Raw genomic sequence first — 71688 nt, forward strand, 5'->3', positions numbered from 1 at the left:
TATATTTAATACAATTCGAGCACTGCAAGTATTTGCATATAATAATACTTTTCCTTATGTTTATCCTTAAGATATTTTGTACATTAAAATACAAAAGCCTCTTATTACCTACGGATCAACTGAGTTTTTAGTCCCATATTTCTTTTTTCCATAACATTTGATTGGAAGGAATGAGAGAAGTGTGTATAAAAAGTTTAGAAAATATAGACTTTTCATTTACAATGAAAAGAAAACAAATTTTATAACAACATGATAAATATTCCACATCTCTTTTGTACATAAAAGACTGTTGAACTATTTTACAGATAATTGCACTTCGTTGTGTCAGAATGTATTTTCTTAATCTCTTCTTATGTCAACAAATATCTTCTTTTGTTAACAATAATCATATCTCTTTTATATAACAATAACTTTATGTTTTATATATGCACCTATGATATAAATATACCATATATATCAGTATATCCTTATATTATTTTATTATAAATCTCTAAGATACGATAGATAGCTTATGACACGCGCAAAAACATTCTGATGACATAAAATTAGATACTTAAAAAAAGACGACATATACAAGTAATCTAATTTACACTTTGTTTGCTACTTGTATATATACTAAGTTAAAGACACGTTTATGAAAGATCGTATAAAATTCTTATAAAACGAAACACATGTCGTGGTCCGAATATTTCTTTCTTTCTTAATGATCTTGCTAGAAATTAAGAAATATGTTTAAAAATCTGGCAGTCAAATAAAAATTTGGCATTAAGCACTAATACAAGGGTAGTCCCAGAAGTACCCGACCTAACAAAGAAAACACAAAAAATTTGGGAAAAAATATCTTTATTTCTCTACATAATTTCCTTTTAACTCAATACACTTTTTCCAACGATGTTCAATAGCTTCGATACCCTGTTTACAGTAGGAATCGTCGAGCTCTTCAAAATAGCCATCAACCGCAGACTCCACCTCTTCATTGTTGGCAAATCTTTTACCACAGAGCCATTTTTTCAAGTTTGGAAACAGAAAATAATCCGAGGGGGCTAAATCTGGCGAATAGGGTGCATGAGGAAGCAATTCGAACTTTAACTCATTGATTTTGGTCATCGCGATAATGGATGTGTGAACTGGTGCATCGTCTTGATGAAACAAAACTTTCTTTTTCGCCAAATGCGGCCGTTTTTTCTTGATTTCATCACTCAAATGCTGCAATAAGTTCGCATAATACTCGCCGTTGATTGTTTTTCCTTTCTGAAGATAATCAATGAAAATTATCCCACGCGCATCCCAAAAAACTGACACCATAACCTTGCCTGCAGATGGAACTATCTTCGCCTTCTTTGGAGTCGATTCTTCCCTTTCAGTCCATTGTTTTGACTGTTTCTTCGTCTCAGGTGTGAAGTGATGGACCCATGTTTCAGCCATGGTTATGAATCGATGCAAAAACTCGGCTTTATTGCTGTGAAACTTCGCCAAACACTCGACTGAAACATCCTCACGACGCTGTTTTTGTTCCATTGTGAGTAATCGCGGCACCCATCTTGTGCACAGCTTTCTCATGTCCAAATTTTCAGTCAATATGCGATGTACAGCACTTTTTGAAATGCCTACCATGTCTGCTAACTCGCGCACTTTCAGTCGACGGTCATCCAATACCATTTTGTAGATTTTTTTCACCATTTCTGGCGTGGTCACCTCATTTGGTCGACCACTGCGATGTTCGTCTTGGCAGCTCGTACGGCCTCGTTTAAACTCTGCCACCCAATATTTTACTGTTGTAAACGAAGGAGCAGACTCCCCCAGAGTAGAATCTAGCTCCAATTTGATATTGGTTGGACCGAGGCCTTTCAAATGAAAGTATTGTATCATATAACGATAACCAATTTTGTCCATGTTTACAAATTCACTGAGAACATTCACTAATGATGGCTGCCGAACAAATACTAAACAACGTAGCGTCGTCAAACTTCAAACTTAAGCTTTATAAGATTGGTACTTTCTACCATAGTCATTCTTTTCAAACAACAACCGCCATCTATACGTCAGGTCGGGTACTTCTGGGATTATCCTCGTAGATCGCGTATCTCGAAATGTATGAATAATTGGTATACTACTGGGGCTGTATTCCGTACCTGCATATCGACAGTTGTCAGCGTCGTTAGCAGTATTGCGCAGCTTTTTTGTTATATGAAAAACCTGCGCAATGCCGCTAACGACACCGACAATTGTCGATATGGTACGGAATACAGCCCCAGTGATGCGATTCTGTAACTCGTTATTGGAGTTAACGAAACTGTCGTTAATTCCAATAACGAATTAAAGAATCGCACCACTGGTGTAATACTATATGGATTTCAATTCAGAGATATTTTTTGTAAACATACAAATAATTACAAAATATAATCAATTTTCTTCTATTACCAAGTCGCCTTTGCGTGCCAAACCTTTGCGTGTCAAGCGTTTCTCAAAAAATCGCGATAAATTACAATTACTAAAATATCTTCCTTGCTATAGTAAAAAGTGCGATAATAAATCAGTTTAAATAAACTCTAGTAATGGCATATAAAAAGGACTTGTGCTTTGGACGAACGAGCATCCGTATTTAAATACCACAAAAGAGTTATGATATTATATGATTATACACGATGCTATAAAAGCAATATCTTGCATTACCTTTGTTTTTCACATGCACGTTAAAAATACGTTTTAAAAACAGATTAGCATACCTTCGCATAATTCTACATTTTGAATATTTCTAGCTATTATAAAAATAACTTTTCCAGCAGATTTGTGTAAAATTGTGTAAAATGGTGTTTGTATGTAGCGTAATTATAGATATTGTACATGAAAGTCGAAAGGAATGCATTTCCATTAGTCTCTAAATTAGTCTCATTAAATATAATTAGTCTAATTAAATATGCGAGGTGGTAAGAATATATGTGTATATGAGTGTATATGAATATAAGTATTCTGGTATTATTAAAAAGAATACGTGTATAAAAAGACTACTAGAAAAGATGTTTAAATATTAAATACTTATTCGTTCATCGGTGACAATTCGTGTTGTCCATTTGCATTGTTGCTGCTATTCCCAAATTGTGCTAATGCAGATTGTCGCCACTTCCCATTCTCACCATTCAAGTTCTTGTCTTCACATATGCATAAAAATAACGTGTCGATGACGGTCTGAAAAGCAACAAAAGTTTTTATAAAATATTCGATGATTTGATGAATTAAATGTAGAATGTTAGTTAAACAAAAAAAAATAGTGTGTGATGTGTATGCACGCGTGTGCGTATATATTTATATTTAAATTTATATTTATATATTTATATAAAATGCATAACTCACTTCGTAAAGAGAAATTATACAATGGGCGATGAAAAATGAGAAAACACAAGTTACAAAGATCGGAGCGGCATAGAAGTGTAACCTCGGATCTTGTTTCATAAAAATTAATCCGATACTACCAGTCGCCGCCGTGACAAAACATTTTCCCAGAAACAATATAAAGTCGCCGAATCCGTTGATTACTGCTATTTGCAAAGCGTTATTAACAAGTGTCGTAAAGGCCTGAAAGAAATAATTATATTCACATATTCCTTTTCTTATAATTAATATAGTACAACATAACACACTACGTAAAAATATAATTACATTATCTATAATTATATTAATTATTACAACTATAATTAGATTATGAATAATCATATAAGTTATTGTTAAGTTCATTTCAAATATTTGTTTCTTTTTTCTTCAATTTACTCTATATAGATATCTGTCAGATGGATATATTAATATTAAAACATACTATTTTCGCAGCATTGCAAAAATGGGTGCCCTCTATAGCGACGACAGTATATGCATTCTGATTCATATATCGGATAAATTTTTCTAAACAATAGAAACAGCAAATGCAAAACTTTAAACCGCACTGTGAGCATGGAGACGTTTCTTTAGTCTTCTCAAACCTGTGAAATACAACATATGATCGTTAACAACGTCAAAGATGAAATGGAAATCTTTCTTTATTCATTGACTTACTTGGCATGCAAATACGTTAAAATCAATCTAGGCAATTTGAAGATCGTTATCAAAAATGAGCCACATGCTACAGAGCCCAAGTGATAGCAGACTAAGTGTCCCATGGATGAACATACTGGTGATGCACTGGCATCTTTACCTCTGATGAAAAATAAAAGAAAAATGCGAATTGTTAAAACCATTGTCGAGTCAAAGTGAGCATCGAAATGACATAAAGAGAGACAGAGATAAGAATATATTATCAACTGTAAGTTTATATAACCAAAGGAGTTTTATACAAGTTTTGTATAATCTTTATATTCTTTTAGTAGAAAGTATGGAAATATTACCTGAAATACCAGTGCGCGACGGCTCCTGATATCACCATAACTTGACATCCAACAATGAATTCCGAAACCCATATTAATCCTATGAGATACACCCACCACATGTATTTCACCCACGTTGCATCGACGTACTCCACAAGTGTGAACGCTAAAGTATTTAACAATTTATTTTCTTTTTTTTTTCATAAATGATACAGGAAGTATATTAAAGTATGTAATACATTACTTTTAAAACTATCAAGGGAAAAATCAATCTTCTTCTCCTCGATTAACAAGCTATTTTCACCGACCGAGCTTAAATTTAAAGGCTCAAATATGTTGTTTTCGTACATTTGCACTGATTTAGTTTCCGGATAATCTGTAATGTAGAGTTTTCGTATAGAGATAATTTATCGCTGATCGTACAATAAGATATTCTGCTGATAAAAGTGCGCAAAATACTCACTGGCTGTTGCGAGACATAGAATAACAGCTACCCAAAAGACAAAGAACAGTATTAAAGCAACGAACGTTAAAAACGGCTGGAAAAACAGGCCAGGTAATTCTGCTAGACATTTTGCGCTCTCTTTAAACAATGCTGCCATAAAACTTATGCGTTTGCGTAATATGCATGAAAGGAACAATAAGATAATCTGCAAATTAGATAGATTTTAAATAGAACAATTATACTATTTAAGATATTACAATTGTCTATTTATATCGAAATTATACTTACAGTGATAACAGTAGCAATAATGGAAAATGCAAGGAATGCTCTTTCATTTCTGACAGATTCTTCCAAGAGTTGGTTTGGGTCTGTCTTATCTAAAGTTCTTTTAATGTCTATATATGTCCACCATAAAAGTACAGTACCACCTAAAATAAGAGTTTTTCATTTGTAAAAAATTCACTATATATAATTTTTAATATTCTAAATGATGTATGCTTATCATAATCATATATCATATTATAAGTTTATAACAACTTAATAATGATTCACAAAAATATTGACTTTATAAACATGCTCTTTGTATTCTTGCTTCGATAATGATTTTTTATTTTGAGACAAAACATATGAAATATGTATCATTAATATATCTGCTTATGATATTGTTGATATATCACTCGTTTAATTATTTATTTATAACACGACCTATTTATTCTTTAAAAACACTTTTTTATATTAATACTTCTGTGAACTTACCTATGCAAGTGATGGTTACAAGTACCATTACAATCCATGTTACGATACTCGCCAGTAAATGAAAGATGGCTATCATAAAAAGTGATAAAACTAGGAGAGAGAGAGAATGAAATAAGTATCCAGTAGATTATTTTGTATATTATGATACAATATGCAGCAAATTTTTACCAAATGCTAGAAAAGACAGTGCAAGAATCTCCCTCCAAGTTTTATACAAATCTCCCAAAACTTGTTCAATAACGTCCCATGAATTGATCAAGCCATATAAATTGGAGATTATTGTTTCACCCACATCTTGAATTGCTTTAGGGATACAGCGATTTAACACTGGCGTACTGCTGTAAACAGGCAGCTTTGGACAAGATCCATTCTTGAATTTACTGCTGCCACTATTACATGCGCTAAAATCACTACCAGGTCTATCATGACACAATTGTGATCCTGTTTTTTCATAAAAATCACAGATATCTTTCATTGACGTGAGGGTCCTGTCGGGACATTGCTTCACGCAGATTTTTAATGATTGCGTGACATTATATATATCCAAGAAGAATAAGAAACTGGAATATGATATAATATCCATTTTTAGAACATACTGTCATAAATACTAAACAGAAAAGAAAAATATGAGATAATAACGGCTTATCACTAGTATCTTGGCCAGACAACTCCATGCTGCCAAACTTTGGATTATTCTTCATGCCACATGTATTTCCAAAACTGTCATATCCATTTATAAGGCGTAAGGGATTTCCATAGACTATGGCAAAGGCTGCGATCAAGATCTAGAAATGATAAGTTATCACATTAGTTTATATAATTAATTCACAAACTTCAAAAGAATTTACTCATTGCAGATAAAAAGTCAAATTTTCATCCTTTTCCTTACAGAAATTGTAGTTTAATAGTACGATTTTAATGTATTTGCCAATTTTGTTGTACATTATAAAAAATTATAGATGAATTATAGTCAACTGAATTTAGATTCAATTGTAATCATTACTAGACTCAAAATATCGTTTTCTAAGTATCTTCTTTTCACAAAAGCAATCAAATGTATACATAGTGAACACCATTCGTATACCATCAGAAACCAGAATGCTATGAAGATGCAGAGCCAGAAGACGTCGGTGCAGCCTCGTACTCGCGTCGGCTCGACGCGATCCTCATTCTTGTCACCGGTGCAACAAGACATCTCTTCTCTGTTGTCTTAGGAATCGCCACTACACCACTAAACTACGGCACTATGCTAAGGACACGGTTTATACACAGGATTGTTGTTATCGTCGTGAGTCCCTCTTGGGGTTTGGACTAGTGCGTCGAGTACCTGCGTCTATACACGTCCAGTGCCGTAACTGTGACGTAACATATGAGGAAGACATCAAAACGTTTATCATAATTTTAATCAGATATCAATATGATCTTGTCGCTAAGTTCAGATTAACACGACGAGTTCGGGATAACACGAGCGATGGTAATCTCCGTATTTTTCTTCATCTCTTTATTTTTAATCATACTGGAGTTTAAATTTAAATTTATTCTAGTCTGATAATTACATCTTTGGCTTTGTAAAATGAAACTTTTATAATTACTGTTGTGTTATATCTTTAATTTTATGTTACTGTTACATTTTGTTCACATGTATTATCTCTAATTTCATTTTATTATGTACCTTTTTAATTGTATATCTAAAGAAATTTTATCACAGAGTTACATAAATCTATCTACCAATTAATTTCCGATTAAATGAAACACGGTGTTTCTTAATAAATGCTCGAAAAATTCGAATACATTAATCAGATTTACACCGAAGTTACAAATGATTTATTCCATTTATTTGTATTGGTTTGAATCTCTATAATGCGCGATATTTGATAATTTGCAATTGACTGAAAGAAGAACGGTATTAAATAAAAATCTGCGCAAATTTATTTAAATTTATTTATTTAAATTTATTTAAATAAAAAATTTGTGATGTCGAGTGATAATTCGATCGACTACGGAATATCTGCTAATGATCACATCGCTAATTGTAGTTATGAGTCGAGTACTTTCGACGTGGAGACAGCCCTGGGGATGCGTTTCAACGGCGTAGCATCGTTTCCACGGTAACGGGCCCGTACGTCACATGAGTCGCCTCAATGGAGGCGATCGCAACGGGACTGGTTGAGACCGTCAGGATATGGCAGCAACAGATACCCGCGCCATTCATCCGCACGAGTTGACGGCATGTTGTGGAAACATCGGCGGTTCTAACAAAACAAACGTCCTCGTTTAATCACCTTCCAGTTGTAAGTAATGCACGTTTCACAAACGTTACATATCATGGAGAATTTCAAGCTCGTCGTTGTTGCCCGCGTATCATCAGGAGCGTCCGAATAATCTATTTGCTTGCCTTAGAACATAACCTATCCGAAGTGTATCTGGGACATGATTATTGGCGATACAAATGTCAGAAACATTTAATTTTCCCAGGAAAGGAAACTAATTCGACAGCTTACTAACAACAAACTCCGAGATAGCTCGTGCCAGATGTAATTGCGTTTGATCATTGCAATTACTGTCGGTCATTCCAAATCTTACTTAGTTTTATTGATAATTTTTATTAAGCAATAATTTACATTTGTTTCGAAAGACAGGTTTCGATAGAGAAAAATACTCTTCCTTCTGTTTATCGATATTGTAATTAAGTAAATGGTTGATTAATAAGTCTGTTCCAAGCTGAAATTTAACTCATGTATGAGTTTATATTTAGAGATTGAGATAATTGTCTGTCATGTTTTATTATTTTTTATGATAAGATTATGTATTTGTAGAAACGATATGGAGATCGTAAAGTACATTAACAAAACTTATATACCAAGATCTATAGTAATTTAATGATATAAAAAAAATTAGATGTAACTTAAAATGCAAACTGATTTCAGCCATGGAGGAGAATGGCGGCAAGAGGATGCGGGGCAGCAGGACTCGCGGTAGGGCTCGTGGACGTGCCCGAGGTCGGGCTAGAGGAAGATCCAAGAAGCAAGTCAAGGTAGAGGAGCTTGAGTCATGCAAATGTGTTTTAATGCACAAAATATACATGTATTGAAATCATCTTTAGGTTATTGAGAGCGACGATGAAGAAACCACGCAGCAGACGGAAGAAACCACCATGGAAACTGCTGCTGGTGAGCCAGAGGAACAAGAAACACCAGTGGCTCAACCACCCTCAATTGAACAGCAATTTGACCTGGAGGCTGATATATCGCAGCTAGAGGCACCAACTTTCACAACCATCAATCGGGGACCGCCGGAGCCGATGCTCCGTCTGCGATGGGACCATCGAGTTAATCTCATTGGAGAGAAAGTGCTAAATCCTATGATACACTGTTGCGACAAATGTTCCAAGCCTATCCTTATCTATGGTCGCATGGTATGTTTGGTTGTAGAACACCAGCGCAACTTTTCACTAACTCTCATTTCTCACGTTGACTCCGCTTCTAATCGTCGTACTGTGTTTTCAGATACCTTGTAAACATGTATTCTGCCTCTCCTGCGCCAAGAGAGAAGATAAGGTCTGTCCTCGTTGTATGGAAAAGGTATCCCGGGTGGAGCAAACTGGGTTGGGTACTGTTTTCATGTGCACACACGGAGGAACGCGGTATGGCAACACAGGATGCAGAAGAACGTATCTGAGTCAACGAGATTTGCAGGTAAAATTACAGAGAAAAAGAGGAGAGAGATAAATACCGAGACCTAGACGCTCACGCGCTGATATCACTTCGTCGTTCTCACGGTCTCCTATGACGTTTGTTACAGGCTCATATCAATCACCGTCATGTATCAGCGCTTCCGCAGCAGGTGCAGAGTATGCAGGTGGATCCTCCACAGTATGTGCACGCGAAGTCGGAAATGGACGCCCAGCTGACGAAAGTATCAACAGTACCGATGCAAAACGCGCGTCTCAAGTCCGTACAATCGCATATGGTGCCGCCGATCATGGGGAACGATCCGCGAGTGAACTCACTGGTGAACCAACAGCCGTTGGAACAACATAGACAGCAGCATGGCAGGCAACAGCAGTCACTGATGTCGATGCAGTCGGGTTATGCGCAGGGCGCTGCGCCACCACCGCCGCCGCCTCCGACTAACGCGCCTATGCGTACCAATCTTATCACCGTGCCAATCCAGGACACGTCCTCGTTGGCCGCACACGACCTCCATGCGCAACAAAGCCATCATTATTACCCACCTCCACCGCCGCCGCCGCAGGTCAACTACGGTGGCTACACTGTGCCGCCACCGGTGCAAACACAGTCTCAGCAATATTATCCGCAACCACAGCATCCAACTCAGGTGGCTTATGTGCCGCCGCCACCGCCTCCGCAGCAGCAGCAATATGTATCGTCGGCACCGGCCTCCATAAGACCGTCGCCGAGCGGTTACATACAGGAACCCCAGTACGGCCCGCCACCGTCGCAGCAACAACCGCCACCGCCGCCGCCACAGGCTCAATGGTCGCAACATCAACAGCAGTTTTATAGGTAAAAGCAGAAGAAAGGGGAAGATGTGTTTTCTCAAAGACCGCTGTTGTGAATCGATATTGCATTGTGCGGTGTAATGGTGAGACGTGAATATTGAACTGCGATTCGTGTAAATGATAAAACTATTTACATATACGTACATATACATATATATAAAATAAGAACCCGTTGTTCTCTCTCTTTCTGTCATTATCAGTGAGATCTGGGTTGGAGATTTTATACTTTTTTGAATGGTACGATTATATGATTGGAAGTGATCGAATTTACATAAGACGCATTGCTAATAATAAGACGTTTTTATTATGTAGAAAATGATTTACTTTTTTTTCGTCCCTTCAATACTTTCAATATTCTATTTTGTCATTGTATATTGCTATGTAGCATTGTATCATCAAAGACTGCTGTTAAATTAAGATAGACATGTTAATTTTCTCTTTGCAATATAACAAATATTCCGTTTTATGTCTTTGATAATTTTTTTTTAATCTTAACGCTCGAGAATGTTGAAAATATTTTTATGGATTATTTAAAAAATGTTACTTATCTTTTTTTTAATTTTTTAACAATGTTAAAAAACATGGTAACAATGAAATCAACGATAGAGGTTTTTTCGGTAGAATTTAATATTGTACAGATTGTAACGGCTGTAACTTATGTACAAAACTAATGATATATAACATGTGTGTACATATATGTTATAATTATTATTACATTATAGATTCTTAAAACATGCCTCGTGTGAATTCAACAAGTATTCAGCCATTCACGCAACCAACTTTGACCTTCCACTTCCCGTAGCGTTCGTGGTAATAAATATTAATTGATTATATGTTATATAACAAAAGTACTTAAAAGATTTATTAATAACGCCGCGCAAGCAGAAGGCCGAAATCGCTCAACACATACTCATATATTTCGAGAATTTTATCACGTCATACATAAAAATAGTATCAATTTCTCCATTTTATCCCATCATATACATACTGCTATATATATATATATATATATATATATATATATATATATATAACCACACTGTCCCTTTTTTATAATATCTTGTTCCCTTTACGTTTTACATCAATCTTTATGATATTTACAAACTTGCCTGTGTTATTGTGGAGTTTTATGTACAGAATACTTCATTCATTATTCGTTATTATTAATTAACTATAACTAATTAAACTATCTTCCATGTACTTCTATTTATGTTTATATATGAATTTATATATATGAGTGAAAAATGTGCCATGCACTTTATAACATTAAATATACATTGATATAAGATGAAATTATTAGTGATTATTAATAATTACATCTTATATTGTATCAAATATTATTTTGCTAATTATTAAAAATTATAGAAATTATTCTATCAAAACCGAAATGTTTATACACGTTGATATATATAGAACTCCACATTATAGAAACCCCAATAAAAAATAGAACTTTAGCAGTATAGTAAATAAATGTTACAAGCTACATGGATTATGATTTCAAACATGTTTCGTTGAAAAAATATACATCTAAATTGAGATGTATGAATGTAGAACTCATTTTATAATTAGTTGATTTCAACATATATACGTAAGTCAATAGTAGGAGACATTATATCATATGACGATGACTTTTAATAGTACAAAATTTACTATAAAGTAAAATTGAAACTTTATTCACTTTCTTCAATTTCAAATTTTTTTCTCCTAACTGGATTATGTTTGCGCAGAAAGCATCTATTTGCTATATATTATCATTAAATTGCCATCGGACTTTTTGATGAAATAGTGTGCTCTAATCGTGTAACACTAATGACCTATAAGGTCGTTAGTTTTCCATGTAAATATTAAAATTTTTGCATCATACTCTCACTGACTTTTAAATAATCTTTATGTAACAAAGAACACTTTTTCATTTCTTGGAAAGATGGAAAGATAGATCTTACATTTCCCATACCCTCAAAAATCTTCTAAAGATTATATTTTAAACCGGCGCTAATATGGCATAATAATCAATAAGGAGTATTCTGTGAAACTCAACGAGTAGCTACACGTAACAATAGAAGTTTAATCGACACTACAAAGAAATAAGTACTATATTAAAATAAAACCTATTATGCAAAATAGGGAATTATTATTTTTTCCACTAAGTCCACTACACAAGTGATTTAATTTCCGTTAAATAGCAGTATGTCAATCTTTTTAATTTAGAAGCTTCTTCCATGATACCTTATTATAAATTTATAGTCAGTTTTCTCGGCATAGAAATTATATTGAAGACTATAAGTTTAATATATTTAAAACTTATGCGTAAAAATAATAATTATCAACAACTTATAACGACATTCTTCCATATTTTAGATTTCCAAATATCAAAAACTAGATGAACCTGATGTATAAATTTCTATGATATTCTATTATTTCTTAATGTAAATACCTAGTACAAAGTAGTACAAAAGCAGTACGAAGCAGTACAAATAAGTACCGTCAACGAAGTGGGAATCCTGTCCCAAGTGCATAGTATTTTTATATCATATGCACGCGGTAGCGTCACAGTACCAAGTATACCAGCCGAATGCAATTATATATTTACAACATAATACTCTTATAATATTGTGTTAACTTTAACCGAATCGGTCAGCAAAAACGGTACTTAAATTTCTTTCAAATTATAACAGCAAAAAAACCGCAATAAATAAACCGTATATCCGTAGATACATGAAAAAAAGATATACTAAAAAATACAATTCCGAAGTTTTCAGACCCGTTATTGAATATAGCCATATTACAGACCTGTCTCGTACTTATATTTCTTTAGAAGCTTCCTGACTTATTTAAAAACCTATTGTGAAATCAGTCAGTCTCGCGTAATCACGTGCTGGTGGGATGATTGTGTATGTTGATGTTAACTTGCGGAATAAGTGGAGACGCTAGCGGCTTGGGCGTGGTGGATTCGGGTATCGGTATAGAGACAGCGGGGGGAATTGGGGAGTGTTTTTTAGCTCTATCTTGTTGCCAAGGTTTCGCGTTATCTTTGCCTAGCCTCTCGCTGAGTGCTTTCAATGCTATTTGCCTGTAAAATAGGTACCAATTGAAAAGATGAGAATGATTTCGTAAGATTCTGCTCTGAGATCAACGTTCAGCACGTTCAATATGTAAAACTAAGTTTTTGCATTGCTACTTTGTGTTTTATCTCGTGGTTACTTACCTGCGTCGTTCACTGTCGTGAGGATCTATACCCGGGAGGTTAATAACTAAGCCAGGCGGTGTGTTGGACATGTCAAACCTCCGAACTACTTTTCGGCAAAGTCCAATACGCACAAAAAATCCATGAATAGTATTACTCACTACTGCTATCGGTGGTTGCAAAACGTTTGGGAAAAAACTATAAAGAATGTTTAACGTGAGATAATTATTCTGTTGATATTTCACGAGTTGATTAGATTTGCAGAATTATTTTTTACCTTGCAAATGTAAAATTGTCTGCCATGTCTCCTCGAGTACCATTATTGTGTTTCTGATAAAATCTCAGATATATCCAAGACATCAATAATCCGCTGAGAAACATAGTAGGATGAGTACCTTCTAACAATCCTATAAGCCATAATATCAATCCCAGAATCCAAATCATTAAAGGTATATTTCTATTTGTAATCTTTCCAATGGGTGTCTTCACTAAAATATGATCTGGCATTATTTGCTTCACTGCCACTGAAACTCCTGCAAAGTAAAACATAATTTATATGATTTTGGTTACACATTAAAAAGTATCATATTTCCATTGAATCTACTTCATCTACATGATGCCATCATATGTTGAGTAGCAATAAAAACTTTTGATGTCAGATAAAAGTCATTTATGCAATTAGTCATAGCTACAGACTATAGTGATAAGACTATGAATGTAACTTTTATATAAAAAGTCATTGTGATTTAAATATGCTTACTTTTTACATAGAAATTAATTTATATAATAAATATCCTATAAGTAACATTCTATTTCGTAATTATGTGTTTGTCTTTGCTTCAGAAATAGAAAATAAGACATCTGAGATATTTATATATAAATAACATGGAAAATACTTAGATTAAATTGCACAAATATTCTGGTTCAATATAAATACTCTCCATGATATCATTTGTAATACTGTTTGTCAATGACAAAGCAAAATCAGCTTGAAGGAGGAGGTACCTGCGATGTAACCGGCCAAGCCGTGTATATGTATATTAAAGAGCAGGTCAGTGTTGTTGGTACACATATAAAGAAACAGGTAGAAGAGAGCCGACAGCACGGCGACGCCGAAGTTGACGATGGCGAAGAACGTCATCATCTCTACGGCGCCCCAGAGCGGCTCGATCAGTTTGCCGCACAGACCGACAGTGATGATGTCCGCGCACACCTCCCAAAAGTGTATCTCGAGGAAGCAGAAAGTAAATGCAGTCCAGAACCAGAAGGCCGGTGGCAGCAGGTAACCTGGCGTTACGCTCAGGATCCGCACCGCTTCCTCGGAGAAGGACAGACAGTATGAGAACAGTACGACCACGCAAATGAACTTGACACTGGTGCTGGTGTTGCCCAGCAAGGCAGTCGCCTGTTGCCTCAAGTAGGGAATATTCCTACCCAGGCCCTTGATCGCCGCCATCCTATCGCCGAATAACCTCCACGAACCTAACCTCTCTCTCCTCTTCTCGACGAAGGGAGAGAGTGAGAGTGTGTGAGAGTAAGCGAGAGAGAGAGAGAGAGAGAGAGAGAGAGAGAGAGAGAGAAAGAGAGAGAGAATCATTCCGTTATTCGCGCTGCCGTTTGACGTTGGCCGCGAGCGCCGTAACGTCAGATTACCGTCGATTCGCGATATCGACGTACGTACAAGACGATTGGCCAATCATGTGTCTTTATCGAAGTCGAAACGCTTGAAATAATTTGAACTCGGGAATTAACGTCCATTGTGTAGTTCATTTACATCTTATCTCCTGAGACAGATCGATCGTTCATGTCGGATCGCAAAATTGCGGATCTCCGTGAGATCGCGCGGAATGTCGAGTAAATGCGTTTGTTATTCCGTAAGTTGTATTCCGAATCATGTTGTATCGAGTAAGAAATTCCGATGAATGGAGCGAGGCGGTTGTGTTCAGTTATCTTTAACCTCTCGCACATTGCTTTATTCATTTCTGGTACGAATGCAAACTTCACGCAACAACTCTCGGCACCTTTTTAGCTAATTCCGCATTAAATAGCGTGACGATATGATTTATGTAGTCTTTGCGGAGCATTAAATTATAAAATTCTCCAGAGGAAACGATTGCTCGATTGTTTTATCAATGTTGGGTTTTGCAAATTGTATTTGGTTTTCCCAAGTCGTGACTGTGCAACCGTTTGTAGGTAAATGCCGAGAACTTCTTGAGGACTGCAACGTGGCGACTCACTGCGGAAAATCGTCTTGCAAAAATTGTTGCGCGCGTTAGCTACTCACTACGACGATAACTTCCTCGTTACCTGCTGATTTCCTCAGAAATCAACGCAATCTCGAAGCTTGTTTTCGCACAAGCGGTAGTTCAAATCTGCGAATTGGTGTCGGATCTTAATTGTTGCTGTTATTGCACCGGGGACGATATAATACTTGCAAATCTGTCGCTTCAAGGGGAAAACAATTGTTGCGATTGAATGCAGTAGGCTTCGTGGAGGCAGTGTCAACGAAGAACAGGTAGAATATGATGATATTTTAGGCTTACACGGTGTATAGAGAAATATTTTATTTGATTTCCAAGTTGTATGTATGATGCGTGTATGTGTTTATCTTGAATTTTTTCTCGACATTTTGTGAACATTCCAATTTACTTCTTCAGGGAAAAAAAACGTCGGAAATAAAATCCAAGATGGACGCGATAAAAATCTGGGAATTACATAAAATCACATAAAATCAGGTAGAATATATATTATATATATAGTATATACACACAGCATATACATTTAACAATATAGGACATATTGTGAGGAAATTCAATATTAGGTTAACGTATTTTATGAACTACAAGTATAATATATTATACTTATTTCTCGATATTTTAACCAAATCATTGGGTATTCACTATATAAAGTGAGTTGTTAATGCAAAATTGTGCTGTAATAAAATAAATTGTGTAACATTTTATATAATTTATTTAGATGTAACATTGAAATTATATAAAATAGAAAGAGAAGAATTGTATTGATAGCGTGAGTATGCATAAAAATAATAGTATAATATCTCTATTTGTGAAGTTATTTTTAATTATATTAACAACATTTTATCACGTAGAAAAGTGATTATTCAATTTATTTATATAAATAAGGTTAGAATTATCAAAAATTAGAAGAAAATTTTGTTGAATCTTTAATAATAATTTACAATATTATCGTTTAAAATGTCAAGAAAATTTGAAATTAAGAAAAAAATATTCTTGAAATGAAGTAATGGGAAATTAAAGTAGACTATTTCACATTTTTATATGCGTAGGTCATTCAATTGTCAAATGTCGACGAAGCAAGAGCTGTATTATTTTTGGATTGGATCGTCCACTGAATCATGTGTTGATTTCAAGAATAATGACGACATTAATAGCAAAGTAATTAATGAAAGTCATCCGGTATCTTAGAAATCGGAGCAACAAGATCGATCGAAAGAACATCGAGAAAATTGGAAGAAATCGAGTCCCTACAAGGACATTGGCGACGAGATCAATTACAAGATGCCTCACGCTCAGTCAAGGATTCGAATCTTAACGGAGGAATGAACAGCCCCCAGAATCAATTGAGGTAAAAAATTAAATATATTATCCTGTGTTCGATTACTTCATATTTCGATTGAATATAAAATTCACTCAACAAAAATAGTCAAAATGAAATTGAATCAGGATCACGACTTATAGGAAATATATATATTTTATAATCTTTTTGAAACTTCCGCGGGAAAAGTTTTCGTTTCTTAATTGAGATCATAATTTTTTGGTTACACAGTTGTAACAAAAAGAAAAAGGAGATAGGATATGAATGAAGTAATAATATAGAATAATTTTATTATTAAATACACACACACATACACACACACATTAGGTATATTTTGCTCCTATGTTACTTTGAATTTATCATTACGATGATAACAATTCTAATCACGCCTGATTGTAAACTCACACCTGCGTGTGTAGTATCTACATGCGTAACTGCTTGCATCACAATCGTGAGCGGCCGAGTGAGATAGAATTGAGGATTGTGAGCACAGATATTTCTAGTACGGGCGAGAATCGGACAAGGGTGATCCTCTCCACTTGCGAGTGTCCTATCTCCCGCGACTCTAAGACCATCGTTAGCGCCGATATCCCGAGACGAAAGTGCTCACGCCAGCCGTTAGCGGCGGCAAGCCGCAGTCCCTGCATACCTTCTCGCAAACGAGTGTCCTTTAGCGACGTCGTCGTCGAGGCCACCTCAGCCGCCGTCGTCGATCGCAGGACGATCATGCAACATGATCCGTCGCGTTCACATTGTGACAACGACGAACGGGAAACTTTCTACGACATATGGCAGGCGGACGATTCTGTGACCGGCAGAAGCGACGACGGATACGAAAATACGCCGAGGATCAATAATTACTCGGAAAACCGCGTATCAGGCTGCAACTTTAACAAAGGCCGGGATTTGCCGGAAAATATCGACGAGACCGTCGTGTCGAGCGATGAACGTGCGCGAGACGTACAATCTGGCGACGGTGAGAGCGAGGTTCGTCCGGAGGATCACATTGCCGAAAATGCGGCTAGAAAAATCGAGTACGAACACGGTACCGTGTCGCACGAGGATGTATCTAATTCCATCAGCTATAAAGATGTAACCTCAGTCGACCGTGAAGAGTGTCGTATGCGAGGAGGTTGCGGTGGATGTTGCGGTACACTACGTGAGAAGTAAGTATGAACTGCATTATCGTTATAATATTTGAAATACAGAGAAAATGCGATTTTATTACTTACAATTCTGTTATTGAAAACAATTCGCTCTGTTATGTTTATAATTGATCTATTTTCTACACAAATATACAAACGTATCAAATTCATTATGTATAATACTTAGAGTAGTTAATAAAAATCCACGGAATAAATCCTTAATCTCTTCAGGTTGAATTTATAAAAATCTAGTAAAAACAATTTAGTTTTTAAATACTTTTCTATCGTGTGATTCTCTCTTTTTTTGTGAAAACTTGTGGTGAGTATTCATTCACTATTAACCATGTTAATTATTAACTATGTTAATATATCTTCGTCGACAATGTTTGAATTAATAATATTACTGATATTTTGTTAGCTATATTTAATAATATTAGTGTGATAGTGACGAAAGAGAGAGAGAGAGAGAGAGAGAGAGAGAGAGAGATATATATATATATAAAAAGAGAGTTTGAATTGAACCAGAAGAATTGAACGTATGTAAACATATACATACGTATCGGTATCCTTGAAGAGATTAAGGAATAAATTCCTATTTGGAAAGCGTTCAGGTGTTCATGAATATGCTATATTAACGTTATTCGTAAATATTCAAACGTGTGAAGGACACTCGGTGACAACTAACGACGCAACGTCTCGACGCGATAGTGTCTCTCTCAGGAGGAGTTCGCAGGATCACGGTTGCTGCTACTGCTATCGCTACTGCTGCGGTGGAGGACTCATCGCGGGGCTGTATGAATCATGTGCGCCGGAGTCTACTAGATGTGCAGGTAGTGTCAAGGCAGCTTGCACCACCGAGCCGGCGGCGCGTTGCTGCTGTCGTTGCGTCCAAGGCTGTCTCCGAACGGTCTGCAAGAAGGCGGCCATCAGGTGCGGCGAAGTGGTGCCTGGGTGCACGACAGGTGCCCGAAGTTGCGGCGGTGGTGGGTGTTGCGGCGGCGGGTGTCGCGGCGGTTGTGAGAAACCTGGTCAGATCTGCACGCCGTCCTCGCGAGTCCGCAGCTCGCCAACTCGCAGCCGACCTCGATCCTCGCGAGGGAAGTCGCCTTGCACGCAACCTCGCTGTCCCGCACGGTCGCCCTATCCTCCAGCGGATTGCGCGACAACGAGCGGATGTTCGTCCGGCTACGGAAGTTGCCACTGCTGCGGTAGCGGAGGATACGAGTGCGAAAAGTGCGAACCGCAAATTTCTAGATGAAATATCTCGGAATTGTTCTGAGAATGTTCTATCTTTCTTTTCTCTTCCTTGTCTTGTCATTGATTCGGAGTCGATTTTCTTAATTTTTCTAGATATATGTTAGCATCTAGTGTCATCAAATGAAGACAGATGTTTTTGCGATAGACATCCGAAGGTTGAATCTGGACTTTTTTGAGAGATGTCTAGCTCTCAGTCTTCAACTCTAATGATATTATATATCAGAGAATAAATTTTTTGATATTAATAATCATATAGTGAAAGAATCATTGTCAAGAAAGTTATTTTTTAATAAGGGTTACTATAATGTTAAAAATAATAACCTTATATATTACAACTACCATTTTTTTATTAGAACAAAAAGATATAGTTAGTGCTGAAAATTATTGGGCGCTTTCTACAATGCCTCACTAGCTGCTGTTTGTGATGGTTATTCATATCAATTATTGTATACTATTGGCTTCGTATAATATCGATCAATCGTAAACACAGTCATGAATTTTCCGCGTTTAAATCAAGAAAATCAGACAGTCGCAATTAATCGTTGAAAAATTGATTTAATTTGTTGTACACGGATATATTCACAAAATATTTGTTTTTTTATACATTACTTAGCAAAATTATTTAATTAATGATGATCGCAAAACAATATATCAAGTGTCGGACCCTATTGTCAACCGATACTGCTTATAATAATATTCGCCATTTTGCGGAAACGTTTAATCGTTTAACTATAAAGCAGCTCGTCGATACTTTTCAAGCTAATTCTAAATCATTCGAAAGTAAGCTTTTTAGTGGAATTTTAGTCCAGTTTAACTCAGTTTAATTCAGTTTCAGTCACCAACTTACTTGAATTTAGTCCAATGCAATTATCTACTTTGTCAAGTTTTACGAAGTTGCACTAACGTAATAATATTCATAACCTAAAAATTTAAAGTTACCACGGCTTGAGATCTTCTTCACATATCTCTTTCCCTTCCTCTCTCTCTCTCTCTCTCTCTCTCTCTCTCTCTCTCTCTCTCTCTCTCTCTCTCTCTCTCTCTCTCTCTCTCTCTCTCTCTCTCTCTCTCTCTCTCTCTCTCTCTCCCCCTACCTCCCTCCCTCCCTCCCTCCCTCCCTCCCCCCATCCCCCCTCTCTCTCTCTCTTTCTCTCTCTCTCTTTCTCTTTTTCATTCTTACTTTTGGGTAAAATTATTAAAAATAATTATTAAAAATAATAGTCGAATAATCATTACGACGTCGAAATTATCAAAATCGCGTCCGTGTAAACATGTTATAGCCTCCTAGTGTTAGAAATAATAAATCGGGAAGCTTCGCTTGAACGAGCGTCTGACACTGTGCTTCGCTTATTACATTATAAACAATTTTTGTTTTCAGTTCGAGATGCCGGTCTATCCTCGGTAGCGGATGCTGTATGAACAATCGAACAAAATGCGGTGCCGATGGAGCCTGCTGTCGACTGAAAGTGCCGGTGAATTGTGACTGCTTCGGTGGCGGTCTTGACTGTCGACGATGCGGAAGGAAGGTCTACCAGGCTGAGATGCAAGTAAGTACAAATTTTGAATGCTGTTTAACAATTTATTACACTGAGACTTGTATATTATATCATCTGTAATAATTGAAACATATATAGAGTGTAGAACATTTGCATCTACAAATTCGTAAGTTGAACCACGTGTTTACGGACATTTGCACGCAAGTCATGGCGTGTGCGTAACTACTGAAAGTTAGCTGTTACCAATTTATAGATGAATGAAACATCTAGACCGAGCAGTGCTCATTGGCCTATAAAACAAACAGATAAAAAAATATATTATTATTGCATTATGATAAATCCATTTTGAATGAAGTATGACGAGAGAATCGAACTTGAAATTGAACTGTATGAAATAGAGGGCGGAAAAATGTTCAGGAATCGCGCTGGGAATGTTTACGCTCAATTTATTAAGGGCTGATCGATTCCTTTTTAAGATCACCTCCGGAGCACGGTATCATAACATTTGCTTCAGCTGCTTTTGTTGCCGAAAGCCGCTAGAACCGTTGACTTACCAGGAGAACTGCGGCGAGATATATTGCAAACGTTAGTATCACTACTAACAAGTATATAAACAAACACATGTAAAGCTTCGCATTCTCCATTTTTAAGGAGGATATAACTTCACCTCTTTTCTTTCCCTCTACGCTCTTCACTTTCTTCAAATGCTATAAACATTATTCGTACATCTGACTCTCCAAGTGATGACAATACTGTTAAGTTAAACCAGTCAATATTATCGATATTAAGCTGAGTTTTTCCCCGATGAATCGCGCAGAATGTTACGTGCGCAATTTTGGGCCGCAAGGATATGGTTACGGTGCGGGGGCCGGCGTGCTGCAGACTCCCTTGTGAACTCGTTGACTGCCTGACATACTTATGAAAAAAAGCATCCAAGTATAATGTAACACGTTTTTATTCGCCTCCATGGTTGTTTTTTCTTTATTATAGTTATAAAACCGCGATAAGGAGATTTAGAGCGTATTAGGTATCGGCTTTTGCGGAGCCATAACGTTTTGCACGACAGGCTTCTCTTATATACGTATATTTGATATATAAGCGTTTTCCCCGAATAAAAATTTTGCGACAAAATATTCAATAACGTTATTATTCGTGCCGTTCGATTCGACCGTTCGAAGAAGTCACGAAGAAAAGAAAGAAAGAATGAAATAAAGTGATCATGCGCAAGCGAATTAAAAGAAAAACGGAGACAGGGCGGGAAATGGAAAGCATTCACGAGATTTCCAAAGAGAGGGGGAGGGATAATACACTTAGCTTATAGAGTCTCTCTTCGCCAGTGATTTGTCGGGGATAAATCGAAACAAATTAAATGGTACAGACGACGAAGAGAAAATCTAACGAATTCCATGCAAGAAAGACACGAGCAGGCAAATATACGCGAGATACGGATGAGAGGTCAGAACGTGGACGACGTGTTTGAAAGTGAAAACGCGCGAGAACGCGATTGGATTTTGTAAAACGCGAAATGAGGAGAACAATGATAGAAAGAAAGAAACAAACAGCAGCGGTTCATAACTTCCATTCAAAAAAGACGAAAAATTTTGAAATAACCCGTCGAAGACCGATCGGGATAAACCCGACATAAAGAGAGAAAGAGAGACAGAAAGAGGGAGACATGTTTATCTATCTTATTTAGAGAGTTGGGAAGAGTGTTACGAATTCAAGACAGGAAAAATGGAAACCGAAAGAGATTCGCGATATGTAGAGAGAAGGTGGAAAGAGAACGACAACGCCTCTACTTTTCGGAAGGAATAAAAAAGAGTGAGAGAGAGAGAGAGAGAGAGAGAGAGAGAAAGAGAAAGGGGAGAAAGAGAGAGAAAGGGGAGAGAAAGACAGAGAGATGCACGTAGTGGAAGAGGACGGCATTTCGTTCGGGTTTGCAAAACAGAGAACGAGGAAGACGAAGGAGGAAAGAGTGAGTGGTTGGTTTATTGAGTCTCTCCACCGCCGGTGGATTGCGGAAGGCGCGCGGCAGCAGCGGGCGGCCGGGGTGATGAGGAGGAGGAAGAGATGGTGGAGAAGAGGAACAGGGGGAAAGGGGAAGCGGGCGTTTATATAGCTTTCAGGCGCAGAAGCTTAATCTAATTTCAAATATAAATCTGTTCTCTCTCTCTCCGCGCGCCCCTGCCCGCTTCTCCGCCCCTCTCTTTCTCTTCTCGCTCTCTTCTCCCATCTGTGCTGCGCCCTTTCTATCCGTATAGCGCATGGCGCGCGCTCTCTCGCCGGCTTACATTATACCCGTTCGACTACGAATAATGTTTTTCGCTTTTCCCATTTACGAGACAAGACACGACAAGAGGACGGTCTGCGCGTAACGTTCAACGACGAGCGTTTGTCGTTTGCGCGCCACGTCTTCGTTACGGGCTACGATTAGGACGGAGAATGAGAGAGAAGGAGAGCGAGAGAGAGAGAGAGAGAGAGAGAGAGAGAGAGAGAGAGAGAGAGAGAGAGAGAAAGATAACGGCGACACGCCAGGTCGCTAGCGGCAGAAAACCGCACGATGCGATCTCGTCGAGCTGTTTCGCGTTCTTATTTTTTCTCGTTTTCCTTTTTTTTTGTGAATCGAGTCAGGAAAGGTCAATGTGTGTGTCGGGAAATTTCACCAAATTATTCGTAGAATTTATAGTCGCGTTACGTGTCAAATATACTTTCCATAAAATGTACAAACGGCGTGTTTGACGCGCGACCGGCGATCCGTCCGACGTTTCGCGTTCTTTTCGAGGCGAGCCGCGTGGATTTATTTGCGAATTCCTCTTTGTGTGCATTATTTCAAGCGACGGTTTGAGTACCGGCGATTTATCCCCTCTTCAGCCTCTCTGTGAGATTTATCCGACACAAATTTTTTAATATCCTCCGAGAGTCCAAAGAAACACGTCGATATAGTAATCACGCGCGCGTGCTGAGTCTTCCTTCGATGATTTCGCCTGTATTTCGTCGGAGTTTTGCTTACGTAGAAACGCAACGGGATGCACGATGAGAATGGAAAGGAAGGGAGGACGGTTTGTCCACGGGGGGCACGTTGACCGTCGAATGTTTACACTACAAGCCGGAACAATTTTCGATTTTTCGCCGAGCGAGAGAGGGCGACGCAGCGCGCGTCGCTGTCGCCGCGGACGACTCTATGCGATTCACCAATGTAAACCCGCGTATTTAAATTGGCCCCGGGGGCAGGGAGCTTATACGAGTTACGAATTTAAAAACGCTAGCTGCAATTTTTTTCCACCAGCGCGGCGATGCACCGCCGTGCGGTGTGCGATACGATGCGATGCGGTCGACGAAATCGGCAAAATATCTCTTTACGTTTGACGGCCGCCGATTCGTGCCGCTCGGTCCTAGGTCCTTTTGTGCCGCGGCGCTTATTTCGAACGGTATGAAAATCAATTATTTCGTTAATTCGTGCGTTACATTGGCTGTCACGGGGCCATCACTGTGAGCGACAGCGGCCCAAGGCGCTATTTTTCAATTCCCGATGTCGCCCCCGCCTTTTCGAACGTATTTCCGTCCCGTTCTCTCTCGCCCTCTTCCTCCCTCTCTCTCCCTGCCTCTCTCCCTTCCTCTTTCTCCCTTTCTCTTCTCTTCTCTCTCTCTCTCTCTCTCTCTCTCGCTCGCTCGCTCTCTCCTTGTCTTTCTCCCGCTCGTTCTATTCCCGGCTGTTTCGCGACGGCTTTATGTCTCCATACACGCTCGATGTCGAGTCCACCATTCGAAAGCTCTCGAGATCTGAAATCTGTTTAATTCGCCGTAGGCCGACTATCCGAGAAAAGTTTCACGAGAAAGAAATCGCGAAGCGTCTCGACAAAAGCTCGACAACTACGAGGTCTCTCTTCGAAATTGAGTCATATGCGGATTATACGCGCCTCCGATCGAGACACTTGGCGCGTTTCCGTGGAAAACGGAAATTTCACTTCTTCCTTAGGATTTCTAAAACGTCACTCCTCAACATCTATATTTTCATAATCATATTCATATGATATTTCGTCACATCCATACCGTAAAATTACCGTGAAACGCCTAAAAGTGTAGAGTTTGTCGCTGCGCCATAGCGCGCGCGATAAGCATATCTTTAAAACGAGAGGAAAAAGAACACCGTGCAACTGCGTAATAACGTACACTGTCTTCGCGCAACGCAATTTTCGCGTAGCGCAATTTTTTCCGTATCCGACATTTTACGCGCAACGGACTGACCGGTATTTTTAACGTAACGGCGTAACGCGCCGTTCCATATGCAAAAGTTACTTTAATTTATTGCAATGCATCTGACTGCTCCTAATTAACGTACAGCGCGAATAAAACGGTACGGTTGATGCGTGATATGAGTTCCAGTCTACATCGTTCCGCGAGTGTATAATTAATTACCAACATTTGGACACGCGCGTAACAGCAATGAAATCGCGGCAACGATTCACGATGGTATAACGTTGAAATTAATATCGTCTCATTTGTCAAAACCCGATACGTCTTTCGGCGTTCTATAGCGAAAAGGGAATGAGAGAGATAGATCAATAGTGAGTGAGAAGGAGAGAGAAAGAGAGAGAGAGAGAGAGAGAGAGAGAGAGAGAGAGAGAGAGAGAGAGAGAGAGAGAGAGAGAGAGAGAGAGAGAGAGAGAGAGAGAGAGAGAGAGAGAGAGAGAGAGAGAGAGAGAGAGAGAGAGAATGCTCTTAGGGGGAGCTCGAACAAATGCCGGACCCCAAAACGGGTCCCAAACACTGTCACAACATACCTACGTAACGGGGCGATCCGTCGACGACGCGTTAAAAGCGATGGTATTAATAGCGCGTTATGAATTAGCCATTTCTGTGTGGAGCAGCAGGTAGGCCCGATTCCCATGATACGTTTTCAATTGGCGGGGAAGTGGGCATGTTTTGGGTCTTCTGAAATCACCACGGCGCAAATATATATGGGCGAGTCCTGGAAGAAGGGAAAAAAACACATATATTTACATCTTCGCAATAAGTAGGGGCAATGTCTCTTTGTCGGTTCTTCCACAGTTCCCGCTTGACACTAAACATTGAAACGACATTCAAGCAATGTGATGCAACATGATCGCACGTTTATCGTTTGTTGCGGGTTTTATAAAAATACTGGTTGAAAAAAGAAACGAAACCATACCTAGGATCTTAGATATTCGATTATTGTACTGAGAGAAAAAATATCTAAAGAGTAAAGAATATTTATACGGTGGGTGCTGATAACATATTTACTTGAATTCTAATTCTCTTATTTAAATGGAATAAACAATTGCTATCGTGAAAAGCTGCAGCGTTTTTAAGAAAATTTATATTTTTCCATCTGAAACAGATTTTTTTTGTTGTAAAAATATATATATTAGTGCAGGTAAATATGTTATTAATATCCATTGCGAATAGATATTTTCTACTCTTTAGAAATTTTGCTCTCAGCGTGTAAATTAATTTCGTAGCTGATGAAAGCCGCGTGAAGATGTGACGGCGAATGTTGACCGAAAATTAATCTGGGCTGTTTAATGAATCGCGATTGCGAGAGAGAGAACCAGAAGCCCGACTAGATCTCACGGGACAACGCTTAGCGGACGATGGCGGTGTGATCTTATCCCATGTGTCTAATTGGCCGTCGCGTGTGGACGATGCTACCGTGAAGAATCCGCCGCGTGCATTTGGAATGCATTGCGGTCCATTCGGAGAGCGGCGCCGAAGGGGGCAGCGGATCATCTCCCAAATGACGCTTATCGAATCGAGCGCTATTTAAATGGAATTAATGACGCGCCCGGGTAGAATCGCGTCCATCTCCGTAACGTTAATTTATTTTGCATTGTTGAGCCGCGTAATACGGCTAAAAATATATTTACATTCGCGCGCTTTATCCCTTTTTACGCAAATCCACGCGAGGAGGTACGTTGCGTCTCGCAAAGTGTCTGCGAATTAATGCATCCAACAACAGCTCACTGCATCGAGGGAAAAGTATAACAATGAAGAAGACTTTATCGCATCCTTTCGAGAGCATACAGATAAATTATCGTCAATCTCGTATCGTCGATTTCTCGTCGAACGGAACGCGAGGCTAACGAGGGCACGCGTGATTTCGCGGGGAAACGGCCAGTGCATCGGCGCGTTTAAATTCAGGATCGAATTCGACAGATCGCAAAGGAAGCAAACTCTCCTCGACGACGTAATCGGCTTCGATATCCGCGCGGTCGTCGTTTGTGACGACCACGAGGCGATCTTACGATGTACGATTTACAATCTACGAGTGATATACACAATATAATAACAAAAACATTAATAATAATACGTCGAAACGGAACGCAAGGCACAAGCGGGTCCTAATGCGTGCGGCGGTCGCGCGCGCGCGTGTTTAATTTGCATGGTATAAATCGTGTTTCCGGTCGAGCACGCAACGCAAACATGCGTTACGTTTATGCCCTCGGTCCCTCCTCGGACCGAGAAAGAGCGCATCTCTCCCCCCCCTCTCTCTCTCTCTCTCTCTCTCTCTCTCTCTCTATCTCTTTCTTTCTCTCTCTTTCTCTCTGTCCCTCATTCCTTCTCTCTTTCTCTCACGTCATGTCGCGTCGCATTGTGGCCCTGTTAATTTATGATTCGATAAATAAATCAGTGCCATTTCACATCCCTCCCGCCGTCCGCCCTGCGCGCTTCCCGCTCCGGGAGAGCGTGCTGTTGTGTTACGCGCACACTTGTAAGATGATTTCGGGGGTTACGCCCGGTTTACCATCGTCGGATCCGTCTCCAGAAGGGTAAATCGGCCGTTCCTCCCTCCCTCTCGCCCTTCGTTCCTTCGATTCTCCAGCGAACGCGCTCTCTTCTGTTTAGCGCGCCGATATACGTTATACAGGGTGTCCCAGCAGCAGGGTTTTCGTCTCGCCTCGTCTCGCCTCGTCTCGCCTCGCCTCGCCTGGCTCGCCTGATTTCGTTACGTTTCATGATTGCGCGCGCAAACGGGCTCATGAATATTCATAATGCCGTTCGCTCGCGTGTGCGTTCTGCACGCGTCGCTACATTTCGATATGTGCAAATTTTAACGTAACAAATCAGTCGATTCCCGATCATAAGCATGCCTATGATACACGGCGGGCGGCAAAGTAATCTCGTCGTTCGCGGCATTATCGTTCGAAGCGTTAAACGCCGATCTACCATCCGTCCAAGTGACGTTCTCCCTCGCTGATCAATTCCGCTCGTTCTCTCTTCCGTCGGGAGAACGATTCGCTCTTACGTTCTCTGTCCGCCTGTCGCTCTCTCTGCCGTTTGCGTGCTCTCTGACGATTCTCCGCAATTTCGTCCTGCGGGGAAACGGAGAACGAGATTATCTCCAATTTTCCTGGTTTTTTTTTCTGTTTATTTTTTTTCATAATCGAAAATAATAAACTCAGGCGGTAAAAGCCGAGCGGTCTGGGTATCAGAGCGTGATAAACGCGAAAGAAGGAAATTCAAAAAATATGACAATGAACGAACCAAACGCGTTTTGATCGAAAGAAACAGAATTTCTAGTTCCTATTAGCTACATTCGATTCTAAAAGCCACATCATGTATCACGTTAATTCGATCAATCCTTTCTTCTACGTAAGATTCGAAAAATGAACATATCATCGAGATTCCACGTAACAAATCTTTCTAATCTTGTTTTTACGACGCACATCGGTAAATGTCAAGTCTCAAAGACGATCTTCTCGCGGCATGCATAGCGCGATACGCATCTGACATAACTTCGTTCTCGGCAAGAAGAACGAGAGATCTTCTACGTGGGATACTGTCGCGTCATATTTCAATTCTTCTTCCAGAATCGAAATAAATAGCAGACGACTACATCGCGGTCCGAAATTTACGAGCGGACCCGGCGCGCGCGTTATGGCTTTTCTGCTGCGGAGAGTTCAGACCCACTTCTCCCTCTGCGTTTTTATTATTTTCTGATAGCATGTTTACGAGGACGAATGAATGGGAAGCGTATTTTATGGGACAAGTATGGCTTTTAGATTAGGTATTGCTGACGCTTTTGCAAAATATATGTACACACACACGTATGCGTGATTCTTTCTTCACACAGTTACCGATGGGTATGAAATAATTAATACGCGCGGTATGTGTTCCTTTTTCAATCCGTGATTATAGACGTGGCCTTGATGGCAACGTACCAGTAATGCGAAATTATTACTTGACTGGTTTATCGGTAAACGGAAACAGTCCGCTATTAGTGACGGGCTACATGTCGGCCGTTGCGAAAAAAGGGGTTGCGCGGCGAAGGCAGACAAAGAGACGAAAAGAGAGAGAGAGAGAGAGAGAGAGAGAGAGAGGGAGAGGGAGGGAAGGAGAGGTAAAATAAAATCAGAACGGTGTCATATGCGCCTGCTTGCATGATAAATGTAGCGATTTAAAATCGAAATTTCTCTTTTCGTGTGCACGAGGAGCCCCGACGTTTGACTAATGGTCCCGCATTAACTATTGGAGCATTATAGAACGGCGCGCGCGGAAATTTTGAAAAATACATTCGCCCCGACAAGAGATTAATATTTTGCAGCTCTATCTGCTTCGCTGCGCGCACATCGTGCGCCGCGCGCTCGGCACAGGGCCCGTGTATTGGCCCGCTAATGATAACGATCGTGACCTCTTTTTCTCTTTCTCTCCCTTTCTCGCAGCCAACCCCGGCGTTTCGTCCCACATCCTCGTTGCCCGGAAAATTCCTCGTCTAATAACCGGGAAAACGACGCGTTTATGAGACAAATGCACGTCACGTAATTTTGCACCGAGCGCGAGAGCGAGCACACGGGGTTATTAATGCAAATAAGAATGAAATATACATATAACGGGCGAATGAAGGATAATTGCGCGCGCGTGGAAAGGAGAGGGAGAAAGAGGAAGAGAGGATAAACGAGAGAGAAGGTAAGAACGGGGGAGAGAATGCTTGTCCGCCGGGATACTCTTTAGCGTCGGGGCAGTTTACGCTCGAAAGACAACCCTTCCTCGGGTACCTGAGATCTACTCGACGCGAACGGAAAGGTATATCGGGAGAGACGACGCGAGGCCACCCGTACGAAACAAGAGCGAGTTGACACCTAGGGCACCTAGTCAGTCGAGCTATTGTGAAGGGGGACCAAGGGCGGGTTCCGGGCCAGTGGACTGTGCTTTACCGAGCGTAAAATATCCCTATTCTTTAAGCCATAATAGTTGCCGTGTAGTTCTCCCTCTTTCTCTCTCTCTCTCTCTCTCTCTCTCTCTCTCTCTCTCTCTCTCTCGGAGAACGTCACACTCCTTTATGTCGCACAAAGCGTCGTGAAACCATGAAATGCGCGCGAGCCGTCGTGATTAAGGAGAGCACAGCGGATAAGACGGAGGAGGACATCGCGCGCTCCTCGAGAAATCGCGCTTCAGCGGATCGACAGGAACACGCAATACCATTTTCATTCGACAAAAGAAAAATTCAGATTCAGATAATACAGTGGTATACACTAGGAAGAAAGTTTGGTATTATAATCACACGAATTGAATGAATGAATTGTAATCAGATTGTTAAAATGAAGAACCATTTTTCTAGTAAATGTTATTGTAGTGTTATTGATAATAACTTTGCATATGTGCAGTTTTTTCTTGGAAAATGTTAACATTTGTATAATGAAAAAGTATGGAAAAGCTAGCTTGTCCGGCTAAGATATACTCATATTGTTCGAAACGTATATGAAGTTAGTATGGTTTAATTTTCATATCATAAAATTAAAAACATACCCGAACAAATTAATTAATTAATTGTTGTAATAGATAAATTGTGCTAAAATAGTTTTGGTGTGAATATCCCAAGTATACGATGCAGCATAAGATATTATTCAACAAAAATGTTGCCTGCGTAATTTTTTGTGAAGACAAGAAAATATAATTGATGCCGAAAATAACTTGGGTTACGTGATAAGTAATTTCGTATTTTTCAGTTCAAAACTGAAATGATTTTTTAATTTTTAGATTGTTAAAATTTTATAAAACGATGTATGTGCCGTTTTTATCCATAATATTCTGCCATCTGTCGCATATACATCGTTTTATAAAATTATAACGATATAAAAATATAATCATTACATTTTATCCGACAAATCTGAAATTACTCTTATATTATATTCTTTTTACATAATATATTATAATTTATTTTTATAAAAATAACCATTTTTTCTCTCATTTCGCGTATATTCTTTCTGAAGAATGTGGAAGTTAAATGAGCGATTGTTCCACGTAGAAAATCTTTTTATTAGTTTCATTCTATTATACGAGATCCGAAGGATAAAAATAGAATTGTTTAGATAAGTCGCGAGTTGCAGATATGAAAAAGATCGCGTCGAATCGGGAGGCAATCGCTACAATAAAAGTATCGGAGATATTTGAAACGCCATAAATTTTCGCCTCCCTCGTCCTTGCGCGAGGATTGAGAACAGGAATTCAAGATCCTCGAACGGCAACTTGCGCCGCTGATGCGTAAAGCGGCTACTCGCGAAGATCTTCTTTTTTTTTATCGTCGGATATTAAAACGAAAGTGAAACAGAAACTTCCGCCATTCGTAGGGGTGAAAAGCGGAGCGGCAGGTTCGGTCGATGAAGACGGGGGCGCGGACGGGGAGGCGTACAGAGGTAAAAGGGGGTGAATCGGGAGTGAAAAAGGGGGAGGGAAAATGGAGAGGCAGATGGATGCGGGGAGACGCGCGCGCACGGATGGAAATCCCCATGACAGAATGATAATAATCCGTCCAGCGTTTTCTCTCTTTCTCTCATTCCGCTTTATTATCATATTATTAAAAAAATCCCCGTGAAATGTTATTAAAATTGCTTAAACGTCGCGTGCCGCGGGCGCGGCCAGTTCCTATTGTCCCTTTAATTTAATAATATTAAGCGCGAACTTTTCGGGGGTTAACCGGAGGGGGCGGGGTGGGATCTCCGGCGTCGTCGCCCCCTCGTCGGTATTATCCAAATCGGATTCGTATGGTGCTCCTCATACCGTGACCGTAGTTTAGGGAGATAACCCTCTTCATCGTTCGTCGCCAGTCGCGTCGAACGAGTGTCTCTCTTTCTTCCCTTTTCTCTTTCTCCCACTACTTATCTCTCTCTCCACCTCATGGAAATATTAATATATTTTTATCTTGCATATATATATATATATATGTAATTAATATTACTGAATCTCATTTTAGTTTTGTTAATATTTGCGTTATGATATAGTTTATGTTGTTTATATATTCTATGGTTAATTCTTAATTTCTCTTTGTTTCTTTTTAGATTTTCATTTTTTTAGGTATTTATATTTTTTACGATTTCTTTTGTATATTTCAGATATTAGTTAGATATTTATAGTTAGCATCATTGATTTGCTTTACTATAGTGTTCTTTCTCACTCCTTTGTACGCTTCGACTCTGATAGTCATGTATATTTATAGTAATTTCTATGGAGTTATAGTACTCCAGAGTATACATGAATTCTATTTTACTCTCTCTCCTTTCCTCCCTTTCTCTCTGTCTCTCTCTCTCTCTCTCTCTCTCTCTCTCTCTCTCTCTCTCTCTCTCTCTCTCTCTCTCTCTTTCGCTTTTCGCGAATTGTTGCGCACACACCACGAGATTGAATCGCGTTAATGTGCGAAATCGCGTGTGGAATGATTTTGTAACGTGTGGATCGTGTTTTTCACACACGGCACATACATACACGGTACACGCGGTACGTGCAGCAACGCTACGAGAATTTGGCGTGCACGTGGCGAGTTACTCGAGATTTAACGCCCGTATAACGTATTCATAACGGATAGTCATTGCGATTGTAGCGCGAATATGGCACCTCGATTTTCAAAAGTTGTCCCGACGGAGATTTATCTTTTTGCGCGTTTAATTTATGTCTCCGGCCGGGACCGGATATCGGCTAACTTTAATCTTCCGCGCGGCCCGGTCGCTGTATTTTATTGCCGGCTTATTCAGAAGTCATACGTCACATATTTCACAATTGCGGCTCGGTATTTCGAGACTGAAAGGGGAGATTTTTGCGAACATGACGAACGCGAGGTTTTCCATGAGAAAATGCTCTTTTCGCGCAGCGAAATGATCGCATCGCGTAATACATAAAAGAAGAAACGTCATATCTGAAGTCGCAACAATTTTTGCAATTGTTATTTATATACTCTCTTTTGACACAAAAGTCGGTTCGCGAAGTAACGACTTTCGAATCACATCACTCTCGAGGGTGCAATATTTTCTCAATGCCGGTCTTCAGTGATTCGTACGTCTTCGTAGGAACTCGCCAGCTGCCAGGTCGGCTTGCGAAATCGTTTGTGGGCCGATCGAGGTAGACGTCTGGCAAGGACCCGGGCGAACAGTAACGCGCGACTCCATCCATATCGGCGGCGCGAAGTAGAACGAATCAACGTCATTAGCGCCGACCTACTATTATGTGTCGGGATGTGCAGTCGAGCGCATCATTCGATGCATTTGTCGGCGACCTAATGGCAGATAGATCCTTCCAGATCGCTTCCTCACTGAGACACAGACACAGACACACACGCGCGCGCGCGCGTGCGCGCACATACATATATTATACGTACACGCATATATACATAGCGAGAGTTTACCATCGTGCTTTACATGTACCAAGTGCACTTTTATTAGAGCGACGTTTTCTTTTAAATGTTGAGCGTTTTTATTCTTTAATTTCTTATTTTTTATGAATAATTTTGCAATCGTAAAGTTGATCGAGACATTTATATCTCAGCTGACGTTGTATTTACTTACGATTTATATCTTCAAAGCATTTAAGGATTAAATGTTTGGAGAATATATCTTTAATTAATTTATTATATCTTTAAGGACGTTTCAATAAAATATTTCTTAAATGGCATAATTTTTCCTAAACTTCCGATGATACTTTGAATGCAGTTCTTTTCATTTTACCAACGATTGATCCAAAGTTGAAAACTGGAGCATTATGATAACGAATGAAGATTTCGGCGCTATCTAAGATAATTTGTTTTAAAAAATGTGAACCCCTTACGTTTTTCTTATGCGGTATAAATCGTGGAAATACTGTCTGCATATGTCGAGATTTGCTTCCGGTAAACTTCCGGGAACGTCGTGCTATTCGAAAAGCATAGAGATTACCCTCTTGGCGCGCGGTAAAATTCGGTCAAAACCGGGACGGCGAAGCGATTCCGGGCAGAATGGACTGACGTAACGAGACGAAAGTGGATGACAGATCGTTCCTCTGTCCCGCGAATAGGCGTGCGATGATTGATCATGGTGGTGTGCGACCTACGCGCGTCGTTGATTCGTATATACCTATAGAGATACGCCGCGCCTTTATGTCAACTCGCTACGGATGCAGCTACAAATTGTATCGGCCGCAGGCTTGCCGATCCTTTGTGAACACCACGAGCTGGCGCGCAATTTTTTACTTTTCATCCACTTTAATCGAGCAGCAGAATGCGCGAGTGTGCGATAGAGACCGTTGCCCGCGGTGATTCTTCGTCTTCTGAATTTTCCAAATCGCCAACCGACCACGAACGCGCAAAATTTATTCGACCGTTCTTTTCGTCGCGCAACGCGCTAACGAATCGATGACGTTATCCAATTCTGATTGATCGGTATTTCGTCACTTTCACGCCGTTTCTCTGTAATCTCATCGTGTGGAATTGATTTCTGTTTGTCCGATGAATATCAATATGAGATTTGAAGCATGAATTTTCCGCTTCTTAACGCATTAACGTGTATATCTGCATTAATATCTATAAGTTCTCATACGATACAGTATTTTTTAATATACAAGTGTCATATTTTAATACAGCTGTCAATAAATAACGATATATATTGAAAATGAAATATTTTCAAAAAATATCAATAAATAGAAATATTCATACAGAAATATTAAAAAAAAAACTATATATTCCCCCTCGTATAGAAATTCATAACGAGTTTGACTGGTTGTTTTCATATTTAAATGTAAGCACATGTCACACACGAGTCAGACTCGTTATGCGATCTCAACGGGTTAAAGTGCAATTATTATCATTTTTATTCCATTATGAATTTTATATAATTCTAAGTGTAATTGTGAACGTTAAATGGTCCCGAGGTGATACATTTGAAAAATTCTGTTTCTATCAGCGTTGGGCATTAATCGAGTGAAATGTTGTCCAGAATGATGAAAATTAACATTGAGTAAATCGCGATTACACATAATGATTGTTTCAAGCGATTACTTTGATTTTATCGACTATACGCTGATTAATAATTACTTTAATCGATCGACTATATTTATTCTTAATTACACATACGACGATTCATTGACCTCGATGATTGATTTGCGAATTTATTTTAGCCACATTTTATCTGAGATTTCAATCGATTAACGGTTTTCATAAAGGAACAAATGAGCGTTGCGCGCGCGTCTCGTTCTTCCTGCATAAATATTCCGCGAACGCGTGAGAATATTCCCGCGAATATATCCTTCGGCCCAGGATAATCGAGGCGCGCTGACGCCGGGTCCCACTTGCGCAAGGAGCAACTGACGCGCGAGTTAAACGGTGACGATCGAAATCGGTGGGAAGCGCGTGCGGACGACCGCGGCGACGGTGACGACGGCGAATAACAAACGATCGGAGGAAAAATCGGCGAGTCACATCCGGATGATCGCATCCCTCGCGCGGGATAGATCCGCCGGATCGTTTTCACAGCGTGATCCTCCGCGCGTCGTGCGCTGCGATTGAATCAATCGCAGAGGGAGGGCGACGCGCACCCCTTGCGCGCGCGTCGCGTCGCGTCGCGTCGGCCGAACCCTCCCTCCGATAAAGGGACGCGATTTTACGCCTCTCTATCTATTCCGCACTGTCTATTCCTCTCACCCCGAAAGCCGACAATTAGTCGCCTGCTTATGTCCGTGATTAATGGACATCTACGAGTGCGCGCGCCCGGCGGCAGGCGTGTGCGTTCCAATAGCGCGAGAGAAGAGAAGCGCAGGGCAGGAAGGTGAGAGAGACCGGGAAGAGAGAGAGAGAGAGAGAGAGAGAGAGAGAGAGAGAGAGAGAGAGAGAAAGAGAGAGAGTTAGTTGCGAGTGGCGGTGATATTCCATTAGTGGCTATTATATTCATCACACGACAATGCGTGAAGTTCTTATGACGCCGGTTAGGAAGAGCGACGTTAACCCCCCAGAGAGTAAGACAGAGAGGGGGGAGGGAAACAACGGGGTATGGTATCGGTGCGCACGGTTTTCTCCGACAGCTTGTACATGATCGTGTCACTCTTACGCGTAACACGATAAAATATATAGAGTGATATAGAAATGAAATATGAAATCGTGTGATAATAAAATTTGCGATAGGATAAAAGTGGCCGAAAACAGCCTAATGACAAAATATGTGCTAAAGAAATAAGGTAAGAAGGATCAAGTTTCAGTCTTATGAAAATTTCGTCCCAGGAACTGCAATCGTGTATAATTGAATCAAAATCGAGTCCGATCAACAATGTCAATTGAAATCACGAAATTTAGTCAACGCACACAGTGTAAGGTTAACAAAACTAAAATGTTGTATATGGTGTAGGTGTTCTTTCAACCAGCAGTCGATCTAATCACGAGTAATTATAACACAAGTAATTCCACCTCTGGTGAAAGGTTGAATAAATCAGCCGTTTAATACGAGCGATAATGTATAGAATCAACTTTATGATTACCTCATTGAATGAAATTTTGCTGGTTTTACATAGACGAGAAATCAAAAGAACGCGAAAATTTTGCTAGAAGAATTAGGGCAATTATCTTATTTTCTACAAAATCTTCGGAGTTCATATAATTCGAGCAAGAAAATTCGGGAAAAAGATTGGTTGATTGAACGTGACAATGAATGAACCAAATATATTTTAGTTGAAGGAAGTAAAATTTCTGGTTCTTAAAATTAAATCTGGTTGCCAAAAAAAAAAAATAGAAATTTTTCCTTTACGTTTTCTTTAGAGAAATGCATTTTTTTCACTCATCGTCACATTAATCCACTCAAATTCTCTTTTCCACGTAGTATAATGAACAGGTGATGTTCTAAAAATTCATTATGATAAAAAGTGACAATAAATATATAATGAGTGACGGTTGGATATTATATAAAAAGGGCGATTTGAAGAATTAGGAAGCGATAGAGAGGAGAGATGGAAGAGAATATGGGATGATGAGTTAGATGAAGTAAAAAAATATTGAGGAATATTGAGGAAACTATGAGAGAGAGAAAAAAGAAGGGGAGAGAGAGAGAGAGAGAGAGAGAGAGAGAGAGAGAGAGAGAGAGAGAGAGAGGGGTGAGAGAGAAAAAGGAGGTTGAAGGAGATTAAAAAGGAAAAAGAAGGGACAAAGATGGAAAATAAATATAACATTAAATAATTCTCTTCGTAATAAGCGGGATAGCATGTAAGGGATTTAAACAATTGCAAAGAAACTGTTTGGAAGAAAAGAAGATAATGTAAGGATAAACGAAAGAACAGGAAATTTGTTGTGACAATACAAGTAACAAATGGAATATTGTAAAAATTCAAATTTAAATCTTGAAAATGTTGGAAAGAGAGAATTGCATAGGCTGTAACTGCTGCGATGTTATATAGGATAAGTATGAAAATAATTATAAGGTATATAAAAAATAAGGTATGGACGGACGAGTGGTTAAGAAAATATCGTAAATCAGGATCCCTTTTTGACACATAATTAAAGTAATAAATATCTACAAGGATCTAGAACGGAGGGAGGGGAGGCGATTATACGAAATGCACGATGAATCTTGACCAGATACTCCGTATGTAATCACCGGTATACTCTCGCTCGCATTTAATCATAGCCGACGCGAGTGTGTCCCACACATGGATGTTAGCCTCCCATCGGTCTCTCCGGCGTGCGGATGCCGCTTTCTCTCAGAATCGATAAAATTTCTCCGCACACTCTTATGTGGCAGTGCATGAAACGATGTACAAACCCTGGCAAGGGTTGAGAGAGAGAGAGAGAGAGAGAGAGAGAGTCGCGTCTCGTAGGAAGCGCAAATATTTTCGTATGCATATACGCAAATATAATCGCGCCTTCGGCAAAGGGATGCGCACCGCGCACAAAGAGCGAGCGCATCACGAGCTGACACTACCGCGGTCTCTAAGCAAACACGTAGTCGCGCGGCGTGGTTTGTCTCTCTTTCTCTTTCTCTCTCCCCTTTTTTCAGCCGACACGCGGTTACACGACGGGCATATATGCAAAGACAATATTTTGAATGTATAATGAACGACGGCATGCGAGAGCCGCTCGCGGGTAACGACGGAAACGACTGGCTCTGTGGCTACCAAGGTTTGGCTTGTCAATTTCCGCGGTGGTCTATTTCCATATTTTGCATTCGCGCAACAGCCGATTTACAACAACAGTTTTCGTCAGCGTGAGCGCGCGCGCGAATTGCAGCTTTGTCCGCTTGTGTTTACCGTGATGGAAGGAGGGGGGGGAAGGGAGACGGGACGGATCATATATGTGTATGTGTATGTACGTATATGTGCGTGTGCGTGCGATATTATTTTTTTCTTTCCTTCATTTTTTTCTGTCGTTTTGCATTCGACGCCGAGGCAGAGGGACTAATTTCCACGGCGACGAAAACAAATATGCGATCGAAAAAGGGGAAAAACATATTTCGAAATTAATGAACGAAATTAACAGCGCTGTCATAGGGATACGTTGCCGCACGCGCGCGCCCGCGCGAGCGAGCGCGCTGCATTAATTAAAATGCGATACACGGGTATCACGACCCGCCCTCCATATACACACATTTTGCCTTTCGTAATTATAATCGCGCTACGAGACGGAGGATACGTCACTCGGCGCGATTACGCGCGTAAGTCAGCCGTGCATTTTCAATTGACACGACATGATCTCGATGCGCGATACAAGCGTATGATACGCGGTTACAGTCGTATAAAAATTTCCCAGGACTTTTTTAGATGCAGATAGATTCCAATTAGGATTCTCAACTTTAGCTTAAAATTGACTATCCGATTGCGATATCATTTGGGAATTCCATTCTTCTCTCAAGCATGGCTTCTCTGTTTAAAATTGGAACAGAAATACTATGGACATGTTTTCCATTTATAACTTTTATAGTATAACTTTTGTTTTGTTTAATAACCCGATCCTTTGATATAACAGCAGAAAAGATCAATTGTTTTAACAAATATATTTTATTGGATATTCTGAAGTATATTTCTCATTGGTTTGGTAACGGTCGATAATTGTTTTTGCTGTATCAAGGTGTGTGTGTGTGTCTGTCGTGTTATAATATGAAATTTTATTAGTTTAATCACGAATTTTCTATAACTTTGGGATTCAGTTTCAACGTAGAGAACTGGCTGTCTATAAATTATAGCTATAAATTTGCTACGCCAGCGATTTTCAATTGTAATAGCAAATCTTTCTTTTCTGCGTATAAGTATCAAATAGGGGGAACTCCATTTTTGTAATTATAGAAAAACTTTTAGGATCCAATTGGAATCTATCTCGATTCCCTAACAAAATAATGATTGGAAATCTACGAAGATTCGGATTAGAAGTATAATATCCAAGAATACGATTCCAAGTGAAAAATCTAAACATTCCATTTCCTTTGTCGCACACTTTTCCAAAATTTTTTTTTTATTTCTTTTATATTCACATTATGCAAAATATCTGAAACACTTTGAATATTTACATTTTTTTAAGTATTTATACCTATAAAATATGTATAAATATATTCAAGGCGTTTCACACAGATATTTCGTTAAATCTAAATAAATATAAAATAGAAATTGAAAATAAAATTTAAGTGTTGAATAGAACAAATGAAACATATTACTCACTTAGAAAATTGCACCTTTATTTATTTGGAAAATCGGAGTGAATCCTAATTATAGATCCCAGAATCCTCCATGCGAGAACAAGTGCGAATTCCGTCAGGATATTTGTTCTGATTTTTATATTAATAATTTATATTTGAGACAAGAATAAAATCCTCATTCTTATCGATGCAATGTGATATACTTATTTCGGACAAGTTTGCATAATCCAGTCAGAATATATGCTGCACTTTGAAAAATTTTTATGCGGAAATTTTTGAATTTGCACAGATTTTGTAAAATCAGATTTGATTTGAATTAGGTTCCCAAGAAATGTCCTACACGAACAAATTTCCAATTCGAAGCTCCGACGAGTCTATCAAGCGCGGAGATACGTGAAACGTAATCCCGAGAAATCTCAGAATAGAGTCTTTAAGGAAAATAACCGCTCCATCCAGACTTTCGTGAAATATTTCGGGATCGCGGCGTGGATCGCATTTAGGTCAACAACTCCGTGACAGCTACTTAAAGCTCGTGGTTTCCCAAAGGACTATTTGGCCAGATTAGTCCGCGTAAGTGTGCTCTAATCCTGTTAAAATGTTTGCCAACAGGGAGGCTGGGAGCGCGATCGAATTGTGCTCCTCTTGTGCGGATATACACGATGTTCGTTTATATTTGCACAGCTTGGTCAAACATTGGAGTGTGCCTTTTAGTAACCCCCCGACGCCTCCGGCAAAAACGCGGGCACGCCGTTATGGGGATTATATTCGGCGCGCGCGCGCGGCAGACGCATTTAAGATCGCTAAATGCGCTCCGCGTCTGCTCCAGGGACACGCATATTGTCTCGCGATCGTTCAGATATTTTCCAACGTGCTCGCGCGCACGACCGACGTCTAATATTTACGTTCAAATCTCGAGCAATCGAAGTTCTCTCTGATCCTCTCTCTGTTTCGATAATCGTGTTGACTGCCGTGTTATCTCTATCATGAAAAGAGACTGAAGAAGTTGTTGCACCGAGAAGAAAAATAATTAATATCATTAAAACCATAGCCATTTTCGACATAATAACTCCTTGTTATTTAAAAAAAGTAGTAATAATACACATATAGGGTTATTATCGCCAACACTATAGTAATCCTCACTAGAAAATTGGTTTTTCTAACTATAAATCTTTTATTATACGATTACAGTTACAAATACCAAACATTTCCTTTTTCTTTCTTTTTTTAATACGTTGACCAGGCGAGAATTCGGTTATAGGGAAAAATTGTTATAGAAGATTTCTCACTCAATCGATTGTTTTCGGTATCTCAGGCAAGTTGTCACACAGGCGAATTTTCGACCGTGATAACAGAGATATCGTTTCTCGTCATCAAGTGTTCGTCTAATCCCAATCAGCCACACGAGTTGAGATTATTTTCCGCGCGTCGATTGTACAAAGAGCTCAATTGACAATTGAATTACCGAAAATACAGTGAATAAATGCAGTACGAGATGCATATGTGTTTTTTACACGGAGAAAATAAGCGACGTAATCAACAATGCATCGTTTGGCGGAATAAGATTCGTTCGAGCGAACGTTTAGTCGATTGAGCAAATTATGCAATGTTGCGATGAGCTTTCAATTGATTCAATAATTGCCATTTAATCAACGACTGTATCAACGTAACGTATTGTTGCATCAACGCGTAATTTGTTTAACGGACATAATATTTGTTTGGATGAGATTGACCGCAGATTTTGTCAATTTAACCGTTTCCCTGCGTAACCTCGTTTTATTAGCTCGCAACTGACTGCACTTCATTTAGATACCAGCAATTATATTTGCTTACATTTAGCCTAACTTGATAAGACGTGGTGATACCGATGATCACTACGGCATTCATTGTGTTAAAAAGTTATTTTTTCTGTGAACACGAAAAAAAATATTTAGTTCGTGTAACTGATTTTGTGCTTCCTGGAGGCCAGACGAAAACTCGATTGTAGGAACAGAAAATTTCGTATGGGAGATCTCTTCCTTAATCAATTGCTCTCAGTTATTTCAATCTGAATTTTAGTGCAGCCGAATAATCAGACGAATGTTTTTGATCACGGTAACAAAAGTATTGTTTCTGAATTATGAGTTTTCGTTTGATCCTTCATCTGTAGAAACTTCTTTTGTATACGTTATTAGAAATATTTTGCGTTCATCTGAAAAGGAAGGCCGCTAAGCGGCTTTTTACCGAATATTTCCTAATGCCTGAGAATCTCTCTCTCTCTCTCTCTCTCTCTCTCTCTCTCTCTCTCTCTCTCTCTCTCTCTCTCTCTCTCTCTCTCTCTCTCTCTCTCTCTCTCTCTCTCTCTCTCTCTCTCTCTCTCTCTCTCTCTCTCTTTCTCTCTCTCTCGTACTGCATACCCACATGGGTATCAACTTAATCGATTACGCATACAAGAACTATATTTTATGGGACAATAATGATGTGAGCGATAATGTAAGAGCAGTGCGAATTAGCAACGCTGCGGTTGCGGTTCGCGTCGGTGGTATATGTCAAATTACGACATATCGAGCGTAAACGGAAACATTCAACTAACAGTCGTACGTCGTTAAAAATGGCGGCGCGTGCTAGAATCGTTGAAAAAGCTAAACCAGAAATGAGAATGCATGCATACACGTGCGCGCATACGGTGAAATTGCGAGATTCACGCACGGGCGCGCGTGCACCGTTTAACCCTCACAGTTCGTTTTAGGCGCTTGAGTAACACCGTATGTCTCTATTAGGGGACGTACATTACCAAACAATTTATTTAAAATTTATTGAATCGCTTATCGTAACTTGCAATTATCGTTCTTTTTTGTTTTACTATTAACGCGATCTTTACGCATCATTTTGAACAGGGTACGCTGCACCAGTAAATCGTGCGATAGGAGCCTATAAGATTAAAAGAATTCAAACTAATCTTTAATTAGCGACAGAGACGATCGATCGACGAGAATAACTAACGCTGGATCAAACGTATGCAGCGAGACAAACGGACCGTGAAACGATTAAACAAAATGACAATATGCAGAGTAGAAACAAATGAAACTAATAATAATGCACGAAATATACACGTAAAACATAAACGTAATACATAAACGCGAAATAAATTATTCGAATTTTTATTCGCGATTTTATTCGTGCGTGTTTCATCGTGCGCATCTACCGAACTCCCACTGAAAGAATGAGAAAAAAGGGATCACGGCGGCGCGTATGAATACACAAGAGTGCGTCTATGTAGACAAACGATTCGGCGTATTCCCCCTGCCTTCATCCCGACATGCGCGTGATATATATCACACATCTCTTCATCGCTCGCGCCCGCGCATACACGTGTATCAGTCGCATTATCGCGATTTACGCGTTAATTCGGCCGGCAAGGAAGCGTGTGGGACGGCGCGACGCGACGATGGAGAGTCGACGGGCGAATTACGTAACGCGCGTAATGACGGGCAATGTGTCATAATAAAATCCTCGATCTCGTGTCAGGAGTGCGGCGCGGGGCGCGCGGCGCCGATTCGTCGGCATAGTTAGGCCGGCAATCGACCATTATGCCGATTCCATTATGCCGTATTATTGCCGGTCACCCCGAGGAGCCGAATGACTGATGACGCGCTCCGGGTTCTTCGCAACAATACCGCCGCGGACCTTAACAGCCGTGCGATGGTTTGCCGTTGAAAAGTCCACGGAGAAAAAAAAGACAGAGAAAGAGCAAGAGAGAAGCAGAGAGAAAGAGAGAGAGAGAGAGAGAGAAAGAGGGCAGGGAGAGAGCGGTAGAAAGGCGTGAGAGCGAAAGAGAGACCGACGAAAGTGGGCGGCATAATCCGGCTGTTTCTGAAAACGGGGAAAAAATGGTTAGGGGTGGTTTGGGTTCGGTTGAAAGCCGGCGCAGGGTCGGACCTTTTTTCCAGCGCGCGTCGCTTGTTTTTTTGCTTCCCTTTCTTTTTTTTCGAGGGAAATGGGGTAAAACCGAGCTACCGCCAATCGATCTCATTGTCGCGGACTTGATTTTGCGACCATTAGCAGCAACCTAGGTGCGACAATGATCGTCGGCCTCTTCGCCGCGGCGATATTAGGGCCAGGGCGATATGCTACCCTGGCCGGGGTTCGCCTTCTTCTATCCGCGTCGGGTTCTTTTGCATGTGTTCGGAAGTGATACCTTTTGGATGAGAGAGAGAGAAAGAGAGAGAGAGAGAGAGAGAGAGAGAGAGAGAGAGAGAGAGCCGGGCTACCGAGTTGTTGGATATTCTTCGATGTTTTTCCGGGGAATTTAATGCGTGCGTTCTCTCTATTTGCGTGGCTCACAAAGGGAGACGCGGCAATTACTCGTTGAACGCTGCCACTGTGTGCATAATTATTTATTGATCCATTGTATCTCATAATATGTTACGGTGAAGCAACATATATAAGTGCACTAATTACAACTTAAATTCAAACGCGAACAGTTTCACGTTATCATTCGTAACATTTACGACGCACCGAATGCGCCACAATTTGCCTTTCCGTATACTGAGAATTCCCCTCTATCGTCTTATAATCGTCAGTTCACATATAAAATAATTAAACATGCAATCTTCTCGTGCAATCTTTCCGGTTACTCTATATATTCGCAAACGTACAAATGTCAAAAGTCCGAGTGGCGCACGACCGGTGCGTTGTCGTTTGCCACATTGCTTGGACGGAGTGTACACGTTATATTACGTTATTATAGCCAAGTGTTAACCAACGCCTTTAACGAAGGGATGTCGTTCCTCCCTCCGCTTCGCTTCCTCCTTCCAGGCTGCGCTCGTCGAGATAGAGGAGCGCCGTTTCTCCCTCGCGCACAGTAGGAGGGTAAGCGGTAGCGAGGAATGGCCGACCTCGTGTTGTACAGGATGTTGCAGAAGTACCGTGTCCTCTCTTTCGGTCCTTTCGGACCTTTCAGGTCTTCAATCAAATTCGATTATTTCATTAAGATTCAGCCGGAAGCTTCCTCGATCTTTCTTTCTCTTTTAATTTTGAATATCCTATTTAATTTCAAATAAAAATTTTACTGAATTTTACTGAATTTTACTGAAAAATTTTACTGAAGCTAAATCCTCCCGAAATTATCTGACGAAGAGGAAAAGAGAAAGTGAGAAAGGAAAGGAGAAAGAAAGAAGAGAGGAAAGATATTATTATTCATTTATATTAATTCATTAATTATGCAAAATGTTGCACACCTTTGAGCAACTTTTATTACTAGCGGGTTTATTTTTTACGCTGTGCCGTGCCCCGGAAAGAATTAATTATACCTTTGCGAAGATTTAGTCCGAAAAATGTTAACATTTCAACGTGGAAAAACGTAAAATTCACTAATGTACGAACGTCGATAATTTCATTTCGTATTAATAAAAACTCATCTGAATTCGCGGCCGCTGAACGAAGGTAATAGAAATCCACAATTCACAGTGTAATTACACGTTTGGAATGCATATTTCGGATTACCATAATAAAGTTTGAATGCATAAATTATTATGAGGTGTATGCAACGCTGATTAGTTTCATGGACCGAGCGATAAATTCTAAAAAGGCTCGCGTCCTACGACGTGATAAACGCATATCCACAGGATAAAAAATCGATCGTTTGCAATATTCGCTTTCAAACTTTTAAAGTGGTTTGCGATGTTTTGCGCGAAGTGCGTTTTTTCTAGATGTCGTGTTGCGTGCTTGGTGTTTAAATATATATATATATATATATATATATATTAATATATATCAATCGCATAAAGCAACAGTCTGTTATTATCATTAACAACAAAACCACCGACCTTCTCTGTATCTTCTGTTAAAAGTCTTTAAATTCGTTTTTGCTCTTAACGGCAAAATCTTCTACATTTACCTCTGCTCTAATTTACTCTTCAACATTAGCGGGAGACATGCGTTTAACCACTATTTGCCGATATCGCGCTAATATATCTATCTCGATATCTGGTTAAAACGATAGAGAGTGGGGAGGACGAATGAGAGAGAGAGAGAGAAAGCGAGCGAAAGAAGGGCGGAGAGACAGAGAGGGTAAGTCTATCACAACTGGGGGTGGTACAAAGGTATCTCGATACGTCGCTGAGAGGGACGTGCATAGGCAGTAGAATCAGTCGTCGGCCTCGAGAGGTGCCGACTGGAAGAGGGTCGGGGCGGACGCGGCGAGAGGGTGAGAGGTCGGCGAAAGCGCGAGAGGCTGAGAGAGAAGGGATGGGTGAGAGGAAGAGAGAACGAGAGCGAGAGCGAGAAAGAGCGGGGTGTGTCTCAACGCCTGGCCGCGACATCGCCAATTAGTCATCGACGCTTAAAAACAGCGGGGGCGCTGCTCCACCTACCCCTTGCAGCTGCAAGCGGATGTGCGAACGAACGAGCGAGCTGGAGCGCGCGCGCGCTACGGCCCGCATCGCATTCGCGCGAGGAAGCGCATTTTATCGCGCTCCACTGGAGTGACTTACTTGCATATTGTCGCCGTTCAACTGCACCCACTATCCCTCCCCCCTCTCCCTCTCTCTCTCTCTCTTTCTCTCTCTCTCTCTCTCTCTCTCTCTCTCTCCTCTCTCTCTTTCTCTCTCTTCTCTCTCTCTCGCTCGCTCGCAGCGCGGACGGGCCCGCCTAATTGCATCCTGACTCGAGCAGGACACATTTCACGTTGCTTAAGTGAAATATCAGAAATTACGACAGTCGAATCATCTACACCCCCTTTCGCCCCCGGCAACTATGTTCATTCGCGTTTGTTATCGTTCGTTATTAGCGGTGGATTATCCCGCGAAACGACGCACGATTCTCGGTCGCTCGATCTGCCTCTTTCCTCTCCTTTCTATCTCTTTGGCCCTCTCGTTGCCGCAAATACCGCAAATTGAAGGAGCGCGCGTTACGTTACGATGCGCAACGTTCCGTTTGTAATCATAACTGAGCGTATTCCGCGATAACGATAGAGATGCATCGTGACACACATCGGGTCAAAAAGATTCCCCGCGAAGCGCTCTGCGTCTGGGCTCGTTTACCGTCTGGACATGAATATCCCTCCCGGTATCCAAGTCCGAACTGTAGATAAGGGTGAAGAAGTGAAGTGAATACAACAAGGGGGGTGCCGTAGGCAGGGGTCTTGTGTGTAACATAGCAGCTGCTATTGACACCTCGATACCCTGACTCAAATGGAACCAACCAACTCGCGTTGCACGGCATAGCTCCGCTCGGAGGTCCGAGGCTTACACTTACTCGCGTCTCTGTATGTGTGGCCCGTTACCCGTGCGTATGTGTGCGCTTGTGCGCGTGCATGCGGTATACCGAGACGATCGAACGCACCCTCGAAAGGATCGACTTCGCCACGGCGCAAGGAAGTGGGACATAAACTTCCGCCACGGCTGCCCTCCTTTTTCCTCCTTTCTCCCCTTTCTCTCTCTCTCTCTCTCTCTCTCTCTCTCTCTCTGTCCTTGTCGCTTTCTCTCGCTCCTCCAGCTCGTTGTTTTATATTGAGTCGTTTTCGATTTTCGATCTTCGTTCTGTTCTTTCTCGATTGGAAAATCCGCTCACGGTGGTTTCCGTTAGAACGACGAGATCGTCGAATCGATCGAGACGATGATCGCACGACGATCGCGCGACGCGTGCGTGGGGCGTAGAGAATGCACAATGAAATAAATATAAATAAGAAATATTCCCAATAATTCGAAGTAGACGAGCATGGAATAAATGTGGTGAAAAAGAGCGATTATCTGCGAATTAAAATATTTATGGCTGGGTCGCTGTTGTCTTGATCTTCCGCGTGTGTTTTCTGGAACGGACGGAGATGCGATAATGGAACTGATAATTAGAGAGCGAGTACGAGAGAGAGAGAGAAAGAGAGAGAGGCGAGAGAGTGAGAAGAGGAGATGGGAGGGAAGAAGGAAGGATTTTTATTCAATGGGATTTCGCGTTGTAACGCCGTAAATTGGGCGGACGTGAAATATGCTTTTGCGCGTAGGAGCGAGTTATAAATGCTTGATGTATACGTAAGGGTGCTTTTAAATTAATTTTCTTTCACGTCAGTAAAGTATGCATTTACATTGACTAATTTAATTTCTGCTCGGCGTCAAGTCGTGCGTTTCAATGCACGGCTTAAAATACGAGTATACGCGCGCGCGTTTTCGTGCACGAAAATAACAGATTTAATTAAATAAAATAAGAAGCCGCGCGTATTACCGAAATAAAATAATTATGAGGGCGGAACGTTTAATGCGCGTTGTTATTCTCGAGCGTGAGCGAGCCGAGCAGCTCGTCGACGCTCAACTCCGAATGCTTTTATCTATTTTTTCTTTTTCCCTCTTTTCTTTTGCTCCTCGTCAACTTTCACGGTATTTTTCCGCTAGCGGTGATATTAACCAGACTGTGTCTACCTCTTGCGCTCTCTCCTGTTCCGCTCCCTCCAAGAAGGAAGGAGAGAGACAAAGAGAGAGAGAGAGTGAGAGAGAGGGAAGTCACGCGATAGAGGGTTAAACGTATGCATTCTCCCGGCCGAAGGGAGGCAGATGCGTCGCGCCCATTAACAAGCAATTACAGCAACGGCGTTACATTAATTATCTGCGATGAAAGGCGCGTCGACGCTGCTCGGAAAGGTGGGATCTCTCTTACTCTTTATCCGCGATTCGCTCGATTGAACGATTAAGGTGGCGTACACGACGCTGGTGATAAACAGTCTTGGCCGATCCCGTGACAAAACGGGCCGCCGCATAATTCGGTAATTAAAAGCTCTCGCCGTTTACTCGCTCTCTTCCTCTCTCCCTGCTTCTCTTTCTCTCCCTTGGCGAAGTCCTCGTAAGCATTCAGCCCTCGTAAATTTGCATAACCTGCTGCCTAGACCAGGTAAAGCCCCTCCCAGGCGATGGAATAGAGACAAGATGCCTAATGTCGCGGAAACTTTTTATTGCCATTCGGAAATAAAGAGCCGAATAATTCGGGCATTAAGGCGACGCTACGCGCGTCGCTGCTGTTAGGGAGAACTCGTCGTGTTTCGTACCTACTTAATAAGCGGTTCGACGTCGGACGCGAAAATTTAGACCGACCCGGCGTATCCGAATCGTCCGTCAGTCTTCTCGATTCTCGCGAGGATAAAAATTTCTTGCGTGAGACTTCGAAGAGGAGCTCCGTTCGAGATACAAATCAAACGCAAATTTTGGGAATTTTCAGAAATTTCTCGGGAACCTTTGGGAAAAAATGTCGATTTATGTCTAAAAGCGTAAGAAACAAAATTTCTGCCTCGCTTATGGCGAAATTATTATATCCATCGAATGTTCTTTTCAGCACTTTCACCGCCACTATTTTTATCCGAACATTTCAGATTTTACATTCAAAATTTTACATCTTTCATCTTCCTAGAATTGACTCTTCTACAAAACCGCAAAACATACCCTCCCCCCCCCCATAGAGTGTACCATCTTATTATTAAGATTCAATCGCGGCAGTTTCAATGAAACTATCGATAAAACTACTTATCGATAAAACTAGTCGTCGAGAGACTACGGATAAGCCCCGATCATAATTACCAATCAAAGATGAAAGGCTGTGTCGCGATCGTCGTCGTCGTCGTCGTCCTCGCGAGTCCTCGTCAAAGAGATCGCGGGATTACACGAGCGGGGGACGTACTTACAACGCCCTAGGATGTAATCGGCTGTGGCTCTGTCGAGGATGCCCAGACTCCTACTTGCAATCGTACATGCGCACACACACGCGACACGCGTACACGACATACACGGGCCGAGATCGTAGCGAGCGTATAGCTCACGGTGGCACGCGACCGATCCATAGAAATCCTTTATAGACGCGGCGTGCGGGTGACATTTCTGGACGAGTGTTCCTGACTGCCGACCGACATACATACGCGAAGACAGATAGCAACTATAATACCGTCGGCCTTCCCATGGCGCCGCTGGAGCGTCTCGTCCCTCGGCGGGCCCTTTAAGACACTCGAGAGCCACTCCGCTCGACCAATCAATGCCACATGTACGTGTAATCGCGCGTGGATGGTACTTTGGCATACGACGTGGAGCACGCTCTCTCTCCTCCGGATTATATGTCGCGCGGCTCGTAGCCGCGATAAGATCCCCGTGGCCGTGATGCATCGCGCCCCGTAGGGCGCGTCTTGCTGCGCTTCGCCCGTGTCTCGGACCTATTTTAGTATATCGGAATGTGAGAGCCTCCGAGAGAGAGAGAGAGAGAGAGAGAGAGAGACATCAAAGCACAGAAGAATATTAGATCCGCTCGTTTTGGTTTTTCGCCCTTGATTCTCCTGTTTCTCTCACTCTGCACCTATATATTGGGTGTTTCGAAAAGGATAGAGTGGCTATATAAGCATGTAGTTTATTTATTTATTTATTTATTTATTTATTTATTTAGTCAAAATATACAGGTCTGAAATCCTTTGGTATATAGTATCATGAAAGTAGTATAATGTAAAAAGAAAGAACCTGATATATAGTAAAAGAAAATTTACATAATGTTATAACAGTTACATAGTACGCAGTTATATTCTTCTCATTGCACCTTCTTTAATTTTTGTCTGGTTTTTTAATTTCTGAAATTTATCCAAATAAATATTATTGCATATATTACGTTATCAATGAAATTGATTCTTTTATTCTTGACTCGACATTAACGTGTCAATTAAGTATTTTAAGCATCATATTGACAGGAACTTTCTTGTTTACACAGAGAAAAATGCTTGATTGAGTGAACCAATCTCTTCTGGTGAAATATGAACGATTAAAAGCCAGAATTTTCGATTGAAAATATTTTATTTAACTCGTCTAGAAATCTTTATAATTTAGACCGAATTCCTGTATCGTTTATATTTCACCAGAAAATTGCTTCATTCAACCAAACATTTTTCTCCGTCCAATAACTTAAAATTTGACATGACCCTTTGCAAAATAATAGAGAACTTTAGCGCTCAGCTTGACCTAATCCCGCATGCACACGAGCGTTTTCTCACTTGTCGTCAGAGACATCCTGTATCATAGAATTCACCCCCGCCCAGACTGGGCAGAGTGCAGCGGAATCGCTTCGGTATAACCACCGTTATTTATATATTATACCGTTATTTATTATAAATATTGTATGTGCATTTCCGCGGAATATTATGACAGATAGATAAATAAAATACGGGCTTTTATTTTTTTAATCCAGGATATATACATTGACAATCGTCGCGGGTGATTGTTGTTCCACCGAGACGATTTTTTAAACTGATTTTTCGTGCTGCAAATTAGTTGTAAACAACGTGTTTGCGCAGCGGATCGCCAACTGATTGATCCGTGACCGAACGAATCGGATCGCATTTCCGCACATACAATTTCTGCTCGCACATACAATGTCGCAGCGGAGACACAGAGGTGACATGACCGAGTCAGGGTATCGCGCGATTTTATGCCGCGGAGGAGAGCCGCGCTTCGTCTCGCGACTCCCGCTGCGCGGAAACGGAGCGCATCGATGTGACGGTGGCAGTGGCGACGGGGACGATGAAGGAAGTTGCAAATAGATGTAAAAACCAATACGACGTCCCGACAATGGCCTGGTTTGATTTTCAAGCCGCAATCAGCCGCGGCTCCGCGTTTTCCTGCTGGCGTTTGTTGTTCGGCCGCTCGTCAGCCGCAGGAGAGCCAGTGTGTGTGCACACACACACACACACACACACACATATATATGCATACACATTCACTCACACATGTCTGGGAAAGGGGGGAGAGGGGAGACAGCATTTTTCCACGGGCACCTGCAGTTTAAATAAACGTACCGCCCACGCTTTTTCCCTTTCCGCCCGCTCGACCGAATGAAAAACGAAGGAGCGGAACGACACGGCAACGACGGCGGCCAATCGCAGAAACAGGTGAATCGGACGTCAGGTATACCCGTGGCTTCGCGAGCGTACGTCCACCTCTTCCCTTCCAGGGGAGGAAGGATTTGGGAGGGAAAGGAGCACCTCGAGCTTCCTCGGGAGAGTTTCCCCCCAGGAATATGTCGCACCCCAGGAACGTATCGCACGCGAGAAATCATCGTGAAGTTATCGCCGCAACGCGGGTGGCTTCCTCAGGGAAAGAGGCATCGTTGTTCTCGATGCGGCCCGTTTTTCTTTCTTTCTTTATGAAGGATTCTTTCGAGGATCAGACACGTCTCTGCGGTCTCATTGTCCCTCGCAATTGATCCGCGGTGAAATTTTCGCGTGCGCGTACTCTCTCCCTCGATTCCGACATTCCGCCAGCTCTGACGTTATTCTCTCTAATTATGCCTCGGTTCACAGCGGAGTCGAGGCCTCTGCTTACAACCCGGCCGTTTCTCTTTGTGCCGGGGCGAGTGCCCCGTGTTTGCCAGAACCGCCGCCCCCGTCGCCGGCGCGTTTCCCGATATAGGCAGCGGCGTGCGCGCGCGGCAAACGCCACGTCTAAGATGTATCAGCGTGTATCGGCACGGCATTACGTTATGCTTAGACGTGCGCAACAATACAGTCATATAGGTCGGATATAAGCTTCCAGGCTCTTTCATCTTATCGCGGTATCAACGTCAAACGCACCAGACGCTCGAGTCGAGTCGGGCTCGTGCTCGTGCTCGGTGCGCGTTACGGCGCGGCTCTCGCTAGCTCTCGTTGCTAGCTCTCGCTAGCTCGCTCTCTGACTGGTTTCCGCCCATTCTCATTCTCCGTATATACCCAACCCGGGCTACCCCGAGAGCACAGCGGAAGCCCGGTACACCTAAACCTATACCCGCCGTTAGGTAGGTCTGGCTTGCCTTGTAACGTATTGCCTTTCACAGAACGTCGTACGACGTGTACGGCGCGTATGTGTGTGTATGTTGTGTGTTATGCGCGGCGTTAAGCTCGCTTCCGATCCCAAACGGCGTAACTCCACGCCCGATGCCACGTATGCGATTTTTCATGAACGCAGCGTCGGCACACGAATGTCATTAATTTTGCCGCCGGCAACGCTGCGGCGGAACATTTTATATATCAAGCCCGCGGCTAATATTGTGTCAACCCGCGCGCGAGCGCGACTCTCTTCGCGAGTTAAGTAAGAAGAGTGAGCCTCCCAGGGTCCTCTGGCAAAATTTCACACGTTCATAGTATCGTGGTTTTCTCATTATGTACTTTCTCGAAGTTTCTCGGGCAAAAATCTCACTCGAAGCGACAGTAAAAATATCTGTAATTACAAGAGTGGGACTCAGAGTGAAGTTTTAATCTGTGTGATCTATATAATTAGTACGATATATATATATAATTTTATTTATTTTTAAGTTTTTGGAAGAATTGAATTTGTGAAACTTTACCCTTGGAATGATTTTATACCACTTATATCGAGTGAATTCTTCATTGTGCGCCGTTGATGAAATATTTTCTCTCGAAATTGAATAGTGAATTTGATGTAATCCACCGTCACAAAATTGTTTTTGCAAAAGTTATTCCAAATATATTCACTCTAATCGATTTAAACATTTGTTCACATGTTTGGAGTCAGAATCCAGTCTAAGCTTGAATGGAATGTTTACTCTTGCGATTTCGAATGTTGAAGTATTTTCACTATTGCTCCGAGACTTTCTCTTCGTTTTAAAGTGAGATTTTACTCCACGAGAGAAATTTAGAAAATAATCTGTATAATAATCTGTATAATATACAATTCTTAATCTATATGTGAGCAGATGCTTGAATCAATTAGGGTGAATTTGTTTCGATGATGGTGGAGTGCGTCAGATTCAATAAAAATATTCGTTCGACGATTCAGAGCAGAACTCACTCTACACGAATGAAAAGTCACTCATCGTTGAGTGACTCAGCTGTCATTCTACTTTTCCAATGGAATTTCACTCGAAGAAATTTAGAGATTTGTTTCTTGTTTCTTTTTATTCACATTTATTCATCCGTACCGTCAGACTTCTATAGATTTTATCGGAGAGTTTAAATTTCCTTTTTTAATATAAAAAACAACAAATCCACGTACTATTCTGCTTCTTCATCGGATTCGACCTCAAAGAGGACGTACGCGTTCCCCATTCATTGTTGTCGCGTGCGCACTCTTTACGCAATAAGAAATCGAGCACCGTGCGCGCGCGTTATGGGATCAAGGCGTCTCCCGCTGGGCAAACGTTGAAAACAGAAGCGGCAGAAGCGGAGAGGCCACGTGCGCGCCAGGCGCCGCTCGAGGCTTACGAACTGTCGAAGCGCGTAATTCCGCCCGTGGATCCTCGTGGTGACACTCGAATTAATATATCACGGGCATTCCGCTTGTTGTGCCGTCGAATATCAAATTCGCATCGCGAACGTGCTTGCGTGCGAAGGCGCGCTAAGGCCGCTAAGAACCGTGCGCGGGCCGTTAAACCGAATCAGATGAATTAACCAAAGATAAAGATAGATAAACAGATAAGAGCGTTTATTAAGATTGATTATCTACGATATATTCGCTAAGAAGGAAAATATATATATATGAGAAAAAACACGTTTAGATGAACCTGAAGAAACACATAGAGACAAGTATAGAAAAAAATAACAGGAGCACAAAAAAGCCTCTGATACAAGGGGAAGGAAAGCGAGTAAGGGGGGAATAGAAAAACGCGAGGTAAACGCGATCGACAGAATCGACAGGAGAAACGCGTCACGAACACCGAGAAGCAGCATTACGCCCGGTGAGTCGATCGATTTCGGGAGACTCGAGAGTCATCGATCGCGGGTAATTGCGCGCGCGTGTTCTAAACAATGCTTCTGTCAATTTTCTCCTTCGAGCGCGAGGGCTACAATGAGACTTTCTTAGCCGATAAATCGGAATCGCCCAACAATAGGAGGAACCGTTCGTAGCCGCTTGTATCGACAATAATATCGTCGGCTCTCCTCTCACATCGTCGGCGTGCTCATTTCCACAAAGCTGATATAATCCGCGAGAGCGCGAGCGAGCTCGATGTAAAACCTCCCTGGAGTGTGTGCGTGCACATACCTATGTACGCCCACACATACATACGCGTTCACGGTATATACTACTTTCGCGCGCGATCGTGTACGCCGGTGTGCACACATTCGGCCGGCTCTACGGGCATATCTACATCTATACACCGACGTATTGGGGACTGAGATTTGGCGGACCCCCTCGACTCGACTCGACTTGCGATTATTCAATTCATCGGCCTGTCAAAAGCACCAGTGCACGCTGTGTTCCCTGATCGTTCTCTTTCCCTTTCTCTCTTTTCCCCCTCCCGCTGCTCCCGTCGCTCCTCTCGCTCTGTCTTTCTCTCCCTCCCCCTCTCATTCTTTCTCTTTCTTTCGCGTTCTCTTTCTCACCCTTACCGTCGATGCCGCGTCCTCCCTCTTTCTCTCTTTCTCGCTCTCGCTCGCTCTTTCTCTCTCTCTTTCTCTCTCTCTCTCTCTCTCTCTCTCTCTCTCTCTCTCTCTCCCCTCTCTCTCTTTCTCTCTCTCTCTCTCTCTCTCTCTTTTCCCTCTCCTTTGTCTCCATCTCTCTTTCCCTCTTTTGCGCTTCTCCGTCCGCCGTTCGCTCGAATCGTCCCTCTTTGCCGACTTTCCGTCCTCGTTCGCTACCCTTCATCCGCGGCCGCTCCCTTCGAATGGCCCGGAGAACGATTAGGAGCAATACGTTGCGATAACTGCCCCTAATATCTCGGCATCGCTGCCATACGCAATACAAATTAGGGAAGCGTACCGTGAAAGTACGGCGGATATTTGATTCCGCGATTCTCCTGCCGGAGCCGACGCGCGCGCGCGCACGTATATCCTTCCGAAAAGCCAGCGGTCCGCGTGCGCGTGTACATAAATCCGCGCTGAAATTTATTTGTCGTGTAATTTCGACCGAACAACGGCCATCGAGTTACCGTGTATATACGAACTGTGCCTGTGCCACGACAATCTCACGGCGGAGAAACCGAATCTAAAATATAATAGCGAAATAACAAATAAAACGCCAACCGTTCGCGTCGCTCCCACGCGCGCGCAAGTGTGTTTCTCAAATTCGGAAAATACCCCGCCAAGTCTCCACCAAGCGCGATTGCTCTTTTATATCCTCGTCTCCCCGCCGTTGATGCGCTCAGACGCCGTCGCGCGTGAATTTTCACGCGCCTCTTTTGTACCGTTTACACACTCTCGCGCGTCTCCGTGCGCGGAATGCACTTCAGAATATAATAGAATATATACGATTTTTCCTCATGGGACGCGCGCGCGTCGGTTCTCCCCCCGCGGAGCCCGAAATCCGGCCGTATCACCTGTATCGCGCGCAAATATCCGCGTCGATGCGGAAAATTCTGTCGGTTCTTCTGGCGCCGTAATTTATTCGAGCACGCCCACCCTCGGCCGCGCGTTAAGCCCCGGCTTATATCGGCGTGTCAACGCTTCACCTCGACACTTGGGCCGTTTTTGTCGCTCCGGGGAAATGTCATTTAAAGTCGTGGCTCGTTTTAACGAGAGAGATAGATAGATAGAGAGAGAGAGAGAGAGAGAGAGAGGAGGAGGGAGGGGAGAGAAAAAGGAGAGCGCGCGGCCGGATGAGTGTGATCGTTGTGCGAGAGAGGGAAAAGGCCGGGACGAATTCGACGATTCGACCGCCGTCGCCACCGGTGAAAACACCGACCGCGCGCGGCCAGTGCAGCCCTCACGGCGCATTAGCTGTCATCGCCTTCACTGGCCGCTTTCATCGCCCGCCATGAAACAAATGATCAAAGCGTCAACGCGGATGCTGTGAATGGACCGCAGGATTCATCCCTGTGCGTGTCCTGCCAGGCCGATATGATGCCGTCGGATATGAAGCGTCGTCCGCTGGATCGATGTAGGACGATATTCATGGTCGGATCTTATGTACTTAAGATCGTCTCAAGTTTTCCTTAGATGCGCTATGGATCGCTTCATTGGCTACGGCACCTGAGGATGAATTTAAGACGGCTAATGAAAAGATGATTGATAATAATTATATTGATTAGTTAGTCTAGTTATAATTGTACAGTGTTTACTATTGCTTTAAAGACTTTACTACAGACTATAATTAGCCTTTGGTTACACGTGTTTGATTATCAATCAATCTTCTATAAATATAAAATTAATAATAATAATAAGAAAATTAACTTAAAAGACAATATATAATATAATTGATTATATTAATTGATATATTATATTATTATAGATGAGGCGATAATTTTTCGACAACTTTATCTTACCACTATTCTATATGTAGAATAACGAGAAAAAACGATCGATGATTCTAATGCTTGTGCACTAATACATCGATAAGTATGACGAAATTTTGTTTAAGATTTCTCTGTCCTTTTTACAGCAATCGACTTTACATATAAAAAGATGTAAAGATAAAGTTGGCAATTTAATTGACGCGCTAATTTGTACCATTGACGTGGCTTGCGAATTTTACGTGATTTCGCATACTTTGTGATAAAGTAATCAATTACTTTTGCTAATCAATTACTTTTGCGACAACTTCCTGAGAGATCTCTTCGCTGAGTATCGTGAGAGTCAATTGCGTTCTCGCGCGAATGGCGAGAACGAAAGAAGTTATGATCTCCGGGAAAGCGTACGTTGTTTTGCATTCTCTTTTTTCATGATATCCATCTCCGATAAGAAACGGCGGATGCACCGTGTCGAATTTTACTTTTATTCAATATGCCGTACGCGAAAAGTTAATCACCGACGGTTTAACAAGCCCGCCATTACCGTGGCGGATTTTTTTCCCGCGACCGATCGGATTGCATTCTGCAAAAATACGTTTTTTCGGTATTGCTTTTTCCGTTTCATCGCTACAAATAAATTCGCCGGGATCGCCGGGAATGGATTCTGCGGATGTGCACGTACCATTCCACGGTATGTAAAGCGATACTGAAATAACTGCTGTAGAAATTGAGCCCCGGGGCTGCCACGTGTGTATTTGCACGTATGCATATGCGTATTGCGTATGCGCACATTATGTATGAGCTCGTGGGAAAGTTAAGGCGAATTTACACGGCTCGTCCTCGATGGTCATCTCGGGACGGATCATCGAAAGTGTCGAGCACGTCGGATTTGCGTTTCATCAGCGACACGCCATCGGAATACGATTGCGATCCGCCACGGTTTTATTCAAGACTCCTCCGGAAATCGCGCGACCGGCAGACGTCGCTCGGGGGGGGAGAGGGGGGATTTCACCGGCTTGCACCTCGCGATTAAAATAGGGCTGTCGGCCGTCCCGGTTTAACACTCACCAAAAACACCAAACATTGTGAATTTCTCTCCGTCCTCGTGAACGGCAATTTCTACATTTCTCTATGAAACGAAACACGCCCTTCTCGACTAAGCAGAGAGAAAGAGAGTGAAAAGCACAACGGTTGAGATCCGAGAGATATTTTTTCCAAATATTCAGTTGATCACTGATCATAAGTCTTTCCTTTTCCTTACCCCGCTTCTGCTTTTCTTTATCTTCCACGTGTCTTTTATCGTCCGACGAATCATCTCCGCGAAAACATCGTTTGCACAATCCATTTTTCATCATGGTCGAGCCAACGACGACGCGACGACGACCGTCAAAAGTCAACCGTGTAATCTCGCTTTTAGAGCAACAGCGACAGCAAAGGAGAACGAGAGAAGGTGGATGATAGTGACGAGGAGGGAGGAAGGGGAAGAGGAAAGCGGAAAGGAGGAGGGAGAGAGCGGATAGGTAGGAATATTTCGGCAGAGCAGAGGCGGAGGCAGATTTTAGTTGGGCAGCGCGCGGGTGACGTGATATTAATTAACACGAACCCTTCGACTCACCGTCTCTCTACTCTCTTTCTCTCTCTCTCTCTCTCTCTCTCTCTCTCTCGTATGTATGTTCGCACGTTTATCCTTGGAAGCGTGGAGCCGAGGGTTCAAGTGTCACACGAGTTGCACACAGACACGCGCGCGCACACCTTGCGAAGCACCAAGAGCGGAAACTGGAAAGGCTCCTGGCGGGCAAAACGATCCGCGCGACGCGCCTTGTTACAACCTTACGCCATAATGTGGTGGGAATATCATGCTACAAACGTTTGTATGAAGTTAAACGAGACGATGCCGCCTCGGTTACCGCGCGCGTTCGTCTCGAGATCGCTGTAATTAAGCGAATACGAAACAGCCCGTATTTATCGTCTCATTGCCGTTCGCATCGGAATTACTCGCCGGGAGAGCATCTGGCGTTTCCCGCTCCGAAAAGAAGCAACGTCGAACTGCTACCGGGATTCTCGCGTGTTTCCATCGCGTTCGCGCACGCGCGATTCTGCCCTTAAAAATCAAATTTCGGCTGGATAATATTATATTACAGTAACCAAGCTTTTTTTTCTTCGTACCGTACATGTACAAATAAAATTCATGGAAAACGCGCACGTCGTTCAAACCGTCCGGCTCCTGCATTGGCTCTTTCGGGATCAAGTCGCGAAAACAGTTTGACAGCAACCGAAAAACTAAAAAAAAACGAGAAAAAAACTAGGAGGAGGGAGAAGAGACAGAAAGAGAGGGTCAGAGACAGGAGGGGGGGGGAGAGAAAAGAGGGACATTTTTCGCCATTTTCGCAGCGCTCGTCAACGACCTCGAATCACGAAATCGTGGATTTCGAGGTGCTCGCTTGCGCGACGAAAAGCGTATCGAGGGTAGTGAAAATGCATCCCCGCGGTGCCCGCCGATTTACAGCGTGAATTACGCCGGTCTGGACGCGCGAAGCTTTTTTAAAAAGCACGAAAAGCGAACGCGGAAACAGCGCGGACGTGTCTACGAGGGGATGGGACGAGGATTGAAGGGGGGGTAGCGGGAGGCGAGGGGGCGACAAACGCCGTTTCGGAGGCCAGGCACGAGCGCTCTGGAAATTGTTTTCTTACCCTTTTTCCGTCAATCCGCGCGCGCTCACGCTCGCGCGCGGGCGAGCGCGCGCGTGCAGTAAAAAGGGCTCTCTCTCTCTCTCTCTCTCTTTCTCTTTTTTCAGCTATTACATTTTCCCGTGAACGACGTACGTGACCACCGAATACGGTGAGTTTACCGTGCCTCGGGTACCTAACGTATGTATCGAACGTGAGAATAAACACGACTCGCGCCGATTCTCGCGCTACCGTCGAAATTGTATGTGATCTGCTTTCGAGATGCGATAAAACTCGCTGGGGTCTCCGATCGCGACGGACCGCATCCCCTATCAGTCGGGAACGAATTACACGCTGCTTGCCCAGTGTTTTCCTACCCTTTAAACCAGAATAGAGATCTCTCGTTAATGCGAGAATTCTCGTTAATACAAAATATCGGAGGGATTGCGTAATTCCGCATCCGAAAGATGCGCATGGGAAATTTTATCGTTATTCTGTTGTTGAACCTTTTCCCCCGCGCGGGACGATACTTTTGTTAAATTACCAGGCAATTTGATATGGAGAAGGCTAAAATGCAGAAATATATAATAACGATAAGAGCCGAAATTGCGCGTGTCGGTCTCGCGAATAAAAACGTACTCGATGATGTACAAGTAAGTAAAATTCAAATTCTGAAACGTTTCGTATATGTTTGTCTTCAATCGTATTACAGTATAACAATATACGTGAAATGGCAGGTTCCCAAGTTTATTTGCGACTAACAACAATTTTACTTCATATCGTCGTTATATATTTTTGTATTTCAATCTTTTTCATATTACATTCCCCGGAGATTCAATGAAAATATTGTCCTGCAGAGACAGAGGTGTAACAATAAATAAGCAAAATAATGATATAATGTCCCATTTGCATTTTTTCACAAAATTTCGCAATTCTTTCCATATTGTATAATATATGTATATATTTTAGTGTTTTAATCTGTAATCTTAAAACTCTTAATTATTTATATAAAAAAGATTACTTGGAATCTCTATTTATACATCGCGTTAACGTAATCTTTTTGCTTTGAGAAACTGCTGATCATCGAGCCCATCATCCGATCCGTTCGTCTAACATTCGTCAAGTAAGAATTTCAAAGGCTCGATAACATTGGCGATCACCGTAGACTCGAGTCGCGTTCAATCACGTATCGTAACCACGAGCGGCATTCGATCTCGCACGGTGGAACGCGAAACTGTAAAGACACTGTTATGGCGCGTTACACCGTCGGTCCGCGCTCGAAGAAGGTGGAACCGGGTACGCGCAGTGGTACATAAAATACAAGACGAAGAGAGAGAGAGAGAGAGAGAGAGAGAGAGAGAGAAAGAGAGAAAGAGCCGCGGGTCCCGCCGAGGATGTGTATACGAGCGTGTATATACATCGATATCGCGCCGAAGTTCTCATTTCAGCGAGATATCGGATTTTTCCGCGCCAACCCTTCCTGGCCCCTTTCGCGCGCGCGCGCGCGCGCTCGTACTCGCGCTCTCCTTTATTATCCCTCTACGCTTCGGCCGTTCGCTCTCCTCACCACCCCCGCCGTGGTCCTTTATACCAAACAAAGCAATCTCGAACTCGTGCGGCGACGGCCCCTACGTGCGACTGCTAGGTGACAATTTATATACCCGGACCACCTATGTAATAACTTACTCACTCGATACGTCTTTCTCGCGCGCGGCGACGAGACGTTTTCACGGCTTTGTACCTCCGCGGCTTGTTACCGAGAGGATCGCATTGTCGCACGGCTACACGAAACAGCGAGCTCGCGCGCTCGCGAAGAGCTTTCCAGGTACCGAAAAGGAAGAAAGAGACAGACAGAGAGATTGTTATTTTCTTCAAGAACCAAGGACTCGCGCGCTTCGTATAGTCTCGCGAATTAAACACGAGCTGTTGCAAAAAATCGTGTCGATAAATTCGTTCTCCTGAAACCTGTGGAAAATCTAACGAGCATCATATTTTCTAAAAAGGAAGAGAAATATTACATTCATGATAAAAGGCATGCTATTTTTCCGCACGTGGTAAAAATTAAATGCCATGTTTTCGAAGCTGTAATAAGAGAAAAAATTTTCCATATATAAAGAAAAAAATATATATTCGGGGAAAAATATGTAATTCGTGCATACGCGATACATTTGTCAGTTCTAAGTTGTTATTCGCGAATATTGATATACTCACGTCTGCGAACTGCTGATCATTGCGTAATCGAAAATACTCTCGATTGGCTCACTCGTAGACACGTGCGAAATCTTAGCAATGATGCTGATTCGCTATCAACGATTCACGCTGCATGGCGAATGCGCGCATCGCGGCCAAATTATGGGACGTATTATATGCAAGGGCCGGCGTGACGCGGTGACGAGCGATCGTTCCGCGCTTGTGAGGCAACGCGACACGTAAGAGTGTCGAGACGCGATATATGTATTTAATGCGCGCGTTATTGGAGAGCGAGGCGACTAATAAAGTCGATTTCACGCACGATTCGTTGCGTCCGACGCGCACGCGAATAATATAACACAAGCACTCGCACAGCCCGCGGCTCGTCGTCCCGGCCATGACAATAGTGAGCATATACGGGGTGTCTTGAAACTATCGCGCTTCAACGTCGGGCATCAGCATCGGGAGTAAAAACAATACGAAACCACTGCGATCGCGTCGTCCAAGTATTGACGGAGTGCTGCTGAATTTGCGAGTAGTTTACGCGATCGAAGTCTCGCACGGCGATTCGCACGAGAGCCACTCCGTGATCCGCGCAGGAGAAGAAAGACGATAATTCTGGGACACCGTGTGTGCACGCACGTACGCGTATTGTTACGGGATAAGAGACATCGCATAAGTCCGTGGCGTCATGTGCTCATAACTGCCCCCTATCAGAATAATATTATTATCCCCGGCCACCCCACGATTACCCCGGCGCGCGTAGGCGCTTACTTTCCGTAACTTTGTTTCGCGCACGTCACCGAAAGCTGTTGAATCGCGTAAACGTAGTGATAAATGGAAATCCAGATTATTGTCTCCGGGCGCGAAACTCGCTTTTTCTGTCATTTCTATCGGATTGACGAGGAGGATCACTTTCGCGAAATTAATAATCCGGCAAGAGAAGATGAGAGTGGACCGCGTGTGCCGCTGCAACAATCACACTTTGATTACACTCTATTATCGAATGCCTGACGGAAAACAAAAATTATGCCACGCTTTTGTCTCGATAAAGCCTCCCTATGTTTTTTTTCAATCTATCCCCGAAAGATCGTTTTCGCTTGGAAAGTTTCCGAGTTACTACGTCTCTCTCTCTCTCTCTCTCTCCCTCGCTTTCACTCGGACTAAGGGGTTTAATTTCGGAACGAGAAACTTGTTCCTTTTAAATCTATCTCTTCTCTTCTTTATTAGAGAGTTATGGCACAAGTGTCCATCAAACGTCTATCAAGCGTAGATTACAGCAACTCTCGCAGTATAATCGATACGATATCCCGTGCTTTCTCGCGCGATATTAAAACAGATTATCGGTATTAAAGAGCAGAGAGCTAATTGCTCCCGAAGAAAGATCAGTCCCAATTAATGTTCCCATTGGTCGTACAACTTACCGCTTAAATATCAATTTCAAACAGACGGTATCCTTATTAGCATTAGCTCGGCAAGTACGACAAAGAAGTTTCGGCACGACGCTAGGAAAGTTCAAGGATGCAAATAAGGGTAATATCGCGAGACGGGAGGAGCGAAGAGTCTGACTGGGGGCTCGCAGGCGGAGGATAAGTGCGGGGAGGACGCAGTTTCCTGTCTCGTTTGCACTTATCCTTGAGATTATTTCGTTTGCGTTACAGAATCTCGCGGTAGAATATTGTTGTACGCGGACACGCGCTCTTCGCAGTATATAAGCGACACGTATTGAAATTATTCGATAGAAAAATACAGCAGTGATTGCAATGCGATTCAATTGCAATATAGCGTGCATGACTAGCAAACGCGCGTTAATTATTATTCGCATTACCATATGATGCAAAAGAGCGGTGTTCTTCCGCGGTTATCGCATTATTCAAGGCACACTCGTATCCCCGTATGAATGTTACGATAATGCGGCTCTCCTCTTTTTATCGCCCGAGTCACTTGATCGGGGTTAGTCTATAATTACTTTAGCCCCACGCGAAATAAATCATTCCTCGCCACGGGGTCCCCTTTCGCGAAGTAACAGGAGCAGCGACGGCGGCGGCGGCAGCATCGCCGCCCCCACTTTGAACCGCCCCCAATTTATATCGGCTAATTGGGGCGGCTTACATTGCTCATTCTTTATATCGGTTCTGGGTACAACGAAATCGCTATCACAGCCGCTCGCAAGTTCATCACGTCGGACGAATGAGTACTTATCTCACCCCCTCTTCTCATCGTCGTCGTCGTCGTCGTCGTCGTCGTCGTCGTCCTTATGCCCCGTTTCCTCCCGCCGTATGAAATGAATCGTTCCTCGGCGCTACTACCTTGGCTAAAAGTATACCCATACGCGCGCCACCGAACCAACCCCCCTCCTCCCAATTTATATAAGCTAACTGAATCGCAAACTCCATCCCCCTCTGAATTCGCGCGGGTGCTCGTATAATAATTCCGCGATTCCCTCTCGATGTTCATTTCATTATTTTTTCCCTCCTTCGTCGGCCGCGCGTTCGGCTCTCGTTCCTCTCCTTCCGCAGACCGTCGTCACCACTTCCACACACAAGCACTTCTCCGCAACCACCACCGCCACTACCGCCACCACCAGCACCACTACCACCACCACCACCATCACCACTACCACCATCGCTACTGCCACTGTCACGGCTACCATCGCCACTACCACCATCGTCACCACCATTACCACGGCCACCATCGCCACCACCGCTACCGCTACCATCGTCACCATTGCCAACGCTATAACCGTCGCTATAATCACCAGCACAATCATCACTACCACTACTACCACCATTGCCATCACGGCCATCATCACCACCATCGTTACCATCATTATCATCATTACCATTATTACCATCACCATCATCATCATTACCATCGCCACAAGCACCGCTATAATCATCGCTACTACCACCACCATGGTCACCGTCGCCGTCGTCGCCGCCACCGCCGCTGAGAGGGTGATAAGTCGTGACGTCGACGAGGTAGAGGTGATTTCGAAGCGTAGGCGTGGTCGCAGCATCCCAACCCCCGCCGCCGTCGTAGCGTGCGAGGGGACCCAGCGGGGGTTGGGAGGGTTTGAATCATGTGGGTAGGGTGCCGCGCGTCGTGCACGCTTCGCGTTGGCTGCCTCCGATTCTCCACCACCACGTGGCCGGCGCGCCGGCGGTGCGGTGGTGGACGCCGTTATAGAGGGTGGAAAATCGTGTAAGAAAAAGCCGCGGCGGCACCCTGCGCCCGACCTCATCGCCGGCCTTTCTCTTTCTCACTCTTTCTCCGTCTCTCCCTCTCTCTCCGTTCTTCCGTTCTTCCTCACTCTTTCTACCCCTTCTTTCCTCCGCATTCCACCCCCTTCGTTTCTCTCTCTCTCTCTCTCTCTCTCTCTCTCTCTCTCTTTCTCTCTCGCCCTCCCCCTTCCTCCCTTCCTCTCGCAACGCCCGTTTTCATCCCTCGCCGGTAATAGACGGCGGCTCTACTTAAGTACGGAGCACATCGTTGCGCCTTGTCGTCCTCACTTCCACCCTTTTCGCCGCCCTCTTACTCGCTCTTCCTTCCTCGCGCGCTTCGTTTCTACTTCTCGTTCTCCTCCTCGTCGTCGTCGTCGTCCACCCCCACTTCCACCCCCGCTCCCCTCGGTCTTTATTCCCGCGCGTTTAAAAGGGACGTATGTATGTATGGCCGCATGTACGCCGCTTTTATGTGGAATTCTCGGGGCGAGCATCGGGAGGAGACTTATCACGCGCGCTGTCAGGAACGCGCCGTCGTCCGTGTGCGAGGACGCTTCCGCGTGTGTGCGTGGGCGAGCGAGCGCGTGGACGCACGTCCGGTCGGCCGCACCGGCGTCGCTCGTTAATTTAATTAACCCTACGGACATTTCCGGCACGGACGCGCGGACAGCAACGTGCTTGCGCCGGCCACCGCGCCTTCCACGATAATGCGCACGCGGATGCGCCCACGCGGCGTCACTTTCGGCCGGAGCCACGTCGGGGGTGGCGAAATTACGCGCGTGGGCTGACGGCGACGTGGCGTCGTCGCTCTGTGACGACACACGGCGACCAGGCGCCGGCGTTTCGTCGCAAGGAGATTTCAGCGAGGCACCTTGACCCGACGAGAGTGTCGAGTAGAGTCGAGACTGAATTGACGGAGAATATTCAAATCGTTTTTCCTCCGTTAGACGTTTCGTCGGTGAACAATGAAGGGGAGGGGAAGACGAGCTTCGCATAACGATGGAGCAGCTAATTGTACGAAACGCTCTTCGCCGCTTTGGCAGCTCATCTTCTCATTACGTATCCAGTGAAGTACATGATTTATGAACGGGGCTTTCCTGCGGATAAAGCGAGAGGGAAATGTGTTAATATCCGTATCGTAATCTATCTCTCGCTGATATCTGAATGATTTCCGAAGATGATGTACATTTTTCTATTATGCGTTCCAGCCGGGAATATTTCCTTCGGGATATATATGTATGTGTTCAGGAGCACGCCATCGCATTTATTCTCTGAATACAAATTCCTTCGAGAACGACGAACTGATATAGTCGCTGCCCAAGCTCCACCCCTTATCTCTATATTGAACGCGACTTAACATTCAACAAGACATTTAATGACGCAGATAAAGAAATCATGAGAAGAAACGCGAGATCGGCGGAACCTTCGTCGTGAAATATCAGCGTGAAATTTTAAAATGTGTAGGCGGGGATGTGAGGGTCGCGACCCCATAACGCAAGAGGCGCGTCCACTCGCGTTTCTCCAATACACACGCCTCGTATAAAGCGAGCTTTTTACAATTCCCCGCCGGCTGAGCAGAAATGCGAAAGTAATTCTTTCTATCGCCACCCGGTAGTATCTGCAGTAATCGCTTCTATTTTTGTCGTATTAGCGCGCGCGTGTGACGCTAGTTGCATAATACTGCCGCGAACGACTTCATAATATCAATATCGTCATTATCTCGTGATTATCGCGCGATCCAGAGAAGCCGGTGCTATCGTGGACGTTCGCCAAGCCACCCCCGCTCCTCCTCGCCGGTTATTATTATTATCACCATTATTGTTATCATTATTATTATACCGGCGTGCTTAGGGCAAAAGGGGTGGGAAAACTGTGAAGCTCTCTTTCTCTCCGTCTTCTCTCCTTTCCTCTCTCTCTCTCTCTCTCTCTCTCTCTCTCTCTCTCTCTCTCTCTCTCTTTCTTTCTCATCGGCGATAATATAATTACCTACACCTACAAGAAAATTACATCGTACCCTCTCGCGTTGCCCCAAGTTCATGCACGAACACGATAATATGCGGGGGTGCGCGAGCGAGCCCGCCGCGCTGCCTCGCGCTCGCCGGTAGTAGTGCGAGATAATAAAGTTGATAAGAGTGTAGAGGGCTGCTCCGCAACCCCTACCCGCCGAAAGAGAGCAAACGGGGTAGTGTCGGCCGAGAGGGCAGGCTGTACGGCGGCGAGGGGGCGAAGGCACAAAGAGGGTGAAGGCGAGCGGCGATACGCGAGAAAGGGAGGGCGTGAGCGCGAGAGAGCGCGGAGGTGGCGGTCGAATGGGGGATGGGGTGCAAAGGGGTAAATGGGCGTGGCCGGCGTCTGGCGGCGAGGCAGACGATTGGACGGTCCGCGGGGCGGCTTCGTCAAATAAAATCCAATCGTTGGGACCAAAGGAATGCGAATCTCCAGGCTTTTTTCCTCCCTTGGTACCGCGCGAACCGCTTATCCTCCCTCCCTACTCACCTCTTCCGACTATCTGCAAGAGTGTGAGAGAGATAAGGGGAGGAAAGAGAAGGAGAAGTTTTCGTTGCACCTTCTACTCGTTCTCCATCTCTCCTCTCCTCTCCTTTCTCTCTCTCTCTCTCTCTCTCTCTCTCTCTTTCTCTCTCTCTCACTCTTTCTCTGTCTTTTCATCCCTCTCTGTCTCTCGCCGCCTTTCTCTTTTCCTTCGTCTCTCAAGGGGGTGCGCGCAGCGCCGTTTGATGGGAGTATGATTTTATTACGGCATTACCGAGCGAGCCAAACCCCGAATTGCTCGGCTTATAGTCCGTATTATCTCACCTAAGAGGGAAAGAAGGGGAGGTGGTGGTGGCGGTAGCGGGGCGGAGAGGCGGCGCGATGAACAAGGTGGTGGGCGCAAAAGTGAGTGAGTGAGTGAGTGAGTGAGAGAGAGAGAGAGGGAGAGAGCAAGAAAGAGAGAGTGATAGAGAGGATCTCGTCGTGCGGAGCAGCCACCCCTAGCGCGTTCCCTTCTTCGGCGGAAGGCCACTGCCTGTGCACGTAGGTACGTAACGTAACGTACGTACGTACCTACGTACGTAGATACGGGGTGGCGTTTCGAGGGCGCCGACGACGTCGGCCGACCAAGCCGTGCTGGGGTGGGGTGGGGTGCGCGGACGGCGGAACGGGTAGGGGCGGCAGAGAGGGAGGGGGGATGAGTAAGCCACCTATATGCCTTTGTGGGCCTTCATTCGAGGGTTGCATGCTCTCACGTTGCCGTTGCCACACTAACCCCCCTACCGTGCGTTCGGAAGGCACGCACGCACGTCAGTTGACATCCTGCTGCCGAAATCGCACGTCCTACTGTACCCACCACTGTCCTCGTCGGCGCGTGGACGTACGGACGACGAGCACGAGCACGACGACTACGACGTCGACGACGTTGACGACGAGGACGTGCCCCGCGAACGTTGCGTGCGGTGCGATCATGTGACATGCGGCGATCTCGCAGGAAGAATTTCTCCCGCGAAGAGGCGGTTTCATCGCGGGCAAGAAAGGGGGACGAGCACGTGGGAGTCCGGTCGTAGTTCGGGGTTACGATACGTTCCACGCCACGTCGACGTGCCGTGGCGTCCGGTCGTCAGTGACGTCGAAGCGATCGAGCGCGGTCGTCTCCACGGCCGAAACAAGATAAAGAGAGACAGAGAGAGAGAGAGAGAGAGAGGCAGGAAAATAAAGAGAGAGGACGAGAGGGAAAGAGAGAGGCGACCCGCCGATCTTCAGCCGATGAGTCCCGCGCGAGTCGAGGGAGACACCGGGGTGCGATCAGTGCAGTTTTGGACAGTAGTTCCGAATGATAGACGATAGTGGTGAATGACAGCTAGAACCGAGTAATTGGGCGACTGACGAGAAGTGGCCACACACGTGCCGAACGTTCCCGACGACCTTGACTCACTCGCGGAAATGTGACTTCCGAAACGACCAGCCAGCTGTACGAGCGAATCCTAAATGGAACGTACGTGACGACCTTGTCAAGCGGTGAGCACTCTCGAGTAACAGCGATGAGCGCGATAATGTCCCCTCCGCTGATGTCACGAGGAGGGTATCGGCAGAATCGTGCGCGCTAGTTCCAATCGTGTCTTCACGATCGCATCGGTACTCGGTAGACGTTTCAAGGATATAGTTGAACCCGATCGCGACGGTCGTGAAGCTGTCCTCTGTTAGGATTCGTTTCTCTTGCCGCTTTGAGGATCCGTCTGGCGAGGCGCCGAGCAGTCGTGACAGTCCGCGGGCCAAGCAGCCGTGCTATGTTCCCCTCGTCAGCGGCGATGCTGAAGAATCTGCAGCAGAGTGCAATGACCTCGCCCTTCCTGATGGAGAACTTGCTCCAGAGCAAGGCGTCGCCGGGTGCGGACCTCACCAGCCTGACCTTGAACTGGGCGGCGAGTTTAGTGGCGCGACAGCGCGAGAGAGAGTGCGAGGCGAGCCTGAGGATCGCGCGGGAACGTTCGTCGCCGAATGAGCTCGCGTCCTCGCAAGAACAGCACCAGCAACACTTGGAGCAGCGATCGTCCGGCGCGATCGGCTCGCGCGACCGCTCGTCGGCGATGATGATCGACTGCGGTCGCGACCAACAGCAGAGGTCGTCTGGCGCCGTCGTCAGCGGTAGATCCGCCGCTGAGCGGCTCCAGCACGACCGGATGCAGCTGCTGCAGCAGCAACAGCAGCAGCAGCAGCAGCAGCAGCAGCAGCAACGCGCCGACAAAGAGACTCTGGAGCGCAGCCAAGGCGTTTACGTGGACGTGGAGAACGAGAGGCTCGAGGGCCACGTAGTGGTCGACCGGCTGTGCGCGATGGAGAGGCTCTGCAACGAGAGGATCGACAATCGGTCCAACTCCGGCGTGGAGTCGTGCAACTCGAACGTCGACGAGGACCCGATGCCGGGCGAGCTGGAGGCCGGCCTTCCAGCCGAGAGGGATGAGCTGGTGCTGGGCGAGCGGGTCTCCGCGATCGAGATAGACAGACGGTACGACCTTGGATGCAGAAACGTCATGCACACGTCCGACGAGATGACGATCACCGGGGAGAGGGAGACGGCGGCGGTGGCAGCGGCGGCGGCAGCGGCGGCGGCGGCGGCGGTCGAGCGTGCCGTCGACAGAATAGGCGAGAGGACCGTCGCCGCTTGCTCCTGCGGCGACGAGCAGTGCTCAGGACCTGCCTGCAGGACCATCCAGGAGAAGGAGAAGCCGCAGCTCAAGTTCAGCGTGAGCGCCATACTCGGCGGCAATCACGACAGGAGGCCGCATCCCGGTAATTCATTTCATCCCATGAAAGAAAGAGAGGGAGAGAGCGAGACAGTCTTACCTCGACGGTCGCCATCGGCCGTTGTCGCTCGCGACTTCCGCTTGTAGTCCCGACCGAGTCGGGAAGCACAGAGCTTCCGCTACTCGCATACTCCTGCGTGCTTCTTCCCACGTCTTTTCCCGACTCTAATGACGGAGTCGATTGCATTCGCGCGAAGAATAAGTAACCTTAACACGTTCGCCCCGCTTCCATACTTGTGAGACGCACGTGAGAAGCCGACGTCACATATACGCGACAGAGATAATTTTCTCCTTCCGAGTCCACGTAAACAAATGAAGAGTCGATTTTCACACTGTTAAATAAGAAGGATACAGTTGATCCGCGACAGACTTCTTTTTCCTCGTCCTTCTTGCGTCACACTCGTGGGACGCAGCGATCACTCACGAGACGTCGACGTCACATATGCGCGTTCATCCCAAGTTCGTATAAACAAATGAAGAGTACGTCTTCCACTACGTACTACGTAGGAAAGAGACTTCTTCTTTTTCCTCTTCGTCTTCTTATGTATGGCTGTGAGGCGGCCGGCGGAGTTTCCTCCTGACACCCAAATCTGTACTGGACGGTTTCCCGGGTGATCGGCGGTAGCGAACGTGTTAAACCTGGCCGGGCGAAGCTGCTTGCACTCAAATTTCCTTCTTATTAGACGATAGCTTCGTGTTTATCGAGAGGATATATTCGGTCCGGGGTAACGAGGGCAAATAAATATTCGATCGGGGCGATTACGATTACTCGTGTTCGCGGACTCGTGTTCACGCTCGTTCGGAAAGACGTTCGGGAAGAGTCTGACGCGGCGATCGGCCGGCGTTTGCAGAGAGTGTTGAAACAAAGCTCACCACAAATCAGTGTCGCGAGCAGACTTCTGTCGCCGGTCCCTAAATCTCATCCGCACACCCTCAAGACGAGTCGCAGCGTGCGTGCGGGGTGGAGCACAGGGCGTCAGCTGGCCCGCCACTTACCTTCACCCCAATATTAAGCCCTTACGATTGGTGCCTATAATATTAGACAAGCGGCAGGATTCAATGATGTATTGCCGCAACGCTTATCGCGTTTCCTCATTCGCCGATTTCCCCAATATGGACCGTCCTGTTTGTTCCCCGCGCGCTCGTCGCAGAAATCTCAAGAATTGATACGAGGCTTCGACCTCGGAAAGCGCGGCTCTCGACAATCATGATTTTACCCGTCAATGCATACCGGCAGAAACAGAAACTGTTCATTTTGTTACAAGTTACAGTCATTCTGGACGACAAATATATTCCGGTCGTTCCAACAAAAAAGTATTCCACAAACATTGAACCAGTATTGATACGAGAACGTAGCGTTTTTAAGTACAGATAAAACGATATCCTGCGGTAAAAAAAAAAACATCCGAACCAATCTAACAGTATAATTTATATACTGTATCGTTATTGCTATATACTCAAAGTCTGGGCAGTTTTTCGGACGACTTCGGCGAACTAGAACTTTTTCGTACGTGTCAAAGGGTAGATTGATAAAAAAGATGAAGTCCCCACGGCGCCATTACATCAGCTTCCCGAATTGCTACG

The 71688-nt window shown here is 43.4% G+C and overlaps 5 protein-coding genes across 6 annotated transcripts in view; 3 read left to right on the plus strand and 2 right to left on the minus strand.

The window, feature by feature from the left end:
* Positions 1–1709: 1709 nt before the first annotated feature.
* Ctl1 (choline transporter-like protein 1) lies at positions 1710–6748 on the minus strand. The gene is made up of 12 exons (XM_011144126.3): positions 6638–6748; positions 6193–6338; positions 5722–6113; positions 5554–5643; positions 5086–5225; positions 4816–5002; positions 4597–4728; positions 4374–4518; positions 4045–4185; positions 3812–3971; positions 3352–3573; positions 1710–3186 (listed from the first exon to the last, which is right to left on the minus strand). The coding sequence occupies exons 1-12, from the start codon at positions 6746–6748 to the stop codon at positions 3037–3039; spliced, it is 2016 nt and encodes a 671-aa protein (XP_011142428.1). The 3' UTR covers positions 1710–3036.
* A 105-nt stretch (positions 6749–6853) lies between these two features.
* Hakai (E3 ubiquitin-protein ligase Hakai) lies at positions 6854–10502 on the plus strand. 2 transcript variants are annotated; one of them, XM_011144123.3, is made up of 6 exons: positions 6854–7027; positions 7590–7844; positions 8481–8587; positions 8657–8968; positions 9060–9248; positions 9355–10502. In XM_011144123.3, the coding sequence occupies exons 3-6, from the start codon at positions 8483–8485 to the stop codon at positions 10081–10083; spliced, it is 1335 nt and encodes a 444-aa protein (XP_011142425.1). In that variant the 5' UTR covers positions 6854–7027; positions 7590–7844; positions 8481–8482; the 3' UTR covers positions 10084–10502. The 2 variants fall into 2 exon arrangements, with proteins under 2 accessions (XP_011142425.1, XP_011142426.1); XM_011144124.3 differs by lacking the exons at positions 6854–7027; positions 7590–7844 and adding an exon at positions 7865–8087.
* A 918-nt stretch (positions 10503–11420) lies between these two features.
* LOC105184974 (transmembrane protein 115) lies at positions 11421–14767 on the minus strand. Its single transcript, XM_011144122.3, has 4 exons — positions 14265–14767; positions 13537–13792; positions 13281–13457; positions 11421–13145 (listed from the first exon to the last, which is right to left on the minus strand). The coding sequence occupies exons 1-4, from the start codon at positions 14713–14715 to the stop codon at positions 12944–12946; spliced, it is 1086 nt and encodes a 361-aa protein (XP_011142424.1). The 5' UTR covers positions 14716–14767; the 3' UTR covers positions 11421–12943.
* A 2072-nt stretch (positions 14768–16839) lies between these two features.
* LOC105185026 (uncharacterized) lies at positions 16840–21655 on the plus strand. Its single transcript, XM_025302036.1, has 6 exons — positions 16840–16865; positions 17255–18001; positions 18689–19213; positions 20613–20781; positions 21207–21315; positions 21548–21655. Exons 1-6 carry the CDS (start codon positions 16840–16842, stop codon positions 21622–21624), a joined length of 1653 nt encoding a protein of 550 aa, XP_025157821.1. The 3' UTR covers positions 21625–21655.
* Positions 21656–69087: 47432 nt separating this feature from the next.
* Dbx (homeobox protein Dbx) overlaps positions 69088–71688 on the plus strand; it is a 42535-nt gene continuing 39934 nt past the window's right edge. Inside the window, exon 1 of the mRNA XM_011144121.3 lies at positions 69088–70090. Coding sequence (XP_011142423.2) covers positions 69088–70090 — 1003 coding nt within the window. The remainder of the gene's footprint in view (positions 70091–71688) is intronic.

Source organism: Harpegnathos saltator, unplaced genomic scaffold (assembly GCF_003227715.2).
Source record: "Harpegnathos saltator strain DR-91 unplaced genomic scaffold, Hsal_v8.6 scaffold467, whole genome shotgun sequence".
NCBI classification, from domain to species: Eukaryota; Metazoa; Arthropoda; class Insecta; order Hymenoptera; family Formicidae; genus Harpegnathos; species Harpegnathos saltator.

Bases quoted from the DNA above. Each gene is read 5' to 3' on its own strand.
- Hakai (XM_011144123.3), top strand. From the start codon at position 8,483: ATGGAGGAGAATGGCGGCAAGAGGATGCGGGGCAGCAGGACTCGCGGT. The intron at 8,969-9,059 runs GTATGTTTGGTT...CTGTGTTTTCAG, and splicing joins TCCTTATCTATGGTCGCATG to ATACCTTGTAAACATGTATT. The intron at 9,249-9,354 runs GTAAAATTACAG...CGTTTGTTACAG, and splicing joins TGAGTCAACGAGATTTGCAG to GCTCATATCAATCACCGTCA.
- Ctl1 (XM_011144126.3), bottom strand. From the start codon at position 6,748: ATGTCTTGTTGCACCGGTGACAAGAATGAGGATCGCGTCGAGCCGACG. The intron at 4,186-4,373 runs GTAATATTTCCA...ATTTTTCATCAG, and splicing joins GTCGCGCACTGGTATTTCAG to AGGTAAAGATGCCAGTGCAT. The intron at 3,574-3,811 runs GTATGTTTTAAT...TATTTCTTTCAG, and splicing joins TTTGCAATGCTGCGAAAATA to GCCTTTACGACACTTGTTAA.
- LOC105185026 (XM_025302036.1), top strand. From the start codon at position 16,840: ATGAACAGCCCCCAGAATCAATTGAG. The intron at 16,866-17,254 runs GTAAAAAATTAA...CTGCGTGTGTAG, and splicing joins AGCCCCCAGAATCAATTGAG to TATCTACATGCGTAACTGCT. The intron at 19,214-20,612 runs GTGCGAACCGCA...TTTTGTTTTCAG, and splicing joins GGAGGATACGAGTGCGAAAA to TTCGAGATGCCGGTCTATCC.
- LOC105184974 (XM_011144122.3), bottom strand. From the start codon at position 14,715: ATGGCGGCGATCAAGGGCCTGGGTAGGAATATTCCCTACTTGAGGCAA. The intron at 13,458-13,536 runs GTAAAAAATAAT...CATTCTTTATAG, and splicing joins GACAATTTTACATTTGCAAG to TTTTTTCCCAAACGTTTTGC. The intron at 13,146-13,280 runs GTAAGTAACCAC...CCTATTTTACAG, and splicing joins CACGACAGTGAACGACGCAG to GCAAATAGCATTGAAAGCAC.